At 40.3% G+C, this 72089-nt stretch overlaps 1 protein-coding gene across 5 annotated transcripts; it reads right to left on the minus strand.

Moving 5' to 3' along the window:
• Window positions 1-850: 850 nt before the first annotated feature.
• Window positions 851-33195, minus strand: PAIP2B (poly(A) binding protein interacting protein 2B). Of its 5 annotated transcripts, none has more exons than XM_049651662.1 (4): window positions 32959-33195; window positions 7198-7346; window positions 5065-5241; window positions 851-4155 (listed from the first exon to the last, which is right to left on the minus strand). In XM_049651662.1, exons 2-4 carry the CDS (start codon window positions 7333-7335, stop codon window positions 4099-4101), a joined length of 372 nt encoding a protein of 123 aa, XP_049507619.1. In that variant the 5' UTR covers window positions 7336-7346; window positions 32959-33195; the 3' UTR covers window positions 851-4098. The 5 variants fall into 5 exon arrangements, with proteins under 5 accessions (XP_049507619.1, XP_049507615.1, XP_049507618.1 ...); XM_049651658.1 differs by lacking the exon at window positions 32959-33195 and adding an exon at window positions 32691-32948; XM_049651661.1 differs by lacking the exon at window positions 32959-33195 and adding an exon at window positions 32651-32948.
• Window positions 33196-72089: the final 38894 nt, after the last annotated feature.

Raw genomic sequence — 72089 nt, forward strand, 5'->3', positions numbered from 1 at the left:
CGAGCACTATAAAGGAAGAAACTACCAACGCAAGTTATACTTCATGGATGAAACTCAAAAATATGCTAAGTGAGAAAAGCCAGATAATAAGAGACCACAGTTTGTAGGATCCCATTTATATGATGCCCAGAAAAGGCAAATTTATAGAGACAGAAATACAAGAGATTATCATGTAAAAGAGCACGAAGGATCTGGGGGTGGGAGGAGGATGAAAATGTTGTAAAGGTGAGTATGGTTATGGTGGTTTCCTACCACTCAGGAAACTTACTAAAATAACTTGAAATGGGTGAATTTTATATGTAAAATATGCCTCAATAAAGTTGTTGTCAAAAAAATCCCTGCTTCCCAAACCACACATCAAGCATTCAACATTTCTGAAGGCTCACAATCAACAGGGCAGGATTATCCCTTAAGTGTTGAGTTACAGAGTGAAAACGTACCATTTTACAGTAAATAGCATAGCGTACAGCAGATCTGGGTCAATCCTCCTGTTCTCTCCACTCATTTCCCAAACGCACGCATTATCCCCAGGGAGTGGCTGGGGATAGATATACAGTCTTCCCCAATAGGTGGACACCCCCAAATCTTGGTCAGATTTGTCAGAAGTCTGCTACACGTCACCTAAACCAACAAACATTATTAACCTGTGATGCTGGGACCCTTATCGAAGAACACTTGTCCCCTCCAATCACAGCAGCGTCCATTCCTGGGTGCCTGATGTGTCTACGTGGGGTCCGTAGCGGCACTAACACAGTCAAACTGTTTCCTTCAGCTCCTCCTTCACACAGCTCTCCTCTCTGACATCTATAATTGCCAGATTATTTTAGTGACCTTACTTCTCGGCCTCTCCAAAATCAAGACAAAACTCACACTAGGACAGTACACAATTTAAAAAATGCTGCTTAGTATTTCACTGAAAACATTTTTTAGGCCATAGTTAGCCTCTTAAAGAGACCCCAGCTGTTTTGACTTTGAGAACCAAAGGTGCTGCAAACGTCCAGCCTTTTCCTTACAATCCGTTTTGGTTTGACCATACGTGACCCCCAGAGTCAGCTGTTGTGTCAGGAATGCCCAAGGACCCACAGCTGCAGGTGCTTAGGCCTAGGCTGTGTCCGTCAGATTTTCCGCTGCAGTTCAAAGACGTGGAGAAACTGAAAAGGCACTTCCTCGATTTGTTTTTTTTCTCTTGAAGAGCAAGAGATAAAATCATTTTCATCTTGGAGTTTGAGAGTCCAATAATCACAAGACTCAGAAATCAGTCACTAATAAACTAACACTGGGATCTGCCAGAATTGGCACATGTTGAAAATACCTATTGTATTTCTATGCAAATCCTCAAACTTCAGTTGCCAATAGGAAAAGTTTAAACACAGTAGTGGCTTAAATTCGACATGAAAATAATCACTTAGAAATACCAGCCTTGCCCTTAAAGGGTAAAGATGCCCCGGCTGGTACGCAGTCAGAATGTTTGCTACAAAGGGCAAAAGTTGGAGACAGAGGCCCCCAGCCTTTTCCCAGTGAAGGTCCAACGAGACCCACATGAATTTTTCTGCTAAGGAGCTGGCAAACTCTCTAGCTGAGCCTATGATCTGGGTGACAACTGTGCTCCTGCCTCACAAGATCTGAACAATGGAGAAAAGAGCCAGGCTACGGAAAGAAACTGCAGTGCAAGCCTACTCGTTAAGAAAGGGGCCAGTCACATTGCTGGCTGCTTCCTGATCCTGGAGTCAGCACACTCTTGTGTCTGGATAGGACTGGAAAGTCCAGCCCTCAGGTTTCACTGCTCATGTGGCAGGGAGCTCTCTTAGTCCTGACCAAATCTGCCTCGTGAAACTGTGCTAAAGACTGGCATCCAAAATGGAACTCCACAGCAGACAGGACTTGGACCGCACATAGTATCTTAGCCTATCCTGGTCAGGAGAACAAGCCTTCTTCAGAATGAAGAAATGGCTCCATCTGGATCCTTATAGGACTTTCCAGATTGGGAGGCACACGAGAATCCATTATATCTTTGTGATGGAGACACCCACACTCTAGAAAATGGCTCTTTCTGCAGTCTCAACATATTTCCAACAGCCTTCAGGACTCTGAGCTTGGATAAGGTAATGGAGACTGAAGGAGGAAAAGGGGTCCCAACACAGACACACCTCTATTCCTGCACTTCCAAGGCCCTTTCCCTATTACAGGCAACAACCCCAGCTGAAAGCTGAAGCTGGAATAAAGAAGTTTCTTTATTCAGAGGCCTCCCTGAAAATGGGTTAAGTGTTCCATTCTCTCAGGGTAGAGGCTTCAGGAATTAACATGCAAGTCTGGCAATACAAGCTCCTTAAGCTACTCTCCTATGTCGCTGACGTAACAAAAAGGGCCATCCTTCAAACAATGCCATCCTATAGACTCAAATGAGGGAAAGATGTGGGTTCATATTTTAAAACTGACATTAGCCTGCAGCTGTTCAAAAAGTCAACAAGGAAGCACATAAGAAAAGGGAGAGATTCCTAAGCTTTCTAGACGCTGGTCCTTTCCTTCCAACCTCTGTCCCGTATCCACATACTGAATTTAACAGACTTTATTTCGTTACATGGCCTTTTCCTAATAGGCCTGTCGCATAACACAGTAGCAGTCACACAGAAGCCACTGTCCCCCTCGGGCCTCTGCAAATCCTTGTCCTGGGAGAAGGGCCAGGACTAAGACATGTTCTCTTTTAGACCTAACTCTGCCATCTACATCTTTATCACACAAAGGCAGCTTCTGGTGCCCATTTTAATTCCTTATGAGTATCAGCCAAAACCCCTGTGACTTATAGTCGGGAAAGACAAAAGGAACATACCCGAAGAGCCCAACCTAGAAAACTTGCAAAGCTGGGGGTCGGGGAACAGCAAAACTTTATAATTGCTGAAACTGTACCAGTGGGTCACATGGTCACATGGGTCAACCAAGACTCATTCTCCCAGGCTTTTTTTGAGTTTTTTTGTATAATTCTGTAAGGTGAGGAGAAGCATCCAAATTGTGAATGGAGCTTCTTGCTGGTGTCCAGAAAAATATGTTTACTTGGGCAAAATTATTGGGAATAATTTACTAATAAGGGAAGATATCAGGAGGACCAAGTCTTCACAGGGCTGGCAAAAAATTGTCAAAATACTCTTAAGACACAACTAACAGGATTCAAGGTTGACTTCTCCAGGCGGAAGCTGATGGCCTGCACAGCATGCCTCTGCTTCACCTTTGGTAACAGTATCTTTCCTTAAAAACAGAGTAGGGTTGGGGCGGAAAGGAGATAGGGGACTAGATGCCATGAGAGTCGAAGTGACAAACCCATCCTAGAGCTCTTTTACCTTGTAAATAATGAATAATGAGTTCGGTGATGGCTCTAAGCAGAGGCTTAAGAACAGGTCAGCAGTGATTGAGTGACCCAAGCGACCCAAGGGACAGTCACTGTCGCAGCCCTCCCCTGCTGGTTTACAACCTCCATGAGCCATCACAAGAGTTACCATAACCCAGTACTTTAAATCTGTGTTTTCTTGAATGGGGTTTCAGGCAAGGAGACATGGGCTTGGCAGGCCATGGTAATCCGGTTCATTGCAGGAAAGCCCTGGGAGTCAAGGGAGCTGGGCCGAGTACTCTGATTTGCAACACCTGCTTCTTCCACTCGTCCCTCTTCTCATCCAGCTTAACGGACTCGATAAGTAGTTCTCCAGGTGTTCACTGCCCTTGGTAAGTGTACAGCAGGGTGAGAAGGGCATTCTTAAACACCCAGACTTTCTTGGTCAGCTTATTTTGTTTAAACACACACAGCAGAACATTCCTGATAAAGGGAAAAAAAGATTGCAATTTCCTTAACTCAAAAAGCTAGTAATAATAATAATAATAGGAAACTGCCCAAAACCAAAGTCTGTAGAACAAAAGAGAAAGACTCGGAGGCTTGTAGAGTAAGACTGAGCACATTAGTTACTCCACTCACAGTGTCAAGTTAAACCACTGTCCCCCTTCCCCACTGTGCACCCCTCGCCCACCCCACCCCCCTCTTCAGCTCTGCCTCTTTGTGCAGCACTGTCCCCAGATGTGGGGACATACAAGTTCTCCTCAAAGCTTTCTGTCAGTTCAGTACTTCACTCCCGGAATAAATTCCTTGGCATCCGGGTTCAGGTTACTTTTGCTCTGAAAGAAGAACCAAGAGATAATAAATCCCACTTTCAAGGTTATTTTCTGCATGCTTCCATTATTACCAGGCTGTTATTGTTGGGCTGCTCTCAATGGCTCCTGACATATAAAGCCTTGACCAACCTCATTTTCTCCTTCCTGCTTTACACTCCTGTTCCCTTCATGACGCTTTCATTAGAGGCTTGGAAGTCTGACTCCAAAAATAATTTCTCAATTCACTGAGTACCTTAACTCGATGAAAATCAGAGTATTCCGCCAAACCAGTTTGGTTACCACAATCCCTTTATTTTCCCCCTCACTGTTTTCTCTTTGGTGATCCACTCTCTTGTGAAAGTCCAAAACCTGGGACCTGGGCAAACCGCGGGGCACAGTCATTTGGAACATGAGTTCTGGGAGAACTAAGCCACTCACAGAATTCCGACTTTAAGTAAACGTGAAAGGCAGGAAATTGGTTTATCCAGTCTTCTAATTTTAAGTGGGAAATGGCCCCTTAGGAGTCATGTTCCTTCCGAAACGAACAGGCAATTTTTATAACCGCATCGTTCGAAACTATAAATACAGATTTGAGGAACAGTAAAAGGAAAGAACAACAAAAGCAAATGCTAATTTGAAACCAAACCTCCTCTGTGTTCCAATTCTTACCCTTAATCCCAATTTTACTTTGAAAAGCCCACTGGGGAAAATAAAAGCTGGCGCTGCTGCGACAATCGTGTTTTCACGGCACTTTATGCAGCACAACGCATCTTCGTCGCACCCTCTTATGCGTGTCCGTGGGATGAGTGAAGAAACGGGGGCTCAGAGGCTCCAGAGATGGGCCCAAGGGTATAGGGCCCCAAGGGAAGTCTGTGACTCCAAATCCCATATTCTTTTCACTATGTCTCGTGTGCGTCTGCATATGGCTCTTACCAAAATGTCTTCGGAATCATGACCATCGCTGACTGACAGTCCATTTAACTGCTGCTGCAACTGTCCCATAGCCGGAGGCAGGTCTCGTGAGGGGATAAACCAGTCTTGGTCTTCTTCATCCAGCATCTCCTGGAAGCAGCGGTCTAAGAAGTCTTGCTCCTGCAGCTCCTCCTCCACCTAGCAGGCAAAGGGGATGAGCTCAGACTCCCCGTCCTGGTGGGACTTGCCCCTTCCAGTTTTCTGCCTCTTGCTTTCAGAGGTCCTTATTCTGCTATTAAGAATGATCTTGTATGAGGTCTACTAAGAATTAAGATGCTTCGAATGACTGGCCAGAGAAAATATAATTTTTGGTTTTTTTCAACCACATTCCCTCAACAAGAAGACTAAGGAAACAGTTATTCAGAATAGCAGAAAGTCAAGGTCTTCGTACCTCTTCTAACATCTCAAATATGTGACAAAAATACTTTTCATTCAGACGGCGCTTACAGAAAATCAGTTTAAAGTGTGAGATTCTTTTCTCAACCTTGTTAAGAAGCAATTCTTCTTAAATTTCCCATTTTATAAGTACGAAAAAGGTACAGGAATTACAGAACTAGACCACTACCTGGATAGTGGAGATTAAATCAAAACCAACTCCCAGCTTCTGGCCCACTTTTCTGGTAATGAGGCCCCTAAAGGAGAAAAATACTTTCAGAACCTTAGAAAGATATAAAGAACACTTTTTGGCAAACCAATAGAAAATGATGTCATCGATGTAGGTAGCCTTCCAAAGCAAGGAAAAATATGAATATTTAAACAACTCTGTATTTCTTAAAGATTGCCTTAATCTAAAGCAATATACATCTAGGATATTTTACACCTTCTTTGCAGGCATTGTTAACTCATAGTAAAGAGTATGGTTCACTCTGCAGATTAAGTGTGATTTTAACAGGTCCTGGGCTTCACATTTGGCTATCCCTTTCCTGTGGGCTACCCTACGTGGTGACAGATTCACAGTTCACTAGCACCACCACCAGAGGGAAAGTCAAGCAAAAACAATCACCCAGACTAGCTCATACAGTTATTCATGAATTCAAAAGTCACCAGGAGCACAAGATGTAAAAATAGTGGCATGACAATTAGCCACACTTTGATCTCAAGTAAATTAGATAGTCTGAAGTACTTAAAGTAACAACAAGCACAACATATTTCCAAGCCATAAGATTTAACATGACTGCTCAAGATCTGCCCTGCCTCTACACAGGAGCATCACAGTGTGCTCCTCCCTATTAAATCTACCCTTACTCACTGGCGCAGCCACAAAAACAGTTACCTGGGCACAGGGATGTGACGGGTAGCATGGTCTATGTGCTGTTCACACAAATCATGACACAGTGAGCTGACTGGGGTGGAAACTGTTGGTTGCCCAGATAAACTTGTTTCCTTCTTTCCAGAGCACCAGGCTTTTCAGTTAAAATCACGTCCCGTCTCCCATGCTGGCGATGGCCACATTACTATTCATCATGTAACAGCCCCCAGAAGGGGTGTGAACACTTTGGCATCACTTGGTTAAAAGGAGATCTCTTCCTCGGCCTTTAGCGCTCCCCATTTCCCAGTGGCTAGACTTTCGGTTATCCTTCAGTTACTCAGCTGATAAATGCCCTGCTATGGCAGAGAAACACCACGGAAGAACCATGTGGTCACAGAATCACTGTCTACCTGGAATGCCTACCTTGGGCTATCAACATCACAGAGATACAAGACAACAGGTTACTGCTGAACCTTTGTTCAAACAGTCTAGCCTTTTCCTACCTAGCACACTTCTCCATCTCAGACACACATTCTGCCAGTCCCTGAATTCCCATGGGGACAGGGGGGCATGCCAGGCTGGCCTGTCTGCACACAGCTGTTGTTTCGCAGAAGTCTATACCAGATCACCATGGCACGAGAGCCTCTTGTAATCAAAGTGAGAGAAAAGAATCAGGATCTTCCTCCAAAGTACTGTTACTCTGGTGTCTTACCAGCTGAAGAGGCTCCTTGGTCAACCCAGACCAGGCCTCCATGCATTTTTAAATTATTCTAAAGCCGACAAATCCATTTCTTTCGTTACAGATGGATGGCAAGATATTAAAGCCGTTCCACTTCTTTCTTTACCTGTCTGTTGAAATCTTCTTCATTCTCCATCCACATGTACTCTGCAAATGGGTTTTCCTTCTCATCGTGCCCATTTAATCCTTGGTCCTCTTTGGATTTTACATTAGGTGATGTATTGGCTACACTGGATCCATTCATTATGATAGAATCTAAACAGGAGCAAAAAAGAAGGACAAAATGATACAAGGATCAAGGAAATGATAATCTACAACATCCAGATTCTTCCAGAAGCTTCTGAAGTTCTAAGTCAAAGTTACTAACTATAGATGAACAGAAACCATTAGCCTGTAACTGTTATAAAATTAACCATATTCTGCAATTATCAACTATACAGATGTAGAATTCTTAAAGAGTTAAAAGAGGTGCAACTGGGTGGCTCAGTCAGTTAAGCGTCCAACTCTTGATTTTGGCTCAGGTCATGATCTCACAGTCATGAGACTGAGCCCCACGTCAGGCTCTGCGCTGAGTGTGGAGCCTGCTTGGGATTCTCTTTCTCCCCCTCTGCCCCCTCTTCTCTCTCTCTCTCTCCCTCTCTCTCTCTCAAAATAAATAAATGAACATTTTAAAAAAAGAGTTCAAAGAAAAAATGTCTAGGCTTAGTTAGCCTTTCTAGGCAAGTGAGGGAGGGGGAATCTTTCCAAGCCAACTTTTTTGCAGGTTCTAGAACCTAATTAAGGTTCGTTAATGTTTAAGTAGGTAGAGAAAATGCATTTTTTTGATTATTTTATTTTATTTTAAGCAGACCACATGCCCAACATGGGGCTTGAACTCATGATCAAGAGTTGCATGCTCTATCAACTGAACCACCCAGGTGCCTCAAAAAAATGCATTCTTAATGAACATTGTAAGCAACTGCCCCTTATTCTGATTCTCAAGCTGTTTTTCTATAAATCATATTTCTTTAAAAAAAAATTTTTTTTTAACGTTTATTCATTTTTGAGACAGAGAGAGACAGAGCATGAACGGGGGAAGGTCAGAGAGGGAGACACAGAATTTGAACCAGGCTCCAGGCTCTGAGCTGTCAGCACAGAGCCCGACGCGGGGCTCGAACTCATGGACCGTGAGATCATGACCTGAGCCGAAGTTGGACGCCCAACCAACTGAGCCACCCAGGCGCCCCTATAAATCATATTTCAAAAGGTAACACATATTCGCTGTCTTGATAAACAAAAAAGAGATAATTAAGGTTACCAGTTGTCCAATTATCCAGAGTTAAAGACTATTAACGATGTAGTGCATATAACCTCTCTGATGTCCCCTAAGTGTATGCAGGCACATATACGCACACACTTTCCCCAAGCATCCATTCTTAGAGTAACAGCATGATGCTCTATCATTTGCATTTTCTCATTTTTGTGTTAATATCACCATACTGTCTTTTGGGATATTTACAATGTTTCCATGTTATAAAGGTTAGATGAACATCTTGTGTTCATCTTTTTCAATGACTTCCTTAGGATAACTCCTAGAAACTGAACTGCTATATTGGAAACTATGTGGTTTTTAAAAAATGCTTATTTATTTTTGAGAGAGAGAGATAGAGCATGAGCAGGGGAGGGGCAGAGAGACAGGGAGACACAGAATCTGAAGCAGGCTCCAGGCTCTGAGCTATCAGCACAGAGCCCAATGTGGGGCTCAAACCACTGAACTGCGAGATCATGACCTAAACTGAAGTTGGATGCTTAACAGACTGAGCCCCCCAGGCACCAATGGAAACTACGTTTTTTCTAAGGCCCTCAACTCATTGCCACACTGCCATAAGAATTTAAATTCCCACCAGTAGTAAGTACCTATTCCTCTGCATTCGTGTGTATTGTTATTATTTTTTAAATGTTTATTTACTTATTTTGTGAGAGACAGAGCATGGGTGGGGGGCAGGAGAGAGGTGACAGAGAATCCTAAGCAGGCTTTGAGCTGTTAGCGTGGAGCCTGATGTGAGACTCAATCTCATGAAACATGAGATCATAACCCTAGCTGAAATCAAGAGTTGGATGCTTAACCTACTGAGCCACCCCAATGCCCCAGGTATTATTATTTTTCAAACCGCTGTCAGTCTCATAAGAGAAAACTTGCCATTTATTGTTTATGTTTACATTTCTTTGATTTTTGCTGAGGTCGAATATTTTGAGATATACTTACTGGCCATTTTTATTTCTTGTTTTGTCATTTTTCTGCTAAAGTATTTTGACCATTTTTCTATCAGGATATATACCTTTTATTTGTTGTAAGAACTTGTATTACATTTGTCAAGATTTTTATTTTTCATAAAAGAATTTATAAATTAAAAATACTATATGAGTTTTACTTGCTTAATTTTTTTGGTGGCAGTTTTTGCTGGCCTTAATTTTTGTCTACATCTTGTATGTCTGCCTGTCTATGGCTTTTTAAAGTACATACGTATCTTTTTTAGTTGCTTTTACTTGGCTTCCAAATCCACACTGATGTGTTTGCTCTCATCTGGAATGTGTCTTTTTCCTGTTCTTTATTTAAATCTTAACCATTCTTCCAAAAGCACTGCAGTCTTTACTCCCTGCTTCTTTCCTCTAAGCTCCTGCACCTAACGAGTGTTAATACTACTTAACGGTATTGTTTCATATGCATAATTTTCCTCTAATTAGAGTTTCACTTTGCAATAAGCAAGAGGAGGCTCACAATCTCAATCTCCACTCCATCCCCACCTCCATCCTCCTTGGGGCATCTTTGAGTTTTATTTAACAACTTCTTTCTTCATTCATTTCCATCTTGGCAAGATTCATGTAAAAAGTCTTTCTCTATGTCTGGGTGCACTAAAAAATTATTGCTCACTCCCCTTTAAAGTTCTTGCAACTTTCTAACCTGTTATGAACATTAGAAAATCTAATCTTTTTAAAAGACAAGGTAGAATTGTGAAGAGTAAAGAAGAGATGAAAAACCAACTCACTGACATCTCAAAAAGAATTTCATTTATGACAGAACCCGTTTATTTCACTGTTGGTTTAAAAAAAATTTTTTTTTTGTTTGTTTATTTGAGAGACAGAGAGAGAGAGAGCACAAGTGGTGGAGGGGCCCAGAGCGAGGGAGACACGGGATTGGAAGCAGGCTCCAGGCTCTGAGCTGTCTGCACAGAGCCTGATGCCTGGCTTAAACCCACGAACCATGAGATCTTGAACTGAGCTGAAGTCAGACGCTTAGCCGACTAAGCCACCCAAGCGCCCCACTGTTGGTTTAAATAGGGTGCCTCGGGGCGCCCGGGTGGCTCAGTCGGTTAAGCATCCGACTTCGGCTCAGGTCATGATCTCACGGTCCGTGAGTTCGAACCCCGCATCAGGCTCTGTGCTGGCAGCTCAGAGCCTGGAGCCTGCTTCAGATTCTGTGTCTCCCTCTCTCTCTGGCCCTCCCCCGTTCATGCTCTGTCTCTGTCTCAAAAATAAATAAACATTAAAAAAATTTTTTAAATAAATAGGGTGCCTCGTATGAAATACATTGGTTTTACATATTTTAAATAAAGACAAAAGAAATCAACGATTATTCCAAACACTGCTCTATAATAATAATTCTATAATGAAGGAAGGAAACCAATTCTTTATTTTGACCACCACCATTTGCAGCATAACAATGATAAAGGCAAGTCTGCTCTAAATGCCTGGGCAACTGCATAAGTAAGTAGGGTATTCCTAAGCACAGAGACTCTTAAAGAACCTGACCCTTGCTCGGTAGCAGGTTAAACAGTATTATATTTTCAAAGGCTCATTTCGCAGTGGGTTATAAGCAGCACAGCGATTTCTCCCCATCAGTACGGAAATCACTCAGACAGAACCAGTATTCAGTTTTCTAAAAATCTGCCTTTCCCTAAAAAAATAAATCCTAAGTGCACATGACCATAAGGAAAAAGAGAAGGCAGAGAAACAATAGAATAACCTGTCTGACTCAAGAGCACGGTGGAATACAGAGAGCAAACTGCAGGATGCTCTCCCTCATGAGAAAGGGAATGGAAACATACCATAATCCCAACATGGGGAATGTCACCCAATTTAATGCAAATACTTTAGAGAAGTTGAAAACATTGAGATATGGGACTGTTAATATTAGGAAAATGGTTCTCAGTGGGCTATATAGAGTGTTTATTTGCATTTTATACCATTCTATCTGTGTTTTCCACACAATTGGAGAGTTTAGGTTTCTCTAAGTAGAAGCAATGCAACAACTTAATTTGTATAATGTTTAACAATTTATTAAGTACTTTCATATCTATACTCTGACTTCAGGTGCATAATCTGTCCAACTTCACTCTAAAAAAAAAAATCTAGATAGTGCTATATTTAAGACCAAAGAAAGTACCAGATTCAAAGGTTAAGCAAGCTGATTTGCCAGCTTAGCTCAAGAACACTGGTTTGTGGGCCCTAGTGCCTTAGTGCCTAATGTGCCCCTAGACTTTAGTAGTGAGGGGGGAATAGGGAGCTTTTGCTGGACACTGGTAACTCCTAGGTAAGGCATTTGGGGGATACCTTCCAACTTGGGGAAGACACCAGGTAAGACAGGACCATTGCCCATAACTTCCCTGATTTTCCTGCTTCCAGAGTTTCATGGAACATTCTCTTTCTGTTCCCAGCTCCTCTCTAGCTCACCATCCACTATGCTTGCCCTCTAAGTGCACAGTGTTTTTCTAACCATCCTATTTTGACCTTTTATATCCATTATTTCACTTGATCCTCACCCACATCAAGGCACATCATGTGACATCCTAGTGTAGAGGGGACAAAGAAAATACCTCCAAAACTTCCAGAATCGGGGGAAATGCCTGGCTATAAAAGTAGGATCACAAATCAGAATGGCTGCCATGTTGTCAGCTATGTTATGGAGAGGCCTATGTGACAAAGGAATTGAATCCTGTCAACACCATGTGAGTAAGCTTAGTTCATCTTCCCCCAGTTAAGCCTTCAGATGAGACAGCCATCCTAGCTGACTACTTGACTGTAACTTCATGAGACACTCTGAGTTAGAGGCCCACCTAACTAAGTTGCCCCCAGATTCTTGACCCACAGAAACTGTGAAATAATAAATGTTTGTTGTTTTAACCTGCTAAGCTTTGTGGTAAGTTATCATGTGGCGATAGATAATGTAGGTATTTGATAAACAATGACAACTAGCTCCACCACACAAATCATCAGTTGCCACATTATTCCTCTTATTTAATCAGCAGACAAATGTGCAGTTTGAAGTAGGTCACTGCTTGAGAAATTCTTCAAGATTTAGACCTCAATAGCAGAAAAAAGAGTTTATGTCTGGCCTGGATCTATACTGCACTATGAAATCTGAGAACTATTTGACATTTATTCCCCCTCCACCTCAGTTTCCCTCTTAAACACATGACAAACATGCTGAAAATAGAAAATAAGAGTTGTCATTTGGGCTGAAGATGGGAAAGCACATAGCACCACACAGTCAAAATAGGGGTGCTAAGGTCTGCTAAGCATTCAATTTAGCACTTTGCCATGGTCAAGGGTTCATGTCTAAAATATTTGGCTTGAAATAGGGACCTTAGTTCCCAGCCATAAAGAACTTCAGGATTTTCAATGTACGTAGGACATTTCTACAACACGTGCTTCATCAGTTCAACACTTTGAACACTCACAACTTTCAGATCCAATGTGCTCATACCAAATACTAGCTATTTTTTGAACTTGAGATTTTTCAGAGGCTATAAACCTGCATTGTGCCCATGATAATAGCTTGACAGTGAAAAATACTTGGGACTTTCGACTGAATTATCTAGAAAAATTCTATTGAGCAGTTGTTATAAAAACTAGTCTCTACTATTCTGTTTCCTAGAGTTTTGTGAACTTCCTTCAGTCTGGTTAATACCATTTTTAAATTAAATGTTGTGGATATTAGTTTAAATTCTTATTTTATTTCAAATATGTGACACTAGATTCAGCTTTGGTCCATTCTCAGTTATGTCTTAGCAACTCAGGTCATTAGATGCACTCACTCATTAGTTTTTGAGTGCCTATTTACCTTAGACACTGTACTTTACTGGTGCTTTGAGAGGGTATATGGTTTTCACCCTGGTGATATTCACATTATGACAGGAGAGAGGCAAGCAAATAATTAAGAATAATTATGATCCATGTTACAAAAGGTGAGGTAAAGGGGAATATCAGAAAACAACAGGGGGACCTAATCAAATCCAGGAGTGGGTGGTGGTTATGAAAAGTTTCCCTGAGCAAGAAACACTTTCTTTGATACCTGAAAAATATAAGTTAGCTAGCAATAGGGAGTAGAGGGTATGGGCCAAAGGTAAGAGCCCCAAGATAGGCCACTTTGGCATAAATATTATTTTGAGATTAAAGCACCTAAAACCCACCAGATTCAGGAAAAGCTCTTTAACTCCCCCTCAAGTGCCTAAATTTACATTGGAAAGGAGAGCCTGTACCAGGAAGAGAGTTCCTAACAAAGATTCCTCTTTACCTAAGAAATTTATCTGTGTAACAAAGTAACCTTTGTTTTCCAAATAATTCCTCCTTCCTGCTAAAGGTCTTCCTCCCCTTCACATCCTCAGACTCCATCCTAATTCCTTAACTCAGAATGTCATGTAAGCTTCAAGTCACCTGTCTTTGGAATTTCATGTCTGTGTGGATTCCCATACACATGAAACTACATTTGATTTCTCCTATTAATCTGTCTCATATGAATTTATTTCTTAATCCAGCTAAAAGAACCTTGGACCAAAGAAAATTCCTTCCTTTCCAAAGAGGAAAACACATGTGCAAAGATTCAGAGGCAGGAAGGAACTCTCAGGAACTACAGTAGGGATGCATACAGTTGGCGGGTCAAAGGAGAACCAGTGGGAAAATGGCAAGGAAGACAGATGAAGTAGCAGATGGGGTCAGATCATGCAGGACATTAAAAGATACACGGAAGATTTAAAATTTTATCCTAAAAGCAATGAAAGCCTTCAAAAAGGGTTCCCGGCAGCATCACAATAGGATTCAATTTATATTTTGAAATCAGCCAGGCTGCCATATGGAAAATGGATTGGAGAGACTGAGAGTGGATAATAGGAGACCAGTGAGGAAGCTAATGCACTAATCCAGATGGAAAAACGGTGGCTGCTTAAGACTAAGATAATGGCAGTAAGAAGAAAGTAGGCAGATTCTGAAACTATTTTAGGTTGTTTTGGTGATGGACGTGGGGAAATAGAGTGAAGTTAATATCAAGGATAACTTTGGCGCAAGCAACTGGGTGGATGGTAATGTTATTCACTGAACTAAGTAATTCTGTGGGAAGCGCAAACTTTTCTTGGGTGGTGATGAGGAGTGGGGGTAAATGGGGTGAGGAGTTCTATTTTGAACACATTAAGTTTGTAATGCCTCTGAAACAGTCAAATGACTATGTTAAGTAGGTTGTCTATATGCATCAAGAATAGGAAAGGTCTGACTAAATAAAGAAATATGGAGTGGTCGTTTATATAAATTGTAATAGAAGTCACGGGACTAGAAGATATTACCTAGAAAGAGAGGGCAAAGTGAGATTAGAAGAGGATCCAAGACCCAACCTGATGCATGTGAACATTTTTAAAAGTCGGGTAGAGGAGGAGGAAAATACAGAAAAAGAGACTGAGAAGAAGCCATAGAGTTTAGAAGGAAAGCAGAAAAGTATGGCATCACACCAATCAAGGGAAGATAGAACTCTGTATAGTGAGTTGAATGGTAGCCCCCTCCCCCAAAATATGTCCACATCCTAATCCCTAGAACCCAGGAAGTTACTTTATTTGGAATAAGGGTCTTTGCAGATGTGACTAAATTAAGAACACTGAGATAAGTAGATCATCTTGGATGATACCAGTAGGCCCTAAATCCAATGATGAGTGTCCTTATAAGGAAAAGAAGAGAAGAGAAGGAGGCAATGTGACCACGGAGGCAGAGACTAGAGTGATGTGCCACAAGTCAAGGAATGTCAGTAGCCGCTAGAAGCTGAAGAGGCAAAGAACAGACTCCCTCTCTCCTAAAGCCTCCAGAGGGAGTGCAGTTTGGATGACATCTTGAGTTTTTACTTCTGGCCTTCAGGACTGCAAGAGAATAAATTTATGTTGGTTTAAGCTACCTGTTTGTGGTAATCTGTTATAGCTGTCATAGAAAACTAATAAATCCAGTAAGGTGAGTGTGTTGAAGTCTGCTAAAAGGTCAAGAGAAAGGCTGAGGAGTATCCACAGAACTCAGGACCATGGAGGTCTCTGATGACCTGACAGCAGTTTCCATGAACAGAAATGAGGAGGAAAGTCAAATGGAGGGGATGTGAGTTGCACATGACAAGAAGTATAAGATAACTCCTTCAAGGAGTCTAGCTGCCAAGGAAAGGGACAGGAATGGACAGAAACTAGAGACGTGAGAGGTCCCTGGAAACTTTTTAATGACTGGAGAGTCTAGAGCTTGTTTAAATGTTCATAGAAATGGTCTAATGAAGAAGAGGCTACAAAAGAGGAGGAAGAAGAAATGACTGATAGTGTAGGCCATGGGAAGGCAAGAAGGGATACTTTGAATAGCTAATACATTCCCTAATTCAAAATCTAAATGCCAGGGATTCTTAATTAGTAACAGATAGCTGCATGATGAACATATAGTCAGAACCGAGGAAAAAAGAGCAACAGGAGAGAGATTTTATCCATCACAAAGCCACATGAAACATCCTTACTACGTGGCAGGATATTTTACTTCCCTTGGTGGCAGGGATGCTTATGTACTTGTTGCGGAGGAAAAAAGTTTTCTCTACTTTTCAAGATTCTTATAGCTGGTCTAAGAATCAAATTGACACGAGACAGATTTGTAGGAGAAAATTGAAAGTTTAACACGTATACCTCTTGTAGACATGGGAAAGACCCAGGAAAATTCAGTAACTCACTGAAATGGCTAAAGCCATCACCTTAAATACCACCCTCCAGCTAAAGACAAAAGAAATATTGAGAGTGGAAAGTCAGTTATGGAAGGTTACAAGAAAAGCTCAGTAAACACAGGTAAGGTTGTTACACAGATTGAAGTCTGCCTTAAGATTTAAGCCCATGCCTTCAGTCGTTCCCTTTCTCCTGGTACTGAGGGAGACATTCTTACAAATGGAGATTTCCCTTATACAAGTAAATGTCTCTACTTAGTTTTTAGAGCTTCTTCTGGGTCTGCAGTTTCTTAAACAATAAAACAGTTTGAAACAATCAATATTCCATAGAGGCATATCTTGGGGTGGGAAAATTTGCTCCCCTAAATGCCCCTAAATACAAGTCTCCCTACCTGGACAGCTGCTGGATAAACTACCAAACGCCTTCTAAATTTTTTGCAGGTGGTGTGTGTGTGTTGTGCGTGTGTTTTATCTTAAATCTACATAAGCAATAAGAGAAATATTTCATAAAGCATTTTAAATTCATGTAGAACATATTTTTGTATACCATGTTATACTTTACTCTAAAATAATTTGTTGCCTTGTTCTACAGTCTTCTTTTTAAATGTTTGTTTATTTCAGAGAGAGGGAGTGCATGAGTGGGTGAAGGGCAGAGAAAAAGGGGGACAGAGGATCCAAGTCAGTCTCTGTGCTGACAGCAGACAGCCAGATGTGGAGCTCCAACTCACAAACTGCGAGATCATGACCTGAGCTGACCGAAGTCGAACACTTAACTGACTGAATCACCGAAGAGCCCCTTCTTTTAATAAGTAAATAAACCCATCAGGTTTTCTCCATCATTTGGTAGAAGATCAGGGTGGAAGGAAGGCAGGATGAATAGTTCAGCTTTTTGGGGGAATGAGGTGGGAAAAACATGTAGAATATGTACATGGAGATTAAAAACCAGGTTCCAAGTCAACCTCTAGAATGATCTTGTCCCCTCTATTTCCATTTCATTTGTTCTTGGAGAAGCTACATGGACTTTAACAAAAAATAAATAAGTAATCACCTTGCTAAGCTTTCCTATATTGACTTCAATACACAAATGCTCCATTAGTTATTTTTCCTTTGATGCAAGAAAAGGGCTTGCAAATAGAATGTCAATGTGCTTGTTAAGCACAGAGAAGTGAACTTACCTGCAATTAGAAGCTGATGAGCTGCTTTCAAAAGCTTATTAGCATACTCAAATAGGATTAAGAATGCAGTTAGCAAGTGTCCAGAAGGCATATTCTTAATCAGTAGTTCACAATCTCTAGAGTACATTAGAATCACTGGGAAGCTTTTCCACATCATACCTTTTAGATATTATAATCTGTTAGGCTCAAACCAACACCCGACATTTGTATTTTTGTTTGTCAACTCTCATAGGTGATTCCGAGTATAGAAGGACTAAAGACTAAGGACAATTCCTCCAATAAAGTGGCAAATTCTATGTGGAATAATCCAAATCCTAATTACCCTAATTCCTACATCAGCAGTTCCCAAACTGGTGAATGCTGTTTGCAAAAAACAAACAAACAAACAAACCAAAAATACAGCCAAGTAAATTCATTGCTCTGAGGAATCCTATTTAACTTTACTACCAAACATTTCCTTGATTAAATAATTGCCTTTATTATTAATTTATTACAATTTTAATCTAACACCTGTTAACAACCCACAAATTTTTTGAAACAATACCTCAAGGATGCCTGTGATATTATCCAATTGGAAATGTCTAGAACAGACATAAAATGCACTCCATAAAGCATTTAAAGTCACTTCTAAGGTAGAATCAACAGACTTGCCTACAGTCAGTGGTAAGTTCTCTGAACCCCAGAGGTCTGCCTTCAAGTTCCACTTCCCCAGGTAAAGGCCATCAACTGTCCTCCCAGGATAACATCAAATGGTGGTCATTATAGGGACCCTGAATTCTCCATATCCAGCCAGCTCCGGATAGATATACGCTATTATAAAGGCCTCTAAATGTCTTAGACTAATCTGATGATGCTTTAACTTGTCTTTTAAATGCAGAGTAATATCAAAATACCAGTATGGAAACCTGAATACAATCTGTGCATAGTATCAGAAATGCCACTGTAGAAACCTGAATATAATCTCTGCCTAAAATCTCCCCTATTTCCACCCCCATTTTACATATGATTATACATATACTCACGTAAGCATTATTCATTTGTTTGGGGAACAGTCTATTTATACCCTTAGACATTTTTGAGGGCAAGAATCAAGTCTTTACAGCTTCTAGCATGCCTCTGTGTGCCCATCAGGTCCTCAATAAATAATTTGACTGTCATTTTCAGAATGCTGTATTCTAAATCTCATTTCCTAGGAAGGAGACCCATGTGCTTAGGGGCTATGATCTGTGGTTGAGCATTCTTCATTGAGTATTAACAGATATTCCCCACAGCCAGTGACAACATAACTCAAGAATCTGTTTTTGACAGGTTAAATTACTCTTGAGGGGGAAAAAAATCCCTACTTCTATTCTAGGAAATATTTTTATATGCTCTTGTTTACTATTTTAGCATTTAATAACAGCAGGTGGTTATAATAGTCTTCTCAAGAGCTGTAGGCTAGGCATAAAAGCTTGCCATCATGCAATTATCTAAATTGGAAGAAATTCATACCATGGATTCTCAACAAATATCACCAAAAGGGACCACATGCTCATTTTATCTGATATATTTTTGGAAAAAAAAATTGTCTGCCACAACAAAGTGGGAAGAAAGGAGACAACCACTCTAAATACATACATAATGAGGTTGAGAAAACTGTATTCACTAGAAGTCTTTTCAGGAAAGGTACCATTTTGGGTAGAGAAACTCCTTGAAAATTAATTTGCGGTAGAAGGACAGTTCTTGAAGCCTGCTTCAGATTCATGTTTCCCTCTCTCTCTGCCCCTCCCTGGCTCTCTCTCTCCCCCTCTCTCTCTCAAAAATAAATAAACATTAAAAAAAAGCTTAGGAGCTGATGGAGTTTTTGGTGTGGAAACCACTGAAGAGACAGAATTTGACATCTATATTGTAAAGGCAGAGTAGAAATTAGTCGTGAATTGGGAAAGTACTTGAACGAGTTTTCCCAGGCGTCTAAGGGAATAAAAGGGCACCACAGGACAATCAAGTTACAAGGAGGAAACAAGTAATCCATCCAAATACAAGGGGAAAAGACAAGAATAAAATAACAGCTGTTCTAAGTACTTCACTAATGTTCTCTCTTTAATGTTCACAACAATCCTATGAGATAGGTGCTGATATTATCCCTGCTTTTCAGATAAATTCCCCACCATTCAGAAATTAAACACCTTGCCTAAGGGATAATGTAGTCAGGGCCAGAATCCGGGCTTAAGTTCAGGTCTTCCTATTCCCAAGGTTCACGCTCTTAGCTACTTCCTTAATACTCTTGCACTTCCCACTTTAGCTCCAGAATGCTTATGATATCAAACTCTGATTTTCCTCAAATATTGCTAATGGGAGTAGGGAAACCAGGCTGAAGAAAAATGCTATTTAACAAAAGGACTAGGTCTTTGGAAGGAAAATATGAACAAAGTAATGCTGGTATAATAAATTATGTTCTCTACCATAAACATACAAAGCTCCACTTAATCTGAAGCTTGCCAGCCCTTTTAGGATGAGAAAGCAGACTCCCAAACATGTATATAATTCCTCATGCACAATTCCAAAATCCAAAAAGTTCTAGAAGCTAAAAATTTTCCATATGCTTTATGTCAAAACTCAGATGACATTAAGACTTGAACTGATGTGAAGCTATACATAGCCTACATTTATCCCACTTAGTGTGAATACTCCTGTTTTGCTCAGAAATACTAATGTGTGTGACTAAGGGTGCTGCAATAGATCACGGGGGCATTACGTAACACACAGAGAAAGCATCTCTCTAAAATTTGAAAAATTCTGAATTCTGAAACTCATCTAGCCAAAAGTTTTTGATCCTCTATGGATTTGTATTCCAAAGTATCTTAAAAACAATTTCCAAGAATGATTAGATCAGAGGTGCTTAGTCTTCAGGATCTCATAGGCCAGTAAATTTTAAAAAATATTTTGAAGATGACATAGAATTGCAATTTTTTTAAACTAAGGATGGTAAAAATATCCTTAGCATCATTTTACAAAAGGATATTTTCAACACCAAAGAACACAGGAAGGCCTTAATTCAATGCAAAAGACAATTCTTTAAATTGAATAAATTTAGGGGCGCCTGGGTGGCTCAGTCGGTTAAGCGGCCGACTTCAGCTCAGGTCATGATCTCACAGTCCACGAGTTCGAGCCCCGCATCGGGCTCTGTGCTGACCGCTCGGAGCCTGGAGCCCGTTTCAGATTCTGTGTCTCCCTCTCTCTCTGCCCCTCCCCTGTTCATGCTCTCTCTCTGTCTCAAAAATAAATAAACATTAAAAAAAAAAATTAAAAAAAAAATTGAATAAATTTAACTTTATGACAAACACTATGTGGTCCTAATTTTTCTTATTTCACCACAGTCGGATGGAAATTTACTGGAGACCAACACTGTTCTGGTCAGAGGCATAGAGTTCAGCTGGCGACAAAAAAATCAGGAAATTATTAAAAATGTAGTCCCTCAGGCTCCATCGCAGGAGAAGGTCTAGGGGTGAGCCATATTTATACTGAATTTTAGAAAGCTTGTGGGTTGTCTCTGATGTCTCTGGTGTCTCTGACCAGCTTCAGAACCACTGGTCTAGTCTATAGGATCTACGTCTACCTTTCTTTTCCTCACCCCACTTCTTTTCTGAGGGAGTAAGGGGAACAAAACAGAAATGTTTCCAAATAGGGAGTCTGCCGAACCCACTGTTTGTAATACCAGTTATTCCTCCATAGTCAATGCTGGACCAGCTGGTCAACTTGCAAACTGAGGCTGTTAGCAGTGGAACAACAGAAATTAGGTAGTAGACAAGTGAGAAAAGCCTGCTGAAGCAAAACTCTGTGAAAAGGTGTGGCTTCCAGAGTTTCTTTCTCTTCAACTCAAAGATTCAGTGATGCCTAAATTCAGCACAGGTACATTTGTCTTTGCTGAAAAAAAATTATTTAAAAAATATATGTGTGTATGAATATGTATTTATACATGTATGTGTATATGTGTATGTGTGTGTGTGTGTGTGTGTGTGTGTGTGTATCTACCTATTCCTTCATAGCTGTCTTCTCTGTCCAGCTGTCGCTCCAGGTCTATGATTTTGACTTTCATTTTTCCTTAGGGGGATTACAAAAATTAGTAATATTACATCAAACAACATAATGACAAATAACGAAAACAACTGAAAATCCACAGCATGCTTGATGTTTTGTGCAGCAGGCTATATTCTCCAACATTCCAATAAGATAACAACTCATTCCAATAATTTCTTTTTTGGGGAAAAAATTTCTCTTATTCTCTTGTTACTATCTTTAAAAAATAGTAGTATAGTAATAGTATAGTAATTGTAAGAATAAACATAGCTAACATCTTTAAAAACACACAAAACTTTCAATAAGCAATCAAAGTTTTGTCCCAGTTAAAAAAAAATTAACAAGTAAGGCTAAATAAATGATGAGGGACACAAAAATGACACATAAATAATTCCTATTCTCATGGGGTTAATCACTAAATCCTATTTGACCAGAATCCCTTATTCTCTAAGCTTTGCAAATGAAACATCTCTCATTTGATATTTGTCTAGGGCTTCAATCATGAAACAAGAATTATTTTATGTCCCTGTGTATGGCCGATTACCTGAATTCAACACTATGCTGGCAGCAAGAGGGGTGAATCTTTCAGGATTTGCTCCATAACCTATGTACTTCTTATACTCCCAAACCAAATTCAGCTTTCTTCTAGAGCTAGAATTCTAGTATTTAGTTAGCATACAGCAGTGGTTCCCAAAATTTAGTCCCAGGCCCAACAGCGTCATTAATACTTGGGAACTTGCTAGAAATGCAAATTCTCAGGCCCCACCTCAGACCTGCTGAATCAGAAACCCTGGATGGGACCCAGTGATCTGTGTTGAAATAAGCCCTCCAGGTAATTCTGAAGCAGGCTCAAGTTGTGAGAACCACTGCCAGTACAGCAAAAAAAAAAAAAAAAAAAAAAAAAATGTGATTCCTCTGTTGGTCCAAAGCCAGGGGTACTATATATTCTATCTTGATATGAAATGAAGACATCCAATTAAAAGACATAATCTCCTCGAAACTCCTACCCTCAACCCAATGTATTTTATTTTTGGGAGCTAAATAAAAAAGCACACTGCAATCTGAGATTTAGTTGAAAATGTATACTTAATAAGCATCAGTTACCATCCAGCTTGATTTCACACAAAGCCACTTTTACATCTTCTTATATCTAAAGTTCCAAAAAAGAATTTTCATAATGTAAGCCTCAGACACTTCAAGAATTATGTAATAAAACATCATCTAGGTCTGAATATATCAAGCTTACTAGAGAAGAGAAGTGGAATTATTTGCTACATCTTAGAACTGTATTCAACAGGGAATTAAAGTTTAGGATTTTTCATCTTTATACTTCCAAGTTAACACAATTAAACCAGAACTCCCCATTCATTAAAAGATTCTAGCGAGGCAAAGTTTCACTGCATTACTTATTGCTTTCAGTGAGCATAAAGCAGAGCCCTGGGAGGCACATTTTGTATATCTGCAAGGCTGCAGAACTAAACAGTCACATCTGCTCGATACTAAAACAAATGTCCCTGTAAACCCTCAGATGGTGAGTGTAATATTTCAGTATTAGCTGTGGTAATAAAAAGACACCAAGAACACCACTATCAAACAAAAGCAATTACATACTGTTCTGTTCTTGTTTATACTAAAATCACTATGTTAAAACTTCACTTCCCCTAATATTGCATTTTAAAGAAGGGGGCAAGACCAGTCTGTAGTTCACAAAGCATCTACTTTCAAAAAGCAGATAATTTCCATGGAACTGTTTCAGAGCACAAATGAAGAAAGCCTTCTAATGATTAGTTTACAGGTAGCTCAACATATTAAACAGAACAAAAATAGCACAAAAGAAAAACCACAGATCAATTTCCATGCTATAACCATACACTTTTAAATAAAACATGAGTAAATAAAATCAAGCAAGTAATTAAAAAACAAAACAAAGCAAAACCAAACCCTGATCAAATAGGGTTCAGTCCAGAAATGCAAGGATAGTCTAAAATTAAGAAATATAAAAATGTATTTTTTCATATTAACAAGCAAAGGAAAAAAACTACATGAGCATCCCTATAGTTGTCAGAAATACACACACACACACACACACACACACACACACACACAATGATTCTACCGTAAAAAATGTTTCTATGCAATGCATAAAAACATTTGGGTAGCAAAATTACAGACCATTTTTCTTCATATTTTGTTTCCTAATTATTATAAAAAAGAGTGCGGCTTCTTTTATATTAGGGAGGAATGTTTTTGTTTATAAATATTTAAATCTCTTTCTTATTTTTCCTCATGTATGTGTGTCACACGTAGACTATGGGGCTTGAATTCCTGCCCCGTGAGGTTTAGCAGCCCACTTCCGGGATGTGCACTGGACAAAGCTGCCCCTACCTTCATTATTTTTGAAGGTTCTCTAGGAGCAACACAGAAAAAACATAATTAGGTAAGCTAAAAAATAAGAAAAGTATGATTACAATTGAAAATCATATGTATGCATTAAAAAACACTACAAGTGAACATGAAAAAGAAAGCAGCTACTTAAGCCATGGGGTGACCACCTGGAAACGTTGATTTCAGTTGTTTTATTGTGCTCCACATATTTTTTAAATATACAAAATTGAGTAAAAGGAGAAAAAACAACCCTGCCAAACCGTTCTTGGGGCCACTCTTCCAATCTTTGCTACTATTGCTATGTATTCACCTGATATCCTCAGACTCTTCTTTCTCATAACTCCATTTCATTCACTCATTCTACTCAATTTTTTTAATGTTTATTTTTGAGAGACAGAGCGTGAGTGGGGAAGGGCAGAGAGAAGGAGACACAGAATCCGAAGCAAGCTCCAGGGTCTGAGCTGTCAGCACAGGGCCTGATGCAGGGCTTGAACCCATGAACCATGAGATCATGACCTGAGCTGAAGTTGGATGCTTAACTGACTGAGCCACCCAAGTGTCCCTCTACTCATTTTTTTGAAAAGGTAACACAAACACGATTCAAAAAAATGTTTTTTTGTTTTTTTATTTAAAAAAAAATTTTTTTTTTAACGTTTATTTATTTTTGAGACAGAGAGAGACAGAGCATGAATGGGGGAGGGTCAGAGAGAGAGGGAGGCACAGAATCTGAAACAGGCTCCAGGCTCTGAGCTGTCAGCACAGAGCCCAACACAGGGCTCGAACTCACAGACCGTGAGATCATGACCTGAGCCGAAGTCGGACGCTTAACCGACTGAGCCACCCAGGCGCCCCTCAAAAAAATGTTTTAAATATACATAAAGGCATATGCCAAAATCCCATTTCCATTTGTATTTCTTCCATTGGTATCTTATATATCGTTTCAGATTTCTTTTTGCAATTATAAGCAAATATGAATGCATATTCTTACTCTACCTTTCTTTCTCTCTCAGCACAAAAAACAGCATTCTAAATACATGGTTGCATACTGTGCCCCTTTTTTAAAAATCACAATATATCTTAGAGCTCTTTTCCATCAGTACATAGTCTTCCCCATACTTTTCTACGACTGTATAATATTCCAGGGTTTGCATGTACCAGAGTTACTTAACTAGTTCCTTACTGACAAACACTAGAGTCATTTCTATTATGCTATTACAAACAATAATGCCAAGCATTACCACACACACACACACACACACACCAAATTCATTTCTGAATGTACCTTTGAGGAAGTTTATGAAATGGTTCAAGATATTAGATGATTACAAAGTCACACATTTACCAGACTGAGAAGTTAGCCCCTTTTCTAGTTCTCATTATATATAGCATTATGTAGCAAAAGATGTAACAATTCTGTGAATCAAGCAATTGTACTCTTAGGGATTCATCTCATAAAAATAAAATGACTAAAACACGTATTTCTATAAAAAAATGATGAATGTGCACAAAAAGTATAAAATATACCCATCAAAATGTGAACCATTGCCTTAGTATGGTGGATGTTCTTAAAATTTCTTTTAACGTTTATTTATTTTTGAGACAGAGAGAGACAGAGCATGAACGGGCGAGGGTCAGAGAGAGAGGGAGACACAGAATCCGAAACAGGCTCCAAGCTCTGAGCTGTCAGCACAGAGCCAAGATCATGTCCTGAGCCAAAGTCAGACGCTTAACTGACTGAGCCACCCAGGTGCCCCAGTATGGTGGATCTTAGTATGAGTGCTCTATAGCTTCCCCCTTCTCCATTTTTGCCCATCAATGCTTTCTAATTTTTCAGAATTAATGTACTATTTCTGTAATATAAAATTAAAAACTAAAAAAATGTTAATTCAAATTAAGCTGGATACTTTCCGTTAGTCTGTCTTATATTTGTACAGTGCTTCAGAGTTTCTAAAGTACGCTTATGTGCATCATTTAATTCTTACACTAACCCTATGTATTTTCATTCTATCAAAACAGAAAAGGAGGCAACAGATGGTTAGGCAGTTGTGCTCAAGGTCATTCAAATAGAAACCTGGCAGAGACAAATTTCAAACCCAGATCTTCTGACTGCAAATTCAGTACACTATCAGAAACATTATTGCTACTTCCTTAATTTTAACAATAACTTGGAGTTAATTACATAATCAGAATTTGACAGATGAATTAAAATTACACAGTATAAGGCCTCAGCCCCTAAAGCTCATATAATCAGATCTTATTGAAGGGAGAACATTAGCATACAACTCCCAAAACTCCAGAGTTAGTATGCATATAAATAAATTACCTAACTGGCAAAATATACATCTAATATGGCCCAAAATGAATGCCTGATAAAAGTAACATCCTCTCACATTGGAAGATTCTTACTTTCAAGACACCCTTTGTCTTTGCCCTGCTCTAATCTGGTCTCCAAATACCTCATGGAAACATGAGGTATAAAACATGTGAATATAAAACATTTTTTTTAAGTTTGGGACTTACTGACCAAGATGACAATAAGTTGACTAAGATGTATTCTTTCTCCTCAATATCTCTCCTTCTTTCCTATAAAATTATACAGGTTGTTTTGCAATGCACATGGAGACGATTGATAAATCTTGGTTTGTTAAAGTACATTTTAATTCATCATTCCTCAAAATATGTCTCATATAATTCTGTTCCAAAAGATGATTAGATATGCTGCAGAGTGGGTGGAAAGGAAAGGCCATGGTTAAATACAATATACCCCTTTTGGAGATCCATAATTTAAGAGGACATTAATTAATAAAGGCTCTAGAGAAGTCCTGCATCACAGAAACCTTTGTTTAATCCAGTTTAACAAAAAATTCTTCTACTATGGCATAACTATTCACATCTTGTGTTTAGAGAAACCGCTTGAATATAGTTATTAACTGTACACCCACAACAGATATGACAAACATGGATAGCTCTTAAATCTTTTCTACCACAAAAATATTAATTCTTTAAAAAGTTTCTATGTTCAGTCTAGTGAACTCCTTCCTCTTCACCCACCAAAGCCTTGCTCAAATATTATCTCATTTGAGAAATCTTCCCCAGTGCTCTCTATATTACTAACTACTCCTTTCTGCTGGTTTAGACAGCTTTTATTTATATCTCTATTATCTCACTTAACATGTGATAAATCAGTTCACCCATCTGTCTTCTTGATAGATGGTGAGCTTCTTGAGAATCAGTTTGTTTATATTTTCAGCACTTTGAACAGTATGGGGCACATATGAACTTCATGATGGAAGTAAATAAAGTCACTATGGTATAACAGTTTCCCAGAATTCAATTCTTATATTTCTAAGCTGTTAGTGATACCCTGCCAACATCCTGAGAATATTATGCTCTCTCCCTAAAACTTGCATCCATTACTGAGCAACAGTAGTCATAGTAAACTCAGTTGTGACATGTCTTCTAGCCAAGCCCATTCAGTTTTTTCCTTAGGTGATCTTTGTTTGTTTGTATCTCTAGGCCTTTGCACCTGCTGGTCCCTGCTGGTCATACAGTTTTATTCATCTGGAAAACATTCCTACTCACACTTTAAGAATCAGTTTAAACAATACCTTCTTTGGGAAGCCTTCATATCCTCCCATCCTTTCAGGAAAAGTGGGGAATTCTCAAGTCAAATATTTGTGCACCTATTACTATGTAAGATAAAATGTGGACCCCATGTTCAAGAAGTTGACAGCCTAGTAAGGAAGACAGCCATATGAACAAATAACCACACTATAATAATATTAAATGCAATACCAAAAGGAAGATTTATGAAATATTCGACATGTGTTTACTTTGTTAGGTTCTTTATTAGACATTATCAATGATCACGTTAGATAGGTATTTGAATTAGACAGATGTCTACAAAGCTCTAAGGACTGCTATATTCTCAACTGTCTTCTGAAGAAACTGTCTCCAAGGGGTTCTTTTTATATTTGCTGAGGTCTGTGCAACAGATAATACATGAAACCACCCTACTTCTTGGGCCACAAGCAACTGGACTAGCACTCAGAGCCCTAACTAAGGACAATCTACAGGTTGAACCTGAGAGAGAGATCACCTAGGACATGGCTTGGCTCAAAATTCTGCCCAGGGGTGCCTGAGTGGCTCAGTCGGTTAAGCGTCCGACTTTGGCTCAGGTCATGATCTCACGGTTTGTGAGTTCGAGCCCTGAGTCAGGCTCTGTGCTGACAGCTCAGAGCCTGGAGCCTGCTTCAGATTCTGTGTCTCCCTCTTTCTCTGCCCCTCCTATGCTCATGCTCTATCTCTCTCTGTCTCAAAAATAAATAAACATTAAAAAAATTAAAAAAAAATTCTACCCAATAGGGGTCCTCTATTTTAAGTGACAAACCAATACAATCAGTTTCTCTCTTGGAAAATACAAATGTTGGGTGAGCAAAGTAAAAGAAGGAAGGTCTCCAGAGCTCAAATCCTATTCTAAATACTGCTCAGTTATTATTTTTTAAAGCTTCGAAAGCAGTAGGGCCAAGGGACAATATGGCTGCTGAGATGACTTCCCATTTAAATTTACAGTAAACCCTCATATCATCAAAGGTAACATGTGGGGGCACCTGGGTGGCTCAGCTGGTTAAGCGTTCAACTCTTGACCAGCTCAGGTAAAGATCTCACAGTTCATGAGTTCAAGCCCCACATCAGGCCTTCTGCTGACAACGCGGAGCCTGCTTAGGATTCTATGTATGTGCTTCTTCCTTTTAACTGACAAGGGCCTAACACATCATATCACCACTTCTGAAATTAGGAAACAGGCTTAAGAGTTCTACAACTTGACCAAAGTCACTCAGTTGGTAGTTGGCAGAGCCAGAAATCAAAGACCAAATCAGCCTGAACCTTCTAGAAAATCCTGCCAGTTACACGGGTAAATGGCCTCAAAATCAACTAATGACAAGTACAAGTTGACACAGGATAATGGAGGGAGACTTAAGGTTTTTTTTTTTTTAATGTTTATTTATTTTTGAGAGAGAGACAGAGACAGACTGTGAGTGGCAGAGAGGCGGAAAGAGAGGGAGACACAGAATCTGAAGCAGGCTCCAGGCTCTGAGCTGTCAGCACAGAGCCCAATGCGGGGCTCAAACTCACGAACTGTGAGATTATGACCTGAGCTGAAACTGGATGCTTAACTGACTGAGCCACCCAGGTGCCCCTACAGAGAGAGACCTAAAAGGAAGAGTTTATGCACAGAGTAGAACAGAAATGTTCTGTAAGTCAATATGCTGGGGGATGTGAGGTGGTCAAGTTAATTTGTCATTCCAACCTGGACCTCTTCCCTGAGCTGTTAGGTGTCTATCTCTTTTACTCAAATATAATATCAGTAAGGGCAAGAGCTTAATCTCTTTGTTCACCAAAGTATAAAAAAAGCCTAGCTTATAGTAAGTGCTTAATAAATATTTGTTGAATAAATGAATAAGTGAACAAATTATCAGAGAAAAGGAACATTCTACAGTGGACTGCAAGAAGGGTTATCAAGAAACAGACTCCATGGGAATGCAAGCTGGTACAGCCACTCTGGAAAACAGTATGGAGGTTCCTCAAAAGACTAAAAATAGAACTACCCTACGACCCAGCAATTGCACTACTAGGTATTTATCCATAGGATACAGGTGTGCTGTTTCAAAGAGACACATGCACTGCCATGTTTATAGCAGCACTATCAACAATAGCCAAAGTATGGAAAGAGCCCAAATGTCCATTGATGGATGAATGGATAAAGATGTGGTATATATATACAATGGAGTATTACTCGGCAATCAAAAAGAAGGAAATCTTGCCATTTGCAACTATGTGGATGGAACTGGAGGGTATTATGCTAAGTGAAATTAGAGAAAGACAAAAATCATATGACTTCACTCATATGAGGACTTTAAGAGAGAAAACAGAGGAACATAAGGGAAGGGAAACAAAAATAATAGAAAAACAGGGAGGGGGGGCAAAACAGAAGAGACTCATAAATACGGAGAACAAATTGAGGGTTACTGGAGGGGTTGTGGGGGGGGATGGGCTAAATGGGTAAAGGGCATTAAGGAATCTACTCCTGAAATCATTGTTGCACTATATGCTAACTAATTTGGATGTAAATTTTAAAAAATAAAAAGTTAAATAAACAAAAAAAAAAAGAAACAGACTCCAGAGGTCATTTACAAGTGGAGTTGATCCTCATTTTTTATGGATCCTGTATTTTTGAATTATCTCACTTGCTAAAATTTCTTTGTAACCACGAAATCAATACTCACAGTGCTTTCCTGGCCATCCACAGACATGCACAAAGTGCAAAAGTTTTGAGTCAGCCCTCAAACACACTAAGGTGGAACTAGGGAGTGCTCTGCATTTGTATTTCCATGTGTCGCAGAGATGACTAAAGGACACAGATGGTAGGGGGCAGTGCAGTGTACTGCAAGAGGTTCTGGCTCCGAGTCCAACCAGACAGGGTTTGAATTCTAACTCTGGCACCTGTTAGAGGGTGGCCTCAGGCAAGTCACTTAATACTTCTGAACCTCATTTCCTCTCTTGTAAAATACAGAAAATATAATTTAACTGTATTTAGGATCTAAGATTATAATCCATGTAAGATGTATATGTACATATTTTCCCTAGGAGCAGTGGTTCAGTATTTGCCAATTTAGCGTTCTAGGTGGCTTTATACACCAACATTACTGCAAATAGTGAAAATCAAAGGTATTTATTTATAATAAAGTAACCGAAAGATACAGCAAACAATTATTTGGATGGAGTGCAGGCCAGTGTCAGGCTTCAAGAGATTTTGCAATAGAACCTCACTAGGCATATGAGGTGTGGAAGAGGCTTTCAAGGAGCGGGAACAGCACCTACAGACAGAGACCCAAGTGTGTAAGATAAACAGGTTGGTTTAGGAAAGGCACATCAGAAAGTCTAGAGCAGGCAATGAGGCCAGAACACCGGATCACAGTGCTCCTCTGTGTCCTACATATACCCTGCACTGCAGAACCTCTCCCTCTGCATTTAATTCTTGGTTTACAGGTGTCTCTTCCATTAAACTGTAAGCTCTTTAAAGACAAAATCTCTAGGAAGAAAGCATAGTCATAAGCCTTTAAAGTTGCAAACGAGTATTTACTAAGCACAAATACACCTGAAAAGATTGCAAAATATAACTTCGGTTTTCAGTCGCAGCCTATACCAATGCATAATAGTAACCAACCCATCGATCTGCAGTTTTTCCAGGACTTTTCTTTGATGAATGCTGCTAATAATTCTGTAATTAATACTTTTTATTGTTCTCAATACCTGGGCATTTGTTAGAAAAGCTTTAAAATCTTCCCCCTTTCATGTGATTTATTAACAGGGCTCAAACATATGGTCTATTAGACAACACAATGCTGCCTCCTCAGAGTGAAGATTCCCTTTAAATCACTCTGTATACAAGGTACAGTCTTACCACAGTAAAATACAAGGATATATATATATATATATATATATATATATATATATATAGTTTTCCTTATTTGTAATATATATATGTGATATATATACATATATATGCAATTTTTCAAAAACTTGCAAAAAACAATTTACATATTAAACTAACTGCTTACATTTCACCTCTGTGAGCTAAGAAAAACAATTCCAATTTATGTGAAGACTCTCTCTCATACACACATAGCCTAAAGGGCCCATCACGCTTATTCCAATACTTCAATCTCCTCAAAACAAAACTCTTACTGTCCAATATGTAAATTGATATTTTCAAAACTCTAAAGTGACAAGTTACTTTTTCCCCATAAATTTCTTGGCATAATTTTATTTAGGCACAACACAGTTTGCGCTATTATCTAGAAACATATGGCTAGAACCAATATCATTAAAACACAAACTGATATACTATGAATGTAAATACAAATCCTCTGTGGGGAATAGAGAATATTGTTTTTAAACAGATTCAATGCCATATCATCCATAGTCTGGTTGTGATCAATCCCATTGAGCCACACAGCTAAAACATGTTGTATATTTTATGATAAATGAGGATGGACAGGCTCTTATACTGCAAACTCTCTGCCCCTCCAGTTAAGCCAAAGTATAATGCAAACTGCCTACTTAAAATAATAAGACATTTTCAATTTCTTGTGGCCAGTAAACCCTTCTCGCCTGCATTTCCAGAAACTATCATCAGGACTGTCCTGGGACAAAGATTCCAGAGAGGATATTATGATCGAATGCCATTTTAAGGAAGGCAAGAACAGTTTACCGTTAACAAAACTGATTAAAATTCCCAATCTTGCAAAGCTCCCTGTACTATGTATCCTGCGTCTCTTGCATTCACCTTCCAGCTGCTTGGAAGGAGCAAGTGGAAAATGTTAGTTTCCATGAGAGATGTAGATGAAATTCAGGTGGTGGAAGGGGTAAAGAAAGGCTCACTCGCAGAACGGAAGACAAGAGACAAGTGGCCAAGGTTCCTAACTCAAATAAGGTATTAAGAACGAAAGCTGGGGTAAAGCGGGAGGTGGAGGGAGTGGAAGAAACACAGATAACGCACCCAGGCCCGCGAATGGGGGAGGGGTGAAAATGTGCAACTCCTCCCCGTACCCGCCTGGGGAGGGGACCAGGGGATGCAGCACTGGTCACTTTCCCTCGCGGTGTTGCGCTGGGGTAGTGAGGGGACTCGCTTCAGTCCGAAGGAGGCTGAGGAGGCTCAGGGAAGTTGAGGGGCGGGGGAGGAATAGCGTGCCTGTGCGGGGAGAAAGGGACTAAGGACCCTCTAACGACCGCAAGGGGCAGAGGGTAACCCCCGCGGACGCCCCTTCCTTGCGTATGGCCGCGACGTGGGACCGGCCGTCTTACCCTCCCCACAGGAGCTCGGACGGGCGCGTGTCGCCCCTCGCAGCCCAGACGGCTGCGGAAAGGGAGGCGCAGGGCGCCCCCAGAGCCAGGAGAACGGCGCTTACCGCGGGTCCCCTCCCCGGCAGCCCGGGTGCCCGAGCCCACCTGGGCTGACCAGAAGCCCTTCCTCCAGACCGTACTCCGTCACTCCTCCGAGAGCCTCAGCCGTCGCCGCAGAGGTCGCCGTCGCCAAAAGTCTTGGCCTCCAGTACCAAAGCGTGAGCGAGCCACAGCACGGGAAAAGCGCCGCTGCCACTCGCCAGGTTATCTCTTACAGCACACTGGCTATTTACTCCGCCCCCGAACCCAAGCCATTGGTTGCTGGGCACCGCCCCATTCGCCTATTGGACTGAAGATGATGCCGCTCATTCACCTAGAAGGGCATGTGTGGTGCTTATTGGTCTAAATGTGAAGCAGTTCCCGCCCACTCTCTCAGAAGTTCCAGCTTCCGATTGGTATGAACATCTGTCTTTTTGCTCCCTTCGTTCTTTCTCTCAGGGTGGAGCGCCTCCTTTCGGGAGACACCGGCTCTGATTGGCTGAAAGGATGCTACGTTAGTCCTGGATAGGCATTGGGCCAAGGGTGCGTCCGGCCCCCACGTGGGGGAGGAGCCCAAGGCTCAGCACAGCTGGGTTTGTTTACACAGGCTCTTGTTCGCGCTTCCTTCTATTGGCTGAACCAGCGGCCCCTCCCACCGGGTTGAGCCATTCAATCTAGCAAGGAGGGGCAAGGGGCGGGCCTCAGTGGGATTTCCCCAACTGTTCATTATCAAGGGAGGAGCTTTGAGCTAGGTTGGGTTAGAAGCTGGCGCCGCGCTTCGCCGTCGGGAAGTTGGGGAGTTGGACTCTTTGAAAGGGCTGGAAGGGGCAAAGAGACTCTCTTGCATTTCTAGAAACAAACCTAACTTCTGGAGTGCTTTTAAAAAAATAAAACCGTTTTTCCCACTTAAATTAGGGCGTCCCATTTTTGCTTGCTAAGGACTTTGAATTTTATCCTTCGGGAAGCGGGGGATTTCTTTATACATCTTTGTCTCTTCCCACCTCTCATGCTAACTATATACGTAACACAAAGTAGAGGCTTAGTAAGTGATTACACAATGAGTAATAGATGATAAAAATGAAAAGGAAACTTAAGTAAGATTAAATAACAATAGTTAAATGTGTTAAACATACATTTAATATAAATAATGTAATAAAGTTAATACATAAATAAATTCATTCAAAAAATATTATTGAGCATATGCTATAATGTTCCAGGCTCTGATCTAGGCTGTGGTATATGATATGAATAGGACAATGAAAATGAACCATGGTGCTTATTCTCTAGTGGAGGAGATTGACAATAAACAAGTAACCAATAAATAATAGAATGCCATGTTGTGATTAAGTGCTACAAAGAAAAATAAAGCAAAGGTTAAAGAATGGTTGAAGAAATGGCTATTTTAGGTAGAATGGTCAGTTTAAGAGCTGTTTGAGGAAATAGCATTGCACAGGGATGTGAATAATGTGAGGAGTGGAATGGAGGCTGGTAAGCAGGGCCACTACATTGCACAACACTATCATACTGCTTCATGTATTTCCAACTTGTGTTTGTAGGTATAGATAATTTTAGGATCATCTGCTCTGGTTTAAATTTGATTTGGTTAAATAATGTAAGTGGATCCTACAAGAAATACTTACCTTCTTTAGGAAAAAAATCTGACTCCAAAATAACTTCCCCACCCTCCACTGCTTCTTTCCTTAAGGTGACCCTCAGGTGTTTGGTGAGAGTGGTACCTACATAATCTCAAAGCTTTGAAAAACAGGGTCCTCAAGTCCATATGGTGTTCTTGCATAATCAGAAATACTCTTCAAGGATGAAGATATACTACAGGATAGCAATGGGATCTGAGGAAGTGTTGGTAGACTTCTGTTGTTTCCCTCCCTACCACTGACACTGCTCATAACTTTATGACTGGGTATCACCAACGATAAAGAGAAAATCTTAAAAGTAGACAGAGAAAAAAGGTACTTTGCATACAGAGGTGGGGAGGATAAGAATTACAGCAGACTTCCTATCAGAAATTATGGAGGTCAAAAGACAATGAAGGAGGGAGGTAGCCAGGGGGGTATCTGATAATGGCATGCAGAATAAATAGGCATCCAAAGTGAGAGAGAGTAGGCAATAATCAATCATAAAGTTATAGGGGATGGTGTCAGTTGGAGAGAGGAAAACAAAAGGAGTCCACCAGTCCTTCCTGCACATTCCATTTCTGTCATGGTGATAAATCTTCATCCTTGAAGGGTATCTCTTTTACTTTTATCGTGGTAAAAAACACATAACATGAAATTTACCATTTTCACCACTTTTAAGTATACAGTTCATTACAATTCATAAGCACATTCATTGTTGTGCAGACATCACCACTATCCATCTCCAGAATGTTTTCGTCATCCGAAACTGAAATTCTGTACCCAGTAAATAATAACTCCCTATGCCCCCTCTTCTGTTCTCTGGAAATCACCATTCTACTTTGTGTGTCTGTGAATTTGACTATTATAAGTACCTCCCATAAGCAGAATCATAATATTTGTGCTTTTAGGCCTGGCTTATTTCATTAGCCATGATGTCTTTAGGTTCATCCATGTTGTAGCATATAGCAGAATTTCACTCGCTTTTAAAGCTGACTAGTATTTTGTTGCATATACATTAAATCTTTTGTTTATCTGTTAATCCATCAATGAAATTTGACTTTTGTGAATAATGCTGCTATGAACATTGGTGTACAAGTATCAGTTCTAGTCCCTGCTTTCGATTCTTTTGGGTATATAGCTAGAAGCAAAACTGTTGGATCATATTGTAGTTCTACATTTAATTTTTTGAGGAACTTCCATGTTTTCCACAGCAGCTGTACTATTTTACCAACAGTACACAAGGATTCCAATTTCTCCACATCCTCACCAACACTTGTTATTTTCTTAAGTCATATATATATATGACATAATATATATATATTAGAATATATATATATTAGAATATATCTATATTATCTATATTATTATCTATATTATTATATCTAATATATATATTAGAATATATCTATATTACATATGGATATAGATATATATGTAATATAGATATATATGTAATATCTATTCTATAATAGATTCTATAATATAATATCTATAGTATAGATATAGATATATATGTAATATCTATTCTAATGAGTGTGAAGTGGTATCTTGTTGTGGTTTTGGTTTGCATTGTCTTAATTACTGGTGATGTTGAGCATCTTTTCAGACTCTTTGAAGAAATGTCTACACAAGTCCTTTGTACATTTTTTAATACTGTAGGCAGTAGCATAATCAAACTAATTCCCCATATTTCAAAGCAGAAAAGTGATAGACAAAATAGTCTAAAACTTAAAAAATTCTAAGAATAAACATATAACCAAATTTTTAACATATGAGAATAATATAAAAGAAATAAGTACATACACACATACATACAAAATCAGTAAAAATGTTGGAAAATGTTGCTGCAAGGGCCAAGGAGGAGACTGGTGATTTTTATTAAGAGCTTGTTTTTTGTTTTTTGTAATCCAGATAGGGGCACCTGGGTGGCTTAGTCAGTTAAGCATCCAACTTCAGCTCAGGTCATGATCTCGCCATTCCTGAGTTTGAGCCCTGCATCAGGCTCTGTGCTGACAGTTCAGAGCCTGGAGCCTGCTTCAGACTCTGTGTCTCCCTCTCTCTCTGCTCTTCCCCTGCTCACACTCTATCTCTCCCTCTCTCAAAAGTAAATAAACATTAAGAAAATTTAGTAAAAAAATAATAAGCCAGATAAAACCAAATGATTCTGTAAAACATGTGCAGGCATATCTTTAAAGACATGTAATTAGAAAACCCTAAGGTGTGAATGTGGGACCCTGTTGATGGAGTTTCTATTTGTAGCATTCTCCCTGCTGGTCTTTACTCTCATGTTCCCCAGCTCCCTGACCTTGTCTCAGGATCTTATTACTTGTCTCTGGCTCCTTGCATGATGACTGGATTGGCTGAGTTCCTCAGTGTTGGCACCCGTCCTTGGACATGGCTTTGGTATTTGTCCTCCAGCTGCAAGTCTGGGACTCTGGGTGTCTAAACCTCTCCTGTCAGAAGGGGGGCCAGATAAGGACTAAAGCCAGATTAGTCAGATTAGGCTTCGGTGGGTTCCAGGCATAGTATGTGGGCAGAGCACCTCTTTCCCATGTTTATGTGGCCTGGAGCCAGAAAGCAGAGACCAGAATCAGAGGCAAAAGCAGAGATCATACACCAGGAAGTTCATCCTAGGGGCAATGGCCCCTGGATAGTAGGGGTCAGGTTGTAGAGCCAATGTGGAATGAGTGAACATGGGTGAAGGAATGGAAGTCTTCCAATAACAAGGAGTGACAGAGAGACTAGAGTGAGCCTTGAGTAAGGGTGATAAGCAAATGGGCCCTAACAAGTGGGTCCTGACTGATGAACACATTGGCTATGAAGGTACAGACAGGAGCTAATATGGAAAACGACAGGTAAGAGCTTGGGTCAGAAACACACGAGTAAGCACTGGGAGGATGCATCAAATCCTCAGGATTCCCAGGCATCTCCTGACTTCAGAGTGGAAGTCACATGTAGTGGCAATGAGCAGGATGTCAATTTTGATTCTGTACTTTGTAGACCATATTCAGGGCTAGTTAAACCTAGTCAAAAAGCATGGTGACAAGGCAAAAGCCTGAGCACATGCTCCTTGAACTTTAGGAAAGAGTGTTTACCTGGCAGTTTTGGCTGTCTGGAGTGTATGAGATTGAAAACTCAAAACACTAAAAGAGGCAGCCTGCCTGGCATGAACAAAACTTTCCTGCATGTGGCAGCTGCTACAGGCTGTGATGGGATAGGTGCCCCACCCTTCAGATGTGGAGTCCCTAAGCAACAGTGCCTGAAAGCTGATTTTAGGATGGAATTCCCATTCCCTGGGATGGTATTTGACCTTCACTGGGGTCACCTTCCATGAGAAAGGGGCACATGGTTAAGGTACCAGACCTGATGTCCCTCTGGAATAGAGTTGCCTGTATAACTTTGTTATAAGAGACTATAAGATTCCAGACTGGCTCAGATAAAGTTAGAGTGGAGATAAACAAAGACTACAGCCTCTGTATTATAAAGCAACTTCCATGGACCTAACAAATCACCTTGCCTTCTCAATGAATCAATTGTGGTGCTTTCAGAACATGAAAGGAGTAAATGAGCATTTGTACTATCCAATGCCTCCAGATACGGTGATGAGCTATGTTGAGGCTGTGGTAATCATGGTAGGAGTTCTTTACAAAGGTCAGTGGGGTCTCACTGGGGAACTGATGTTGTGGTTAATGAGAAGAGCTTCAGGCTACAAGGGGAATGCAGCTGCTTGGCAAGAACTCAGGCTGGGCACATGTTCATCTGAACACTTGTACTAGGGAGAGGGGGGTGATAATAGGGCAGCTCCTCAGCCTCTCTGTAGGTGGTATACATCTGAAATATCTGGCATTGAAGTGGCAGAGGAGCTGAAGCTCCAGGGGGCCCAAGCCATGCTGGTGGGTGGCAGGCACGAGTCCTTCAAGGGATGCTTTGGTTGTCGGCCCTCAGTCTGGAGAAGCCAAGGAACTCAGTGTGGGCAGCTGGGACTAAAAGAAGCTGGCTCTGGGCATTTTGCTCCCAAGAACAGCTAGAATGAAGTGGTCCTCGGGGTCAGTGCCCTTCCCTCCATTTCAACCTCAGGAACATTGCTTCCTTTCTTCTTTCCAACACTTAAAGAAGAGTTGGGTCTAGTTAACTGAAAGTCTTTGTTTTCCTGAGTCAAGTATGCAAGTGGTATGTGATCACCTACTGTCTTTCTCCATGCCTCTCCACATAGTGTGTAACTTTTCCTTTAAAGAAACTTTGAACAAATATTCTTTAAGTTTATTTATTTTGAGAGAGAGAGAGAGAGAAAGAGAGTGCACCATCATGGAAGGGGCAGAGAGAGAGAGAGAGGGAGAGAGAGAGAGAGAGAGAGAGAGAGAGAGAGAGAGAGAATCCCAAGCAGGCTGCACGCTGTCAGCACAGAGCCAGGGTGGGGCTCGAACCCATGAACTGTGAGATCACAACCTGAGCTGAAGTCAAGAGTCAGATACTTAACCGATTGAGCCACCCAGGCACCCCTAAACAAATACTCTTTAAGCATTGATTTAATGGAGCATCAAATCATTAGCTTCCTTGGGCACCTGGGCGTCCTGAACTGGCCCTTCTCCACCTACCCTAAAAAGGAAGACTCTATGAATGTACAGCTGAAATGCAGAAAAACTCTTCTTTCAGTTGAGGTCTGGAGAACGACACCAAACCTGTAGTTCAATGAAGCATCAATCTGAAGAGGCCAGATGGAGAAACAGGAGCAGAAATGAAGCCATGGAAGTGTGTTCGGCCACAGCAAAGAGAGGGCAAGATAAATTTCCAGGTCTTTAGAATCCCTAAATGCTAAATGCAAAAATCTCCCATTTCCCTAGATGAGGACCCCAGTAGATGTCCAAGGCATAGCTTGCTCAATGTTGGCACCGATTTGGTCAAATAGGGTATAACAACTGAAGGAAAGAGATCCAGAGGAGGGTCCAAAAACTGTCCAGGAGACAACTGAGGCCAAGACTCCGAGGCCAGTGGTGTCAGGTTGGAAGGGTAGCAAAAAGCAGGTAAAACTAAAAAGTTGGGAGCCAGCTGAAAGAAAGTGAAAAACAAAGGCAAAAAAGGGGAAAAGGGTCTAGCCAGGGCTTGTAAAAAGGGCTGAGATACCCAAAATTTCTTTGTGTTAGGTTATAACCTAACACATGACAGGAAGGGATATTAGGCAATTAAAAATATAAGTGATACCAACAGTAGTTATTTAATGGTAATGGTGATTTCAGTGATCTTTTAAGTAACAAGCTAAAACAGCTATAAAATATATTTGGAACAGATAGGAAAATATAAATGTGTACTGGATATTATCACAAGGGAATTATTGTTCATTTTGTTGGTCTAATGGTAGTATTATGGTTAATAAGGAGAATATTCTTAATTTTTTTACAGCTACAACATAAAATATGTAAGGATGAACTATCATAACCGACATAAACTTTGAAATGGTTTAGTAATACACACGTATATACACAAAGATAAAGTCAATATGACAAAATGTTACCCAGTTTTGGATCCAAGTAATGAGTATATGGCTGTTTGGTGTACCATTCTTTCTAATTCTTTCTTATTTTCTGTTTGTTTAAATATCTTTCTTTAAAAAAATTTTTTTTGAAGTTTATTGATTTTGACGGAGAGAGAGAATGAGGGGGGTAAAGGCAGAGAGAGAGAGGGGAGAGAGAGAATCCCAAGCAGGCTCCATGCTGTCAACACAGAGCCCAGTGGGAGGCTCCAACCCATGAACCATGAGATCATAACCTGCCGAGATCATAACCTGAGTCGAAATCAAGAGTTGGATGCCTAACCATCTGAGCCACCCAGGCGCACTTTAGCTTTTTTTATTTTTATTTTTATTAAGAAAAATGTTTAGGGGCTCTGCACTGATAACATGGAACCTGCTTGGGATTCTCTTTCTCTCTCTCTCTGCCCCTCCCCTGCTCATGCTCCTTTCAAAATAAACTTAAAAAAAATTAAAAAATGAAATCATTAGATTTTATAAATAGACCAATTAGAAACTAATATACAGCTGTGTAATAAATTATTGATTATACTAATGAGAAATCAAGACTTATGTGGGTGAAAATGTTATCAACTCTCAGTGTTGACCAGAAACCTTTGGCCAAAAGCCTTTAACATAGACTCTGCACATTAAATCTGATTAGAGCTGATTGATAAAATAGTTTCTGAAGTTCTCCAGCAGTTTCCCAGGTGTTTCCTGATTTCAATAACCTAAATATTCATTTGCAAATTCATCTATCTTAAGACCATTGGGAGCAATGATTTCTTTCTTCTTCCTGAGTGCTGTTATGTGATCCTTATCATTTTTTGCCTAGCACTTTTAATTATGTCATTGTGACTGCCTGGTTTATTCCTCAATGAAACTACCACTTCTTTAAGGGTCAAATTTCAGAATTCTTGATTTCTCTACCCGATATGCATCTATCCCCAAAATATATATTTATGGAAGGACTTTAAAGATTCATGCTGTGATGTTTGTAGAACCCAGAAACTCTACCACCACTACACAATTTGTTTTGCAAACCATTATTTTTCTAGTAGCTTGCGTTCTGAAAGCAAAGCTCATCCACGTTTCCAATGATCAGACGGGTTCCACTGCACTTTGGGAACCAAAATTCCAAGAATGCCTTCAGGTTCCAAATTTACCCCTCCTGTAATGGAAAATCCAGTGCTGACCTCTCCTGCTGAGGTGGTAGTTTTTGATTGCACAATATTGTTTTCCCTTCTCAGGGCTTCAAGAGCCAACACTCTTTGAGAACCTCTCTCACTAGAAACACAGACTGTTCATTTAGCAATTAGAGCTGTCAGCACAGCAAGCTGGCAAGAGAGCAGCTTATGTCCCTGGGCAGGGAGCCCTTGGCAGAGCCAGGTCCTCAAGGCCTAGGGAAATAGGTAGGACAGTGACTCTAATTTGTTACTTCCCCAGCACTTACTAATTTGCATCTTGTATCCTGGCAAATGACATATGTTTTAACTGCACCTATATGGCAGAGAGGAAAGTTAGACAGGAAGGGTAGGGAGGAAGAAGAGGAATGGTCTGTGAGTCTCCAATGGCTTGGATCTTGATGCTGCTGCCCCATCCATTCATCCCTCCATTCAACATGCATCTGACCATCTGCTCTATACTAGTTCCTGAGATTTGTGCCAGGGATTCACTGGTAAACATGACATGGTTCCTGTCTTTGAGGGACACACAGGGAGTGACAAAAAAACAACAACCAAAATATAAATAAGAGCAACAGGTTTCAGATTTTATGGAAGAGAGAGACGACATACAAAAAGGAATGGAATAAAATGTCGGTCTCCAGAGTTTCCACTTGCCCCTTTGCCCTAAGGAGCCAAATTTCCTAACCATTTTGGCATACTAATACTTTCCAGGTTCTTTTTTGAGGTTTTCTATCATCTGACCAGAAAACCCTGAAATTTCTCAAATTTTTATGGTACATGCTATTTGTGCATTTTATTTTGTCCTATAAAATGTGTCAAGCCTGTGATAGCTATCTAGGTTTTGCATGTATATAAGTCTTGTCTCCCTGAGACCCCTCACTTGATGATGGTGATTATCTTGTATTTTATTATATAGCTACTCAATATGCATTTTTAATTGGACAGCTACTGAGCTGTTAGAAGGACCTTCATCTTTCTATCAGATGCTACATGTGAAAAATGAAGAGAATTGCCCTACCTCCTTACCACCCACCCCCCAGAATTGATGATCAAGGGCTCTGAAGAATGAATATATTCTTAAAAAAAATTTTTTTTATGTTTATTTATTTTTCAGAGAGAAATAAAGAAACAGAGTGTGAATGGGGGAGAGGGAGAGAGAGGGGGAGACACAGAATTCAAAGCAGGCTCCAGGCTCTGAGCTGTCAGCACAGAGCCCAACGCGGGGCTCGAATTCACAAACTGCAAGATCATGACCTGAGCCGAAGTCCGCTGCCCAACCGACTGAGCCACCCAAGCGCCCCACAAATTAATACATTCTTGATAGATAAGGGTGAATAATTAGTGTCCTCCCTTTCATAATTCAAGATACAAATGTCAGGGAAGGATCAAGGATAGTGCCCCTTGCTACCCAAGACTCTTTAGGTATAACTAACAGAAACCCAACTCCAATTCCCTTAAGCATAAGAAAGGGAATTTGTTGGTTCAATTAACCGAAAAGCCCTAGGATTGGTATTAACTTCAAGTATAGCTTGATATAGGTGTTTAAACAATGTCATTAGGCCTTATTATTCCCTCTCTCAGCTCTGCTCTCCTCTGTGGTAGGAAACAAGGACATGTGTAGCTTTTGACTTTATGATTCTCAACAACGTTCAATTCTAGAAAAAGAGCCTTACTCTCCAACCATATTCTAGCATATCTCACGTAGTGACTCTGATTGTCTGTAACTGTGTCATATGCCCATTCATTTGACTACTGTGGACAGTAGGAGGAAGCATTACAACTATCTAGGCCTAGGGCACTTTTCCACCTCTACCCAACGATGTTGGTATGGCACTACTTGATAATACTACCGGAACTACTACGGACAGGGAAGGGATGTTCTCCAGTGGAAAAAGGGATATTGGGAAGACAACAGATATCCACAGGCTCCTTGATCATTCTTACTTAGTCCAGAAGCAGGGAGAATTCAAGTCCATGTATGGGCAGTGGAACCTACTGAGGGACCACTATTTATCCTTTGGTGGATGACTACATCTTGACTTCCCTTTCCAAGTGCTGGCAGCATCTAATTGGTAGAAAGTAAACTAACTGTTTTAATTTGTTCCTTACTAGTTCTCTCCTATTCATAGAGAGGAAAGTGGCCTCCAAGTAGGTTGTACTCCTTGTCACAACTTGTGGGAAGATGTGGCTTATTTTATAGGTAGGTCAAGGCATGATACATGGCCAGGTCACTTCAGAGTAAAGAACAAGGGGCCAAGTATGAAACAGATTACAGGCTCCACGTCTAGATAGGAGCCGTAGTGCACAGTGACTGCCTTAAAGCCCAGTTATAGACTGGGCTCATCAGGGATGCAATTTTATGGGTGGGGCTTATCAGAGATGCACCATATGAGCAAAATAAATTCCCCACCCCAGCTACTGGTGCACTGGGAGTTACAAATATTTCCCCAGCCCTTCCAACTCCTCCATCCCTTCCCTAGCAAAGAGAAATTTCTGAACTGATTGATTAGATTAAAATGCTAATTAGGCCTTGTTCATTAGGTCTTGTTCAATGATCAAAATCTTTTGGGGTTGGAAGATTCATTTACATCAATAGTAGTTGATGCAGGCTCAGTTGCAGCTGTCAACTGGAGTGTCTTGGCTCTAATTCACATGATTTCTCCATGTGGCTTGGGCTTCTCCCACCATAGTAACTGGGTTCTAAGAAGCAGTATTCCAAGAAAAAGGGAGAGGAGGTAACCAGTTCTCTCAGGCCTGGATTCAGAAGTCCCAGAACAACATATCCACTTCCATCTATTGGTAAAAGCAGTCACAGGGGCAGCCTGTATTCAATAAGAGGGACAATAAACTTCACCTCTTGATGCGGAGAGCAGCATACACATAGAGGGAAGGGAAGAATTTTGTTGTTGTCGGAGGCCCTCTTTGGAGACTAGCTACCAGAGTTTGGGCTTTACTCTTATACGATAACATCACAATCTTTTTAAACTTTTAAAATATTTTAAAACATTATCTTATTTAACTTTGCATAACCTTAATTACTAGTGAGGTTATGAAAACACACACACACACACACACACACACACACACACACATATATATACAGTTGACCCTTGAATAATGCTGGGGGTTAGGGGTATCCACCCCCCATGCAGTCAAAATCCTTATTTAACTTGTAACTCCCCCCAAAACTTAACTACTGATAGCCTATTGTTGACTGGAAACCTTACCAGTAATAGTTGTTTAACACATATTTTGTACATTATATGTATTATATATGTATTATATATGTATTATATATGTATTATATATGTATTATATGTATTATATATATATGTATTATATATATTATTTGTATTATATGGAAACCTTACCAGTAATAGTTTGTTTAACACATATTTTGTACATTATATGTATTATATACTGTATTCTTACAATAAGAATGTTATTAAAAAATCATAAGAGGGGCACCTGGATGGCTCAGTCTGTTGAGCATCTGACTTCGACTCGGGTCATGATCTCACAGTTGAGGTCAAGTCCCACATCAGGCTTGCTGCTGTCAGCCTGTCAGTGTGGAGCCTGCTTCGGATCCTCTGTCCCCCTCTTTCTGCCCCTCCCCCCTCAAAAAATAAATAAAACATTAAAAAAAGAAAACATAAGAGAAAATATATTTACAGTACTTTACTGTATTTATCAAAAAAATCCACATATAATCCACATATGTATATGTATATATAGCTATTTGAATTTTTTCTGGGAATTGTCTTCACCTCTTTGTTCATTTTCTCCTTATGATAGCTTATTGATCTTTAGGAGCTGTTTATATCTCATGAATATTAATCCTTTGATGTTTGTTGCAAATACTTTCTTCACATTTTTCTTTTAACTTTATTCATTCTGCTATTTGAAATTTTAAAAAACTTTATGTTTTTTGAAACAATCTATCAGTGTTTCCCTTTAGGTATTCTGGGTTTCATGTACTCCTTGGGAAGGGCTTTCTTAAATTAACATCATAAAATACTGTCATCCATCTTTTTCACTGTGTATAGTTTTCAAATACGTATCTATAGAGGTATTAGGTTTTCATATCAATTATAGGAGTTGTGTATATATTAAGTCCTTATTAGTCATATTTGCTACATATGTATTTCAAGTGTAGCAAATTAGTGGTATAATTTTGGATTGACTACAAAATTTTAATTTTCATAGAGTTGATTTGCTGACTAGATTCATCCAATGCATTCATGCTTAGAAGAATTTTCCTTCTGTGATTTGATACTAAATTCTGTTTTATCTCATTACTTTTAAATATATTTTACTACTTTTTAATATTTCCCTCTTTCATTCATCTGTAGGTTACTTTGGGCTATAAACCACTTATTACAGTAACATTTAATAAGTCATCCTCATTTGGGGCACCTGGGTGGCTCAGTCAGCTAAGCGTCTGACTTCAGCTCAGGTCATTATCAGGTCACCTTGTGAGTCTGAGCCCCACATCAGGCTCTCTGCTGTTAGCATGGAGCCTGCTTCTGTTCCTGTCTCCCTCTTGTTCTGCCTGCCCTTCCCTAGCTCGTGCTTTCTCTCTGTCTCAAAAATAAATAAAAACATTAAAAAATTTTTTTAAAAAGTCATCCTCATTCATTTATTTCAGTGGTGTCTCTTTTTGTCATATACTAAATCCTGACATACTTCTGTGCCATTCGTCATAGTCCAATTTATACAAGTATACAAGTATACCAATTTATACAAGTCATTTTGATTACAGTTGCTCTGTTGTACTTCTTAATATCGAAGAGGGTTAGACTCCCTTCTTTGCTAGTCTTTATGTTTTAGAATAGTCTGTTTCTTTCACTTAATTATTCTTACTGATGTAAAAGTTGAGCGGTATGCCAAGAGTCCAGTCAACCAGGGTTTCTAGAACGGCTCTAGAAATGGGACAGGAGATTATGTACTTCTACCAAAAGGAATAAGATACAACTCAGGGGCCCAAACTTATGCATAGGGGTGGGGGTCAACATGGGCTTGAGGTACAGAGGGAGAAAAGGGAAGGGAATGTCACAATTTTAGTGCTATATGAAAATCCGTCAACAGGGATGGGATATGTTTATTTTTAATTAATGAAAACACTGTTTTAATATTTTTTCACTTTTTAAAAACTAAAAACTATTTTATGGTCAAAATTATAGGTTGTATTAATAAACATCCAATGATTCATAAAAACATGAAGAGGAAGGCAGTGTGTCCACAAATAACATTATCCAGAGATAACCACTATTAATAGTTCCTTCCAGATATACCCCTCTCTTTATTTAGCCACACACACACATATGCACAGGCAGGACCTTGTACATATGATGTTCTCTGACCTCTTTTTTCATTTGAAAAAATATTGTGGGTATCTTTTCATGTTAATATATCTAGGCTAACATCATTTTTTTAAATGTTTACTTATTTTTTTTTAAAAATTTTTTTTTCCAATGTTTTTTATTTATTTTTGGGACAGAGAGAGACAGAGCATGAACGGGGGAGGGGCAGAGAGAAAGGGAGACACAGAATCGGAAACAGGCTCCAGGCTCCGAGCCATCAGCCCAGAGCCCGACGCGGGGCTCGAACTCACGGACCGCGAGATCGTGACCTGGCTGAAGTCGGACGCTTAACCGACTGCGCCACCCAGGCGCCCCAAATGTTTACTTATTTTTGAGAGACAGAGAAACAGAGTATGAGCAAGGAGGGGCAGAGAGAGAGAGACATAGAATCCGAAGCAGGCTGCAGGCTCTGAGCTATCAGCACAGAGGCCCATGTGGGGCTTGAACTCATGAACCATGAGATCATGACCTGAGCCGAAGTTAGATGCTTAACTGACTGAGCGATCTAGTTGCCCCATAGGCTAACATCATTTTCAATGTATGTGTAGAATTCCATTGTTTGTATGTATGCCATAATTTATTTACCAGATCCCTATTAATGAACTTCTGTTTTATTTACAATATACAAATACTGGTATTAACACTCCTGCAAATGTATCTTTAGAAATTTGTATTATTCATTCCATAGGATAACTTATAGAAGTAAGGGGCACCTGGGTGGCTCAGTCAGTTGAGTGTCCAACTCTTGATCATAACTCAAGTTATGATCCCAGAGATGTGGGATTGAGCCCCATGCCAGTCTGCACTGAGCGTGGAGCCTGCCTAAGATTCTTTTTCCTCTCCCTCTCTCTGTCAAGTTAAAAAAATTTTTTTTAATAAATAAATAATTTATAGAAGTAAAATCCTGGTTAATTTTCTCCCTAAAGGTTACCATTATATAGAATTTTGTGCTAATCGCTTCTCATTTTTCTTTATAATTTACCCCACCTGTAGTTACTTCTAAATGACAATGTAGAAGCTTTTTAAATTCTTGTGTAGGTCAAACTTATCTATTCTCCTTTATGATTTATGACTTTTGTTTTATGTTTAGAAATGTCTCTCTCATTTATATATTCACTGTATTTTCTTTTAGTGCCAGTTTCAGTTTTTTTACATTCAAGTGCAAAAACAATCTGGAATTTATCTATTTGATTTAGGAACTGAGATAGGAAATTCAACCAATTTCTTTTCCCCCAGATGGTTAACTAGTTGCCCCAATAGCATAGGTTAGAATAATCTGTATCTTAAGAAGGATAATACAACTCCGTTTCTTGCTCCCTTGTAGAAACCAAGGAAGATGTGGTTCTGGGCTAAGAATGTAATCCAGTCACTAAGAGCATTATAGTAATCTTCAGAGCCTTGGCCAAGTCTTTGTGCAACTGAGGAAAGACCATAAAGAGCCACTGGGCTTCTTTTTCTGAGCAAGCCAAAATGAGCACAATCTGTGAGCCAAGAAAGGGCAGAGGAACTAACAGCGCTCTGCATAATAATGCGAGACTCTGACAGCAGTGTGAGAGTGCTCCAGATGCATAAGTTGAGAAATGCCGTTCCTATTTAAGAATTTATACTGAATCAGGAGTCACGCGTGCCTCGTTTAAATGTTCCTTCTTTTGTCCATTCATTCATTTATCCACAAATAACTTATTGAGTGCATACCATGTGTCATGTACCGAGGCTGGATTTCAAAGCGCTATTTGTCCCTCGGGCCAGAGGCCCTGGGCAGGGAGGACATCCCTTGGAAGGTGACACTTGAGCAAATGTCTGAGGTGAAGGATAATATAGGAAGCATTCTAAGTAGAGAGAATAGCAAGTGCAAAGGTCCTGAAATGGAAATGTGCTTGGCATATTTAAGGAAAAGCAAGAAAGGCCCACATGGCTGGAATGAAGAAATCAAGAGGGAAGGAAGCACCAATGAGTTAAGTGGGAATGCACACCATGTAGCATCTTGAAGGCCATTGTAAGAACTTTGGCTTCTAGTCTGAGTGAAATAACCCGACTTCATTTTAAAAGGATTTCTTCCGTTGCTGGGCAGAAATAAACTGTAGGGGAAGCGGGGGCACGAGAGGGAGACCAGTAAGATGGGGATGATGGGGGCCTGGACCGAGATGGCAGCAGTGAAGATGGTGAGAAGTAACTGGATTCTGGATATATTTTCACAGCAGAACTGACAGGATTTGCTGCTGGATTAGATGTGAGAGGTGATCAAGAGGAGTCAAAGGTGACCTCAATCTCGGTGTGGGAGATTGGAGGGATGAAGTTGCCCATTTACAGAGACGGGAGGAGAAAGTCTGGGGAGAAGACTAGGATTTTGGCTTTGCACATGTTAAGTTTGAGGTGTCTGTTACTCATCCAAATGGAGACAGGTAGATAGATTTATGAGTGTGGATTCCAGGAAAGAGGTCCAGCTAGAGATATTATTATGGGGGTTGAAAATATATAGATGATGTTCAAACTCACAAGACTAGATGTGGAGAAGTGAAGCAGAGAAGGCAGACAATAAAGGATGTATTATCGCCAAGTCATCACTGTGTGTAACTGGAGCTTAACCCTGCAGAGGAGCCCTGAATCTCGAATACACCCTGAGGGGTGTGGTTGCTGAGATATTAATATACCAACTCCTGTTAGTCACTAAATAAGGGCTGTTTTGAGGGTATGTTAATTTGTAGGTACTCCTGGCCCGATGGACCCACTCACCCATGGTCATACCATGTTCTGGCTTCTAAAGAAAGTCAATAGGCAAACAGATGCAGGTCCTGACAATTAGAAGTAGGATGGTGTGCACTATAAGGCCCAAGGTATAAGGGTGGAGCCATAACACCATCTTCTACACCATTCTATCTCCAGAACTTAGAACTGTCACTGATACAGAGAGGATACTCAATAAATACATGTCAAATAGACATTGTTCACATGTGACTTAAACATCATAGGGCTTTTCTGGGAAAAAAACGCATTTTGCATACAACTCTTAAGTTCCCCTTCCTACATCATGATTTCCTGTCATTTTCCCCAATCCTTCAGTAGAGTGAAATACACTTGGGCAGCCTTGTGCAATTGTGATGTGGACCCTGAAGGAGCAGAATCTGTGGAGAATATGTCCAGGAGCCCCAGGCAGAGAAGGGAAGAGCTGGGGGGAGCATACACAGAGTAGATAATTCAAGGGGAAATAAGAGGGATGTCTGACAAATGCCTACTTTTCCAATGCCTACTAGACAAAGCTGACTCTTAGATGAGTGTTTGGGCATCTCTCTTTTCCCTCCCACTCATATGTCAAATATTACATTCCATTGTATTCTTGTATCTATTCCTGGATTCTGTTTTGTTTGAGGGATCCTTATCTCTATTCTTTTGCCATTTCCAAAATGGGATTTAACTCTTTAAAGCCACCTGTTTTGTTTTAGTTTGTTTTTTCTTGCTTGAAAGCTTATAGGACTATTCCTTTTTTATTTACGCCTCCCTAAGTCTGCCTTCAGTAACTGACCCTTGAGGTAACTCTTAAAGGAGGTATAGGAGTGTGCAGGTAGAGGAAGCAATACGTGCAGAAGGGAGCAGCCAGAAGTTTGTGTCACTGGAGCAAGGAGGTCAAGGAGAGATGACAGGTGGGGAGGGTGGGCTTGTGGGCAGGGTTTAGTATAGTTTGTGTGGCAGATTGTATTTTCCATAGATGTCCAAAGTATCTCCAAACTCATATACTCATCTACAGTGTGAACTGATACTCTTTCAATTGAGAGGTAAAGTCTATGTCCCCTCCCCTTGAATCTGGACAAATTTGCCTGTGACCAACAGACTGTAAAGTGACACTGTGTGAACCCAGAGGCTTACATAAATGGCCATGTAGCTTTCCACTTTGTTTGCTGGAGCACTTGGACTTGGAACTCTGAAATGTCATGTAAGACATCAGGCCACCAAGCTATGAGGAAACCAAGCCGGAAGGAGAGGCCACACATAAGTGCTCTAATCAGCAGTCTGAATCTTCTCCACACAGCCTGTGAGGCAAAGAGCCTTCAGATGGTCCCAGTCACCAGCTATGGAGACACCCCTAGGTAAGGCCCTGGACAAAGGAGAGAGACAAACCGTTCCTCCTACGCCCTATGCAAATCTCTGACCCACAGAATCCACAAGTCTAACAAAATGGTTAGTGTTTTACCCTGCTATATTTAGAGTAGTTTGTTACAAAGCCATAGTAACTAGAACAGTGTGTTGGGGTTTGGGCTTTATCCTGAAGGCAACAGGGAATCAGGAAAGTGGTTTCAGGCTGTGGAGTAACCTAGTTACACATAGGATGTAGAAGGCATATTTCAATAGTAGTGTGTACAAAGCGTCAGTGCTGCACAAGTCCAGGCTGCACCAATAATACAGGATATGATGTAATGACAGTGCCTACATCAGGCAGAGTAGCAGCTCCTGCTGCTGTGGAGGAACTGTCAGCAGCCAGAATGAGAAGAAAGTGAGCTACAAATGAGGCTTATGTAATAATCCAGGTAGGAGAAAAGGACGGTCTGAGTTAGGGTCAGGGACACTTCAGAAATATTTCAGACGTAGATCCAGTAAGCCTTGGGGCAGATCCTAGGCGTGAGGTAGCAGAAGTCTGGAATGACTCCCAAGCGTCTGGCTCACAGAGGATGGTGGTGGTAATTCCCTGTGTTGGAGACCACAGGAGATTTCATAATTAAAGCCATGGAGGTAAATGATGTGGCAGTCGGAGAAGTTATAGAATGAGAAGAAAGAAGGGCCTAGGACCAAACGCTGAGGAATGAAGATATTTAAGGGACAGGCCAAGGTAGAGTAATGTCTGAAAAGAAATTACTGGAGAGGTGGTAAGAGAAATAGAAGTGTCTGGTGTCAGAAAAACCAATAGAGGAGAGAATTTTGATATGAAAAGAAAATGGCCAATAATATCCCATATCTGAAAGAGCAAGGAGGATGAGGACTGAAAAGCGGCCACTGAATCTGGTAATTATAATGTCGTTGGTGCCTTTAGAGAGAGTAGCTTCTGTGGAGTGGTGGGAATAATGGACAACGGGCAATGTACAAGGACTTACTGCAGAGTGAAAAGAAATATGAGTTCCCTAAACATGCAGGGAAAGAGAAAAGAGCATTGAAATCTAAAATGGCAGGGAGAGGAGGGAGAAGGGGTGGATGAGTGGGATGACTCAACCTTTTGTCATTTATACTGCAGGCCTTTGTCCCTCAGAGAGGCAGGACAGTACAGTGGTGAGTACAGGCTCTGGAGCCAGGGTGCCTGTCTTTGTAGCCCAGCCTCACCACCACTTACCACCATTTACCAAAGGAAATTTGGGCAAGTTAACTTAACTTCTTTGTCCTTAGTTTCCTCATCTGGAAAATATAATTATGACCGCTTCTTTGTTCTTGTGAGTGCTTAGAATAATGCATAGTAAATACCCCACAAATGCTAGCTATTAGTATTATGAATACTATTCTCATCAACAATTACTACATTTGTAAATTCTGGCTTTCTCTCTCAGGAATATCCACTGCTCCTGCTGTAGGGCAGTGATTTTCAAACTGTGGCCCAGGGACTTCTGTGGGTCCCTGGAACCCTTTTTTTTTTTTTAATGTTTATTTTTGAAAGAGAGAGAGAGAGAGAGACCATGAGCAGGGAAGGGGCAGAGAGAGGGAGACACAGAATCCAGAGCAGGCCCCTGGTTCCGAGCTGTCAGCACAGAGCCTGACACAGGGATTGAACTCATGAACTGCGAGATCATTATGTGAGGTGAAGTCTGATGCTTAACTGACTGAGCCACCCAGGTGCCCCTCCCTGGAATTCTTTCAGGGGGCCTGGGGATCAAAACTATTTTCATGAATGAAAACCTGATTTGTCATCTTTGCTGTCATCCACTCACAAGCATAGAATGCTGTTTTATAGAGCTGACTTGGTATGTGATATTGCAAGGGATTGATGCAGAAACAGATACAAAAATCCAGCTGCCTTCTATCAAACAAGACGTTAAAAAAGATTTTCAAAAATGTGAAAGAGTGCCATGCTTCTCCCTTATTTCCGTTGTGTTGTGAGAAATATAATTAATTTTCATAAAAATATGCTATTTTTGTTAATTTGTTTATTATTATTTTAAATGATTTCAGACTAAATCTTTTAAAAAGTTACCTGTTTGAATTTCTAAACCATAAACATTCAAATGATATTATCAACATAAACAAAAGCCCTTTCAGGTCACCACTAATTTTTAAGACGGTAAAGGGAAACTGATACCCAAAGTCTGAGAATTACTGGTGTAGAAACTAAATAAGAATCAGAATAGGAGAGCAATCCCTATCAAAATAATACCAGCATTCTTCATAGAGCTAGAACAAACAATCCTAAAATTTGTATGGAACCAGAAAAGACCCTGAATAGCCAAAGCAACCTTGAAAAAGAAAACCGAAGCTGGAGGCATCACGCTCCCGGACTTCAAGACGTATTACACAGCTGTAATCATCAAGACAGTATGGTACTGGCATAAAAACAGACACTCAGATCAAAGGAACAGAATAGAGAACCTAGAAATGGACCCACAAACGTATGGACAACTAATCTTTGACAAAGCAGGAAAGAATATACACCATGGAATAAAGACAGTCTCTTCAACAAGTGGTGCTGGGAAAACTGGACAGCAACATGCAGAAAAATGAACCTGGACCACTTTCTTACACCATACACAAAAATAAACTCAAAATGGACGAAAGACCTAAATGCAAGATAGGAAGCCTTCAAAATCCTCGAGGAGAAAGCAGGCAAAAACCTCTTTGGCCTCAGCTGCAGCAAGTTCTTACTCAACACATCTCTGTAGGCAAGGGAAACAAAAGCAAAAATGAACTATTGGGACCTCATCAAAATAAAAATCTTCTGCACAGTGAAGGAAACAATCAGCAAAACTAAAAGGCAACTGACAGAATGAGCGAAGACATTTGCAAACGACATATCAGATAAAGGGTTAGTATCCAAAATCTATAAAGAACTTAGCAAACTCAACACCCAAAAAACAAATAATCCAGTGAAAAAATGGGCAAAAGACATGAATACACACTTCTCCAAAGAAGACATCCAGATGGTGAACAGATCTATGAAAAAATGCTCAACATCACTCATCATCAGGGAAATACAAATCAAAACCACAATGAGATACCATCTCACACCTGTCAGAATGGCTAACATTAACAACTCAAGCAACACCAGATGTTGGCGAGGATGCAGAGGAAGAGGATCTCTTTTGCACTGTTGGTGGGAATGCAAACTGGAGCAGCCACTCTGGAAAACAGTATGGAGGTTCCTCAAAAAATTAAAAATGCAACTACCCTACAACCCAGAAATTGCACCACTAGGTATTTATCCAAGGGGTACAGGTATGCTGTTTCGAAGGGGCACATGCACCCCAATGTTTATAGCGGTGCTATCAACAATAGCCAAAGTATGGAAAGAGCCCAAATATCCATCGATGGATGAATGGATAAAAAAGATGTGGCATATGCATACAATGGAGTATTACTCAGCAATCAAAAGGAATGAAATCTTGCCATTTGCAACTACATGCATGGAACCGGAGGATATTATGCTAAGCGAAATTAGTCAGAGAAAGACAAATATCATATGACTTCACTCATATGAGGAACTTAAGACACTAAACATATGAACATAAGGGAAGGGAAGCAAAAATAATATAAGAACAAGGAGGGGGACAAAACATAAGAGACTCTTAAATATAGAGAACAAACAGAGGGTTACTTGAAGGGTTGTGGGAGGGGCGGTGGGCTAAATGGGTAAGGGGCATTAAGGAATCTACCCTTGAAATCATTGTCGCACTCTATGCTAACTAACTTGGATGTAAATTAAACAATAAATAAATTTTTTAAAAAAGAATCAGAATAGGAGATGTTAACTAGTTTTTACTCCTTTCTCTGATCACACAGGACAACTTACTTTTCCCTAAGGAAATGATTTATGTTCACCGCTCTGAATCTTTACTTGTGCTGTTCCCTCAGTTCGGAATGTCTATTTTCCTTTCTTTGCCTGTCAGAACTCTGCATGTCCTTAAAGGCACCTATACCCCAACTGTACTGGCTTACAGAGACATAGGTACTCAACTTCCCTTCTCATAGTCTTTTTTACTGTTTATCAACCACAAACATAGAAATAGCTGTGTGCCAATCTCAGGAGAAGCAGGAGGGCCTTGTCTCCTTCATGGTGGCCAATATCCCCCATGAGAACCCTTCCTCCCCATCGAGGGTCCTACGCTCCATACTCCCAAGGCAGGAACTCTTGAGTTGAACAACTGCACTGTCTCTTGGCTTCACTTTATAGTTGTAGCCATGCTCCAATCTAAGCAGAAGTGGGAGAGTAACCCTCTTCCCAGTTCTTGGTGAAACTTTGTCACCTGGGCCCCCACACACCTTTTCTTGTTCACTAACTCTCATAAACCTGCTACTTTAGCTTTGCTCAACAAGTCCCCTTCTATCAGAGTCAGACATAGTCTGGGCCTGATTGAGAAATGTGATACCTTGTTTTTTGTACTTTCATCTTTCTTGTACTCCTCAGGGGGTTCAAGCACTAAATATAACTTCTTTACAATAGTAGCATTTCTGCCAGGTTCTGAATCTTAATTTAAGCTTAGCTGGGATCCCCTGTTGTCGTTGTCATTACCATTACTGTCATTATTCTAATCCTCATATATGTTCTGATTCTCACTGTAATTCTGGAAGGAGTTGTTATCCCATTGTACTAGTTATCAGTTGCTATGTGACAAATTAGCCCCCAAATTTAGTGTTTTTCAACAATACTTATTATCTCTTAGTTTCTGTAAGGTCAGGAGTCCAGGCTGGCTTAGCCGGGTCCGCTGCTACACAGGCTGCAGTCAAGGATCAGATAGGGCTGTGGTCATCGCCAGTCTCTACTGGGAAAGGATTTGATTCCAGGCTGACTTACCTGCTTGCTGGCAGGATTCAGTTCTTCTCTGGCTGTTGGCTGGAGGCCTCTCTCAGTTCTTTGCCACGTGGGACTCTCTAACATGGCAGCTTGCTCCATTTAAGCACATAAGCTAAGACGGTCATAGAGAAAATTCAGGAGAGAGGTCAGTCTTTTGAATACTCATCATGGAAGTGACATCCCATTACTTTTACAGTGTTCTCTTTGTTAGAAGTAAGTCACTAGGTCCAGCCCACATTCAAGGCAGGGGAATTATACAAGCGCATGAGTACAAGGTCCTTGAGGGTCATCTAGAAAGAGAACTGTCACATTCATTCTCCTGGAGGATGATACTGAAACTCAATGAGGTTCAATAACTCAACCAAGGTCACTTGGTTCATAAATAGCAGAGCTGAAAGCCTTGAACTTAAGCCTTTCTGACCCCAAAGCTTACCTCTAGTACTTATTTCATATATTCTTACATTGCGTTTGTCATGGTAGTTATCTCCTTCATTCAACTACAGCCTTATTAAAGGTAGGGGATGCTTATGTCCCCTGGAGTGACAAAAGTCTTGGTGAATAAATGGATGAATACATGAATCAATGAAAATAGTCCAAATGTTGGAACCGTGCATACAGAAATTGCTAAATGAAGGTTTATAATAAACAGAACTGTACCATAGAACTTGGGTCAAACTGAGAAGGGAGGAGTAGAAGTGAGCAAAGGGGCAACCCAGATGCACTGTTGACTCCATGGAGCTTTTCAGATTTCTCTTCCTTCTGTGTGAAACACAGATTATTGCTTCAGTGAGCAGAGACATATCCTGTGGGTAGCCAGAATTTAGACAGAATGGCCAAAAATGCTCAAAACATATTCTGGATAATGCTAGATCCACTTCCCACACCAAATGTATTTAAACTTTGTGTTTATGTGTATTTAACCCAGAAAATCCTAACCTATGTCACTGAGCTGCTTTAAAGGGAAAAAAAAAAAACAACAAAACTGGTAGCAGCCAAAATACTTATGCTAAAAGAGATGGAGAGAGCAAAAAAATTTCATGTAAATTTGGATGTTGGATTATTCCTTCACTTCACAATAATTGGCTTATTAGTATATTAATAAAATACTGGGGAGCCTGGGTAGCTCAGTCAGTTAAGTATCCAACTTTGGCTCAGGTCAGGATCTCATGGTTTGTGGGTTCGAGCCCCACATCAGGCTCTGTGCTGTTAGCATGGAGCCTGCTTTGGATTCTGTCTCCCTCTCTTTCTGCTCCTCTCCCACTTGTGCACTTGCTTACTCTCTTTTTCTCTCTAAAATAAATAAACATTAAAAAAATATATATACATATTAATAAAATATTGCCTGCAAAAGGTAACATTTCTAATAACCCTGATTTTATCAGTGGATACTTTGATATACGTTTTGTCCAGGCAGCTCTATCATTCCTGCCTTTTATGGGGCTTCTGTAAGATGGTTTCAGATATGATGTTACGCTATAGAAAGGGGCTTGCCTTCCACCACTCTTACCAGTAAGTGACAGCTCTCTGAGAAATAGTTGCTGGACGTATCACTTTCTTTCTTCCACTGTACATTTAGATTTTATCTTTTTTGGTCAGGGTCTCATGGAAGGCATGACTGAAGCACTGAGCTAAAGCAGTAACAGTGCAGCCTACTTTATGCAGGGAAAAGAATTTGGAGTCAAGAACTCCAGACTCTGTGATTGTGTGTGATATTCTTAGAGCTGGCCCGACAGTATTAATCCACTTCACACAGCAAATCATCAAGAGCCCTTTCTGGAAAATGGGAATGGGATTAACAACACTCCTGAAAACATAAATCTTTAAAGCTTTTTGTTGACTAGATCGGTGAAATATAAAAATCTACTCTGAAGAACAGTTACCTAATAGTGGTACTTGCTTTTTTGGTTTTCCTAAAAATATGAGCATAGAGGCTCAGGCACAGAATAGCACCTCGCTGAGCAATCCCTCCAGAGCCCAGGCACCCAAGGGACATAAATTTGGTGGCTAAGCCCTGAGGCTCTAACTATCTGACTATCCCACTGTACTTTCTACTTCTGTTAATTCAGTAAGGCAACTTACAGAACATTATCACTGAGGCCAAAAATCCTACACTTCTAGAAATCCAGAAAATCCTACACTTCTGAAAATGTTTAGATAGTTCTGCTAGGTCCTGTACATGCTTGCTGATATTACACTGCTGAGAGTTGTCATCTGGAATTTAAGTCTTAGAGGAAGACAGTGCGTATACATTACACAAGTAGTGGCTTCATGATTGTGGAGCTGTGTATTTTTTAAATTTCTCAATTGTCAAACAGTAATTTTTTTCCTGAAACTTTTGCTTAAGTGTCTAGGTTGTTGCTGTTTATAGGATTATATGGGTCATTTGCTGTTGTCAAGTAGCATTTGCAATTGTTGAGCAAGGCTCCCTTAGCCATAAAACTATGCTAACCTCTCCAGGACATTCATTCCTCAACTCTGCTGACAGTACAAAGTTATCATATAGCCTGCATGGGAATATGAGGTACAGTTCTATTTTCGGCTCACCCTCTGGCTTGCTCTATAACCTTGGGAAAATCACTTCTAGGCCTTGTGCCACAGACCTGCCATCTGTAAATTAGGGCTGGTTAGTAACCCTCCTCTGGCGAAGTCAGTGGAAGTCATGAATTCTGGAGTTGGGCAATGAAGAACTTCAACATGCTCACTGACAGTCACTTATGTGTTAGTTCTTTTGAACTTTTTGCACAGCCCAGCCATCTTGTCCATGTGATCATATTTTTTGCTCCAGTAACACTTTAATGTAGAACACATAGAACAATTTTTCTATAACTGGACAGCCTAACTACCTCAGGCCCTGCTGCTAAGAGAATAGGTGTAAATTTTTCCATCTTATACATTCATTTCCATTCCCCCCAGCCATTATTCAGGGTGTACCTGAACATCAATTCCACTGGATTTTGCCATGGCAGGGGCTTAGCCAGGATCCATTCATTCTGTTTTAGTCTGTGGATGGGAATCAATATTTTTAGAACAAATAAGAAGCAAAAAAAAAAAAAATCATACATTTAAGCCTGTCACAAACTTAAAACACCTACATTTACTTCGTGTTACTTTCCCATTCTTTATGTAAGGCAAATGTCAGCCAGAGCTTCCCTTCCCCTTGTAATCTCAAGGAGATTAGCCTAAACATCCATCCTTCCCAAAATTACCGATAATTTCTGAGGGGATCATTTTCTTGTCTTCTCTGGCCGTGAGTCCATGTATCAATGGCTGCTGTCTTTTCACTATTCCAACTGCCTCATATTCAGCCTCTTCTTCAGTTTCTACAAAATCACGCACAACTTAAGTGAGATTTTAAGATTTGAGAAAACAAGTTAAAACTTACATATTAGACATGCTTATTCTTTACATGTTTGTTTGTTTATTTTTGAGAAAAAGAGAGTGCATGCCCAAGTGGGGGAAGGGCAGAGAGAGACACACACACACAGAATCTAAAGCAAGCTCCAGACTGTCAGCACAGAGCCCCACGCAGGGCTCGAACTCACAAACCGTGAAATCGTGACATGAGCTGAAGCCGGATGCTTAACTGACTGAGCCACCCAGGTGCCCCTAGTACTCCTGCTCTTTAAAGTCCATTTTCCCACCCTATCACCAGAGATTTCCCACTAGCCCTTCACTCTGTGCAGTGACCAGACTTGTCCTCCTAACTCCTCTCTCCCACCCACCTTTCCTTGCATGGTCCATCTCCTGTCACCACTCTCTTCCTCTCTCCCAAGAGCAAATATAAATTCCTCCAGTGTTTACATGCAGAGCAACTTTCTTGTGTTGCTAAGGCTTTTAATTACATCCATGCTTTTTTTTTTTTTTTGAGTCTCACTTTATACCCGAAACAGCTTATCAAGTTATTTTTCCAAATGAAATTTCTTTCTAAAAGGAATCCTGGTGCCATTTAATACATTTCCTCCTCATCATACTCAACAATGTACATTTATTTATGTACACTCATCAGCGTTTAAAAACTCATTTGAATTCTACTTTTCTCATTATTTTGTTTGTACTTTCCCACTTACTAATGCAGCCCATGTTTCCTACTTTAATAAACACCCTTCAAATTATCAGGCATTTGAGGTATTTCCAGTTTAGTTTTGCCTTATAAATAGTGGTGCCATAAATATTTCATTTTTCTCACTTGGATTGTTCTGAGGGAATATTCTCCCAAATAAATAGATTATGGGGCAAACATGAATAATCTCATAGATTCTGTGCTTGCCTCAGTATGTTCATTAATAGTTGTCCTAATAAATAATTTTATCAACTTATGAGTTTGGCCATTTTGCTTAGCTCTACCAACATTCTCCTTGTTTACTTTTCAATTAATCTCACAGCAAGGCTAATAAATTCCCCAAAATATACTTTTTTGAGGTTTTTCATGTATGAAATATTTGGTCATATAACTTTGACATCTTGTCCAGTGAAGTTTGCATACTGATTTTGTTTTAACACGCTTATTGTGATACAATTCACATACCATACATCCATTCACATACCATCCATTGAACGTGTAGAATTCAGTGAATTTTAGTATATTCACAGGGCTATGCAATCATCTCCACAATAAATTTTAGGACATTTCATTACCCCCCAAAGAAACCCTGTACCCCTAGCCTTCACCCTATAGTCCCTCTATCCCACCCCAGACCTAGGCAGCCAGTAATCTGTGTTTTTTTTTTTCTTAAGATTTTATTTTTGTTAAGTAGTCTGTACAGCCAACACAGAGCTTGAACTCACAACCCCGAGACCAAGAGTCACATGCTCTACTGACTGAGCCAGCCAGGCACTGCTAATTTTTCTTTCCATTCCTCCCAGCCATTATGTAGGATGTACCTGAACATCACTTCCACGGGATTTTGCCATGTCAGAGGCTTAGCCAGGATCCATTCATTCTGTCTTAGTCCATGGATGGGGATCAATATTTTTAGACCAAATGAGGGGGAAAAGAAAAGCATACATTTAAGCCATACATTAAGTTACACATTTAAGTGTAACTTAAAACACTTACATTTGCTACATAGATTTGCCTATTCTGGACATTTCACATAAATGGAATCGTATAGGGGTGCCTGGGTGGCTCAGTCGGTTAAGCATCCAACTTCAGCTCAGGTCATGATCTCGTGGTCCATGAGTTCAAGCCCCATGTAGGGCTCTGTGCTGACAGCTCAGAGCCTGGAGCCTGCTTCAGATTCTGTGGCTCCTTCTCTCTCTGGCCCTCTCCACTCACACTCTCTCTCTCTCAAAAATAAATAAAGATTAAAAAAAAAACTTATAGGGGCGCCTGGGTGGCTCAGTCGGTTAAGCGGCCGACTTCGGCTCAGGTCATGATCTCGCAGTCTGTGAGTTCGAGCCCCGCGTCGGGCTCTGTGCTGACAGCTCAGAGCCTGGAGCCTGTTTCGGATTCTGTGTCTCCCTCTCTCCGACCCTCCCCTGTTCATGCTCTGTCTCTCTCTGTCTCAAAAATAAATAAACGTTAAAAAAAACCTATAAATGGAATCATATAATATATAATCCTTAGTGACTGGCTTTTTTTACTTAGCATAATGTTTTCAAGGTTCATCTATCTTGTACATGTATCAGTCCTTTATTCCTTTGTATTGCCAAATAATGTTCCATTATATAGATATATCACAATTCTTTATCCATTCACCAGTAGATGGGCATGTGGGTTGTCTCCACTTTTTGTCTATTATGAATAATTTTGCTAAAAACATTCATATACAAGTTTTTATGTGGACATATGTTTTGGACATACATGTATATGTAGGAGTGCAATTGCTGGGTCATATGGTAATTCTACGTTTAACTGAGGAACTACCAGACTGTTTTCCAAAGTGGCTGCATCATTTTATATTTTACATTTTACTGGTCCCACCAGTATTGCATGAGGGTTCCAATTTCTTCACATTCTTGCTGCATTAGTTTTCAAGGGCTGCCAAAACAAAATACCACAGACTGGGCGGTTTAAACAACAGAAATGTATTTTCTCATAGTTCTGGAGGCTGGAAGTTCCAGATCAAGATGTCAACAGGTTTGGTTTCTCCTGACATTTCTCTTCTTGGCTTACAGATAGTCACATTATTGTTATGTGCTCATATGGTCTTTTCTATGTGTATCTATCTATCTATATATCTCTGATGTCTCTTCTTTTTTTTTTAAGGATACTAGTCACATTAGATTAGGGCCCCAACCTTATGACCTCATTTCACATTAATTACCTCTCTAAAGACCTTATCACCAAATACAGTCACAGTGGGGTAGGTTAGGGGCTTCCACATATGAATTTGGGGGGACAAAATTCAGTTCATAACACTTGCCAACTGCTGCAGAGTAAAATGTTTACATCTCCCAAAAATTCATATGTTGAAACCTAATCCCCGAAGTGATGCTATTTAGAGATGGGACCTTTGGGAGATGATTAGGTCACACAGGTGGAGCCTTCACACATGGTATTAATGCCTTTTAAAAGAGACCCCAGAGAGTTACCTCACCCTTTCTGCCATGTGGTGAAAAGACAGACATTTTTGAACCAGGAAACAGGTCTTCATCAGACATAAAATCTGCACAGTGCCTGGAGTCTGGACTTTCCAGCCTTAAGAACTGTGAGAAATAAATGTTGTTTAAGCCATCCAGGCTAAGATATTTTTGTTATAGCAACTCAAATGGACTAAGATACCAACATTTGTTATTATCTGTCTTTTTTAATTACAGCCATTCTGGTGGGTGTGAAGTTGTACCTCATCGCAGTGTTGATTTTCATTTTGTTGATGGCTACTGACACTAGAAACATCTTTTCATGTGCTTATTCGCCTTTTGGTTATCTTCTTTGGACAGTTATCTGATAATATCCTTTGTTCTGAATTATTTCTTTATTGTAACATATTATTTTTATTGTAGCTTATCTGCATTATGGATTAATCATATAGATATCAAACATACTAGAAGGAAACATGGGAGAATTTTTCTTAATTTGGGGGGTAGTGACAGCCTTTCTAAGATTAAAAAGAACTAGAGGGGCGCCTGGGTGGCGCAGTCAGTTAAGCGTCCGACTTCAGCCAGGTCACGATCTCGCGGTCCGTGAGTTCGAGCCCCGAGTCAGGCTCTGGGCTGATGGCTCGGAGCCTGGAGCCTGTTTCCGATTCTGTGTCTCCCTCTCTCTCTGCCCCTCCCCCGTTCATGCTCTGTCTCTCTCTGTCCCAAAAATAAATAAAAAAACGTTGAAAAAAAATTAAAAAAAAATAAAATAAAAAGAACTAGAAACATAAATAAAAATCAATTAATGTGACTACATGAAAATAAAAAAAATAATTCATTGCAAAAAACAAAGCCAAAAGACAAGATGAGGGAAAGATAAACAATTTATTCACAATGGACTAATTTTATTTATATAGAGAAAGGGATAGATAAATATCTCTTTTTCTATCTATCTATCTATCTATCTATCTATCTATCATCTCCAACAATAAAGAAAAAAAAAGACAAACAATTGAATAGGAAAATGGGCAAAGGGGTGCCTGGCTGGCTCAGCTGGTAGAGCATGAGACTCTTGATCTCAGGGTTGTGAGTTCAAGCCCCACATTGGGGAATAGAGCCTACTTAAAAAAAAAAAAAAAACAATAAAGAGAAAAAAAGCAAAATGGGCAAAGGATATGAACAGACAGTTCACAGAATGGCAATTTTAAAAACTTATGTTTGATAACATAATGTATAGAGATATGTGATGAAATGGGCACCCTGATAAATTAATGTGGGAGCATAAACTGACACAAACTACATGGAGAGCAATTTGGCAACATTTATCAGAACTTTTAAAGTCCCTACCTTGGGATTCAGCATTCAACACCTACGTATTTAGTCTAGACAGACATTTATTTGTTCACATGCCAAGTGGCTACAAATAAGAATATAACTACTGACTGCAGCATTCAATCATTTGATGAAATACTATGCAATCATCAAAAATGATGTCCAAAGTAGAGTGTTACATGAAGAAAAGCAAGGTGGCAAAACTGTGTAGAGTACTGTGTGTGTGTATGTGTGTGAGAGAGAGAGAGAGAGAGAGAGAGAGAGAGAGACAGACAGACAGACAGACAGAGGGAGAGAGAGAAGAGAGGGAAAAGACTGGGGGAAGAGGAGCACCTGGGTGGCTCATTCAGTTGAGCATCCGACTTCAGCTCAGGTCATGATTTCATGGTTCGTGGGTTTGAGCCTAGTGTTAGTCTCTGTGCCGACAGCTCAAAGCCTGGAGCCTACTTCAGATTCTGTGGCTCCCCCTCCCTCTGCCCCTCCGCCACTCACACTGTCTCTGTCTCTCAAAAATGAATACACATTAAAATTTTTTTTAAATAAAAAAATACTTGGAGAAGAGTTTTTATACATATATGTAATATTGTAATAGGTAATATTACATATATGTTATATATATGTATATATATATATTTATTGCACTGAGTGTCTCTGAAAGGACATACGACAAATCCGTTAACTGTGATACTCTAAAAGGAGAGAAAATTGGGGGAAGGAGGAGGGAGCAGTGGATAATGGAAACTTTCTTTTCAATGCATATCATGTATTTTTGGTGTTATTGAAACGTTTAGCTGTTGTGCGTATTACATGGTTGTCATTAAGAAAACAAGAAGACGAAAAAGATGTATATGACCACAAGTATTACAGGGTAACAAGCCTTTTGGTTCTCTCCTGGCAGAAATCCCCACCACCACCCTACATCCCCCCCCTGCAAAACATGACTTTTGATTTTGGAACGCGTCTCGTGAGGACTCTCCTAGTCTCCTGTTTACCCATCTGCTCCTCCGCCTGACTGATTGGGATATCCTTGAAAGCAGAGGCTGTTACTCATTCCGCGCTTCCCCAAACAGTGTGGCTAGTGTTCTGCAAACAGCAGACGAAGTCTAAAACGGGAAGAAAGAGACCCCGCAAAATCACAAGCGTGTCCTCAACATCTCAGACTCTCACGGATCTTTTATTTGGGGAATGTGCGTCCCCTGGTCCCTCCACACTCACCTGACACACACGTTTCCAAGGCAGGGGACTCTTAAACCCGTACAGCTCTCCACGGTGGGCGAGGACCTCTGAGCCCGCTGCGTCGCGGGGCCGCCTGGCCGCTCCGGCTCCGCCCCCAGCTTCCCGCGCTCCGCGCCCATTGGACGTCCTCCGGAGCGGGTGGGGCTTTCCGCGTGGTGCCCCGTGCCCTGGGGCCAAAGGGGAGGCGTGCGCCCAGCGCCGGGAGCCGCGCGGGTGCTGTGGGAGCAACCGGCGATGCCCCGGGACCCGGTTCCCGCCGGGGCTGCAACCCGAGCTGCAGCCGGGGCCGTGGCTCCGAGTTTAGTCTCCGCGACTCCCGCAGCTCGGCGGGCTTCGGACCATCTGAAGCGGTGAGCGCTTCCTTTGCCCCCTGGGCTCCCTGCCCTAGTCCGTCCTCCGGGGCTACTGGCACTGGGTGGGCTGGCAAGGGCGGGCGGGCCAGCGGGGTCCTCGCCGAGGCATCCTCGTGTCGCGGGGTGCGGGTCCAGATTCCGCTTCCCTTCCTATCCCCCCGCCCCGGGCCTCCCGCTCCCCCGTGACTGTCACTCCTCAGTAGGTCGGTCTTCAGCACTGTTCAAGTTGTGTGCGCGGAGGCGCCAGCGGATCTGCGAATATCCGTGGGACGCCTCTCCGGCACTTGTTGCTCGGCTTCGCGGTCCCAGCAGCAATCCCCCCGTGTCTGGACAGGCTCTGTGGACGCGGCGCTGTGCGGGCGAGGCTTGGGAGACCACTCTTTAGTAAATGGTCCTTTACGCTGCAGGGCACCGGGCGGTGGTGAGCAGTCTTCCAATAGCATGTGGTGTTCGCTTCTCAATCAGAGAAACCGCGCGGACGAGCTCCGGCTCTTTTAAAAGGTTGCTCTTAAAAAAAAAAAAAATTACGTTGTAGAATTGCATAATACGCTGTATCTCCGTCCAAAAATAGTTTTTGATATCAGGGTAGTAGTCATTTGAATGCAACATTGACACTTTTGTTTCCTAAATAGTAAGTTTGAGCTTTTTTATTTTAGAGTAATAGATTACTTAATGAAAGGAATTTCTCAAGTACAGAAAAATAAAAGAAACCATACATAGTGTTTTGAGTCATCAATTTTTTTTTTTTTTTTGAGTCATCTGTTTTGAGGGATTTTGGTTTTTCAGTTTGCTTAGGTTTGCTTTCACCCACAACTGCATACCCAGGTTCCAGACTTTGGAATGGTGTAAATAGCGAGTGCGGTCCCGCCCCCAGCCCACTTGATAGCTGAGGGGAATCGGCCACGCCCCGGAGCCCCGCTTGGCCTGCGGACTCCGGGCTGTCCCCGAGCCGAGAGGCTGTCGCGCCGCCCCAGGAGGGCGAGAGGACGCCCGCCCCACCGGCTGTTTATTGCAGCGATTTGTACGTTCCAAGAGTCTCCAGAGAGGCGCGCTGCATACCTGTTAGGACACTGTTCACGTTCCAGCCTTGGGGGGGGGGGGGGGGGGGGGGGGAGGGGGGGACGGGGCTGCTCTTCGTACCAGTATCTGCTCTTTTCTCCCTGTGGCCTGGGTCGGCCTCCGGTCCTCTCGCTGGAGCAGGTTGAACGGACGCTTAGTTTTTAGGTGAATTGTTCTGACAACCCAGTACCAGTACTATACTGCCCTCTCCCAATCTTTGCGGCGTTTGTGCGAGTTGATGGGAGTCGGGAGTGGAGAATGATTGACATTTTGCAGAACGGAACGTCCAGTGTTGTCATGCTTCTTGGCACTTTTTTCTAAGTCCAAGTTCTGGTGACATTGTTTCAGCTTGCTTTGCTCTTTCCCAAGACCCGGTTGGTTAGTTTGAGTTGAAAAGGCGTGTCTATTTCTTATTCCGTAAGGATTAGGAAAAAGGAATTCCTGGCTTGGTATAAAAGTGCTGGAATTTAGTCTGCTGTCTTCCAAGGATTATGGGGTTTTTAAAAATGAGGGCATATTGGAGATTGGAGAATACTGTAATTATTGTTCTTTTTAGGGGGTTGGAAAATAAAAATACCTCTATTTTATTTAGTAATTAGGAAAAGTGTAAGTACTTTAAAGAATCCTTTAAAATTGTGAATGATACTGTGAATTGTCTTGTAAAATCAAAAGGCATCCTTAATTCATCTTTTCTGTATATCTGTTTTTGCATATGCTTTAAAGACTTGGGTAGTGTTTTGCTGTCCCTAGTCATCAGGATTCTTAGGGACTTCTTATTTTAACTTTAAGTGTATTTTATTTTATTTTATTTTATTTTATTTTATTTTATTTTAGAGAGGGGAAGTGAGCGAGCTATCACATGCAGTAATTCTTTACCTTTTGCATCTGGGGATGTTTTGTTGTGGTGAACAAAACTTATTCAGTTCTGATCTATGAGAATAGTATGGTTTATAGAATTTGTTGGGGTTGCTCTTTTTTAAGAAAGTTACATTTTGTTCTTATGATTTCTAGAATTGTATAATATGATCTATCTCATCCAAAAATACTTCTTGATGTCAGGGTGATAGTTTGAATGCAACACTGACACTTTTGTTTCCTAAATAATAAGTTTGGGCTTCCTTAATTTATGTTTATATACTTTCTTTCATTAAGGAAATTTTGCAAAATATAGAAAAGTGAAAGGAAAACCCACATATAGTGTTTTGAGTCATCGATTTGGAAAGATTATTTTTTCTCAATTTACTTAGACCTACTTTGACCCACAACTACGTATTCAGGTTCCAAATTTTGAATGGTGTTAAATTATGGTGTTGAATATACAACTTCAGGGAGTGAGGGCTTATAGGTTGTATTAAAATGCTAACTTTTCTCCATTGAAATGTCAACACCAACAGAAACTATTATGGCATTTTCTCCTTCAAGATATGGATGTACTGATAAAGTGCTTTAATAATTTTGACTATGATAACTACTAACAGTTAATATGATGGCCTTTTATTTTATTTTATTTTAATTTTTTTTAATGTTTATTTATTTTTGAGACAGAGAGAGACAGAGCGTGAATAGGGGAGGGGCAGAGAGAGAGGGAGACACAGAATCCGAAACAGGCTCCAGGCTCTGAGCTGTCAGCACAGAGCCCGATGCGGGGCTCGAACTCACGGACTGCGAGATCATGACCTGAGCGGAAGTCGGACGCTTAACCGACTGAGCCACCCAGGTGCCCCTATGATGGCCTTTTAAAATGACATTAAATTGGAAAGCTTTGAGAACTTGCGTCTGCCATTTTTCAGTGATGTGTCATTGCTAAGAGTTCTTTTTCCTCTTTCTCTGAAGCCTTTACATTTCTTGCAGCATACATGTGAAAGCTATGGTTTTAATATCAAGGTTCATCACCCTCTTTTTTTGTTTTACTTTTTCACATGTTACCTGTGCAACATTTTACAGTTTGAGATTTGGGGCTTCATTGGGGGGTACCTGAAGACTCACAGATTGAATCAGTTAAGTATCCTCTGTCTTTTCCCTTAAGTACCTTATAAATATAATTTCCCATTAACAGTCACGTAGGTTTTTGGAGGGCATTTTGCCCATAGTTGTTACAATTCTTGAATTTTTAGCTACATTTTGACCCAGGAATCCTACCTCTGGGAATTTATTCTAAGAAAATAATAATGGATATGTACATAGGGTTAGTTACTGGGATGTTTGTTGTGATTTAGCTTATGATGGTGAAACTTTGGAAACACTCAATGTCCCAAAATAGGGAAATGGTAAAATAATTTAAGTCAGAGAACATCGATACAATGGAATACTTAATATATAATGTATTAATTAATATATTAATATAATGTTAACTTATGCAGCCATTACTAATCATGTTGTAGAAGAAATCTGACAAAATCAAAAGATGGTCATAATATGATAGGGTAAAAAAGAATATTAAAAAGTATGAATATTTTCCCCTTTTGGTTAAAAGAAATATAAGAAGATTCTGGGGTGGCTGGGTGACTCAGTCCATTAAGCATCTGACTTCTGCCCAGGTCATGATCTTGCAGTCAGTGACTTTGGGCCCCCGTCGGGCTCTGTGCTGATAGCTCAGAGCCAGAGCCTGCTTCCGATTCTGTCTCCCTTTCTCTCTGCCCCTTCCCTGCTTGTGCTCTCTTTCTCTCTCAAAAATAAACATTAAAAAAATAAAGAAGTATAAGAAGATTCTGATGTGTAGTAAAAATTATGTTTGATTGAATATTCAGCCTTGTCAGTTTGGGAGAAAATCTCCTGCACTGTAAAATTTAAAAACCCTTGAGCTACGTTTAAAGCAGGAAGAAAGTTGGGGCGCCTGGGTGGCTCAGTCGGTTAAGCCCCCGACTTCGGCTCAAGTCACGATCTCGCGGTCCGTGGGTTCGAGCCCCGCATCCGGCTCTGTGCTGACAGCTCAGAGCCTGGAGCCTGTTTCCAATTCTGTGTCTCCCTCTCTCTGACCCTCCCTCGTTCATGCTCTGTCTCTCTCTGTCTCAAAAATAAATAAACGTTAAAAAAAAAATTAAAAAAATAAAGAAGGAAGAAAGCAAAGACTATATTTACATACTTAGGCATTGAAACCATTCTGTCTTTGAAATAATCATCAAATCCCTGGAGTTGAATGGGGATTATCCATATGTCCCTGCTTATCCACAGGTTTACTCTTTCTATCTTATTTGGCCTTTGTAATCTTAACATAGGTTAATAGATTTATTGTTGTGATGATTAAAAGCCTGGTAATTAATTTTCAAGTTGGCATGTAAATGTGTGCAAGTTCAATGTGTGATAAGATTGTAATTTTGTACCAATAAAAAGAGGTATGACTTGAAAGTAAAAAAAAAATTTTTTTTGAGTAGGCAATGGTTTTATAGGGTTGAAGATCAAAATGTAAAAAAAAGGTGTGCAATGGAAAGTCTCCCTCTTCCCCTTTTCCTTATCAACTCAATTCTCATTTCTCCAATTCACCTACCCTGGATAAGCATTAATACTAGTTTACTGCTTATCATTCTAGAGATATTTTATGCATATCCAAGCCATAACAGATCTACATTTTTCCCCTCTTGGATATAGTGGTCATTTTTTTTTCTTTGCTTTTTTCACTTGACAGTGTATCATGGAGATTTTTTCATACCAGTACATAGAGAGCATCCTCAACAAAGGGTTTTTTCAAAAAAGTGCCTAGAACATAAAGAGAGTATAAAGAGGGGTGCCTGGGTGGCTCAGTAGGTTAAGCATCCGACTTCAGCTCAGGTCACGATCTCACGGTCTGTGAGTCCGAGCCCCGCGTCAGGCTCTGGGCTGATGGCTCAGAGCCTGGAGCCTGCTTCCGATTCTGTGTCTCCCTCTCTCTCTGTCCCTCCCCCATTCATGCTCTGTCTCTCTCTGTCTCAAAAATAAATAAACGTTAAAAAAAAAAAAGAGAGAGTATAAAGAAAGAAGTACTTTATTCAAATCATTTAAGAGTTTTCTTATTGGTTGGGTGTTGAGCACAAGGTGCTCTTGCTGAGTGAAGAGGAAACAACATAGTGTACTTGAACTTGGCATATGGAACTGTAAAAGCTTCTGGTTTAATTATCATCGAATTGTTTTTTAAATTTCACTTTAAAATCAAAGTAATACATATATATCATTGAACAAAATAAAGTAATTCTTAAAAATTTGCCACAAAAATATGAGACACACGTTCATTCCTCCTAAGTCCTTGTTTTTCTCCTTTGGGGCAACTACTTTCAGCTCTTAATTTTTTCTTCTAGTATTTACCTCTTCAAGTCTTAAAGTGTAAGTATACTTTATAACTACTTCTTGACTTAAATGATTTAGATATCATTTAATTTTTTTATAAAATGAGAATTGATACATTATGGTAAGGATTTAACTCCTATACTCTCTATTTACTTCTACTTCCTCCATCCTCTCAATTGAGATTTTATCTCAGTAATTAGTTAAATCAATAGGTTTTATATTATTGTGATTAGGTAAATATGATTAGCCTTTGAGCCAAGGGTAAGGTAAGATTGCTTTTTTCATTTACCTAATTTTCTATCAATCTGTGGTTTTTCCCAAGTACTCAAATGCTGTTAAGTGCTCAAGCAAATGCAAGAATCTATCAACTTCATTTTTTTCTCTTAAGACTTCTTTCTCATAGGTCTCGTTCTTCACATACATCTGCTCTGTTTCTAGGTTTGCAACCAACCTAAAGATTAGTATTTTTAAAGAGATAAAAAAAGGGGATTGTACCCAGAAAATAGGATTTGGATGCTATGGAAAGAAACAATTAGAGAACAAGAAAGTGTTCTATGAAATTGGAAATATGATAGCTAAAATGGAATTCTGAATAGAAAGACTAGAAGATAAAGTTCTCTAGGTTCAGTATAGCTGTAGTCCTGTTTCCCCTCTCTCCTGGTTTGGATCCTCTTACCTAGGTCCTGGTTTGGTTGACTCAGTCATTTTACTCAAGCACTTAGTCCATTTACTTGCTGAGAGAAGGTACATTTTCAATGTCTTTGCATATCTTAAAGTGTTTTTCTTCATGGCTGAGGTGTTGAATTGCAGTTTGGCTGAGTATGAATTTCCTCAGAATGGTTAAGATTTAATTTTAAAGTGTCTGTTGTCAGTATTACTGTGAAGGAATCTGATATCATTATGTTGTGTATCCCTTTATGTTGCTTTTCCTTTCCAAAAGAAAGCTTTTTAGAATCTTCTCTCTGGTATCCTGAAATCTGATGATTTGGTGACATTGGGGTGATTCCTTTTTTCATTCACTGTGGTCTGCACTTGGTGAGCTCTTTCAACCTGAGGCCTCTTTTTTGTGTGGTGTGGTGAAATTTACTTTACTAATTTCTTTCTTTCCATTTATTCTGTTCTCTTTTTTTTTGGTTGGATTTTGGATTGATCCTTCAGTCTCCTTCTTTCTTTTGTTTTTCATCTCTTTCTCTCTTTTTCTACCCCTAACTGCTCTGGGCAGGTTTTCAACTCTATCTTCTAGCCATTTTTTTCAGAATTCCATTTTATTGGATTTTCTTCCTTATTCTCTGATTTCTTGTTTTTATAGCTTCCTACTCTTCATAAATGCAATATGTTTTCTTATTGTTTTAAATATATTAATTGTAGTTTTACTTTTGGAATTTCCTTTGCTTTTTTCATTGTTTCTACCCTTTGCAGTCCTTTTTTCTCTTCATTTTTCAGTTTCTTCAGGGAGAAGTCTCCAGTCCTCTGCAGTGTGGGATATAATCCTGGGTTTTGATATTCTGGGAGCAGGGCCAATGAAGGGGACTGTGTAAAGAGTCCCCAAGATCACCTCGAGTTTCAGTGATTCACTAGGAAGACTCATTGGACTCAGCATATGGTCATGCTCATAGCTATGATTTATTTCCATGAAAGGCTTTAAAGCAAAATCAGCAAAAAGAAAAAGAACATGGCGTGAAGTCCAGAGGAAACAAGGCAGAAACCTCCCAGAATCCTCTTCGAGTGGAGTCAAGCAGGATGTGCTTAATTCCTTCATTATGGCATTGTGACATGTGTGAAGTTTTGTCTCACAAGGGAGCTCGTTAGAGACTCCATGCTCAAGGTTTTTATTGGAGACTGCTTACATAGGCACCGTCTGCATAGCAGTACCAAAATTCCAGACTATCAGAAGGAAAGCAGCTGTTCAGCATAAACTACATTGTTTGTGCAGACTATGTTCAGTCATATTAAACAACTCTTATCAGTTATGGAATGGTGGGAACCTTTCTGAAATCAAGATTCTCAGATACCAGCTAAGGGTTAACCTTGCAAACAGGCCT

The sequence above is a fragment of the Panthera uncia genome (genome assembly GCF_023721935.1).
Source record: "Panthera uncia isolate 11264 chromosome A3 unlocalized genomic scaffold, Puncia_PCG_1.0 HiC_scaffold_11, whole genome shotgun sequence".
In the NCBI taxonomy this organism is placed as follows: domain Eukaryota; kingdom Metazoa; phylum Chordata; class Mammalia; order Carnivora; family Felidae; genus Panthera; species Panthera uncia.

Coding starts and splice junctions, on each gene's coding strand:
- PAIP2B (XM_049651662.1), bottom strand. CDS start 7,335: ATGAATGGATCCAGTGTAGCCAATACATCACCTAATGTAAAATCCAAA. Junction 5,242..7,197: donor AAGAAGATTTCAACAGACAG/GTAAAGAAAGAA, acceptor TTTGCCTGCTAG/GTGGAGGAGGAGCTGCAGGA. Junction 4,156..5,064: donor ATGATTCCGAAGACATTTTG/GTAAGAGCCATA, acceptor TTCTTCTTTCAG/AGCAAAAGTAACCTGAACCC.